This window comes from Podarcis raffonei, chromosome 2 (assembly GCF_027172205.1).
Source record: "Podarcis raffonei isolate rPodRaf1 chromosome 2, rPodRaf1.pri, whole genome shotgun sequence".
Classification (NCBI taxonomy): Eukaryota; Metazoa; Chordata; class Lepidosauria; order Squamata; family Lacertidae; genus Podarcis; species Podarcis raffonei.
Genome location: NC_070603.1, coordinates 56,725,235 through 56,796,781, shown reverse-complemented (window position 1 = coordinate 56,796,781; position 71,547 = coordinate 56,725,235). Strand labels below are relative to the sequence as shown.

At 42.9% G+C, this 71,547-nt stretch overlaps 1 protein-coding gene across 6 annotated transcripts; it reads left to right on the top strand.

Moving 5' to 3' along the window:
* The first annotated feature begins 29,589 nt into the window (after window positions 1-29,589).
* On the top strand, window positions 29,590-65,833 carry RAD50 (RAD50 double strand break repair protein). Of its 6 annotated transcripts, none has more exons than XM_053376750.1 (26): window positions 29,590-29,643; window positions 31,444-31,623; window positions 32,531-32,614; window positions 33,456-33,607; window positions 34,657-34,842; window positions 34,994-35,198; window positions 36,012-36,140; window positions 37,794-37,959; window positions 40,127-40,320; window positions 41,086-41,292; window positions 42,130-42,312; window positions 42,786-42,943; window positions 43,701-43,876; window positions 44,609-44,846; window positions 46,088-46,277; window positions 47,937-48,063; window positions 48,939-49,132; window positions 49,328-49,438; window positions 50,168-50,260; window positions 51,406-51,519; window positions 52,882-53,009; window positions 57,304-57,528; window positions 61,678-61,763; window positions 62,500-62,642; window positions 64,531-64,664; window positions 65,572-65,833. In XM_053376750.1, exons 2-26 carry the CDS (start codon window positions 31,495-31,497, stop codon window positions 65,756-65,758), a joined length of 3,939 nt encoding a protein of 1,312 aa, XP_053232725.1. In that variant the 5' UTR covers window positions 29,590-29,643; window positions 31,444-31,494; the 3' UTR covers window positions 65,759-65,833. The 6 variants fall into 6 exon arrangements, with proteins under 6 accessions (XP_053232725.1, XP_053232726.1, XP_053232727.1 ...); XM_053376751.1 differs by lacking the exon at window positions 29,590-29,643 and adding an exon at window positions 29,693-29,750; XM_053376752.1 differs by lacking the exon at window positions 29,590-29,643 and adding an exon at window positions 29,798-29,870.
* The last annotated feature ends 5,714 nt before the right edge of the window (window positions 65,834-71,547 follow it).

Below are 71,547 nucleotides of genomic sequence, written 5' to 3'. Positions count from 1 at the left end.
TATGGGGCAGGACCATAGCTCAGAGATAGCACATCTGCCCTGCAAGATGTACATGCAGAAAGAAAGCCATCTCTGTCATCTCCAGGTGGAACTGGGAAAAGGTCCCTGCCTAAAACCCTGGACAACCGCTTCTAGTAGAGACAACACTGAGCTACATGGACCAAAGATCTGGCTCAGTATTAGAGAGCTTCCTATGCTCCTATGATGTTGGAGAGCCTGGCTTAAGAGACAGGGTGTGGCATTCAACTAAGTTTTACTCTGAGGAGACATATTGAAAACAATGGCCCTAATGTGGTTGTGTTAATTCATTTCAATGGGCCTATGGTGAGTAAAGCTTATTGGCATACCACCCACAAAGACAAGCCCTACTAGTCAAATATTTTTTTTCCAGTCATAGTACTAAAATATAAACCTATGAAACATGAGGAGAAAGAAAGGGTGCGGAGGAACTGAACCACCACCATCAGCTGAGGAGAATGGATGCCAGTGGCTGCTGTTCAGCTTCTCTGGCTTATCGATTTGCCTTAGCAAATGCTGGGCCATGTGAGGTATGCATTTGTGCCTTCCACTAGAATCTGAATCCCTGCCAGTGGGTGAGTCAGCGCAAAATGCATCCAGCTGCTCCAGCAATGAGAGGGTTATTTATACTTCCTCCTCCCTCCCTCCCTCCCTCAGACGAGTGAGCTCTTGATCTGTTTCCATTTCTTATAAACGGCCCTGCTGCAAGGAAGCCATGAGGAAGCAACTGGGCTACTGCAAGCCTGGGGAAAGAAATCTATGTGAAACAAAGATGAAGTTCTGCCCATCTGGCACCAGATAAATATGTTGACTGAAGCAACCAGGTCACAGGGTGGGCGGGCAGGCTGCTTATAGTTTCCCAGAATCTAAATTACTTAAACTTGAGGCTGATGCTCTAAACTGTAAAGCATGGCTAGGCAAACTAAATCTGCCCCATGGATGGTCCAGGAATCAGCGTGTTTTTACATGAGTAGAATGTGTTCTTTTATTTAAAATGCCTCTCTGGGTTATTTGTGGGGCATAGGAATTCGTTCATTATTATTTTTTTCAAAATATAGTCCAGCCCCCACAAGGTCTGAGGGATAGTGGACAGGCTCCCTGCTGAAAAAGTTTGCTGAATCCTAAAGTATATGGTCATTTTATTGAGGTGGTTTTTGCTGCTGCTGTTGCTGCTGATTAGTAGTAGTAGTAGTAGTAGTAGTAGTAGTAGTAGTATTTGGTGGCAGAAAAGAGTCCCTTGGCCAGTGACATTTTGAACTGCAAGTGTTGGGGGTGGGAGAGATTTAATATGGATTCCATCAAAACACACCTGCTTAATTGCCATGCAGAAGGCAGGTGATTATATCTGAAACTGGCAAAGAGGTGGTGTGCTTGCCATGGGGCCTAGTCTTCTGAGATCACAAGGCATGTTCACCTTCTAGCCAGCAACAGGATTCCTTGGATGCAATTGGGGATCATTTGGATCTATTCCAATATGGCTTGCAGACTGGGTAGGGGACCCAAATTGCTGTGGTGGATGACCTGGGCTAGGGGATGGATAAAAAGACCCCAACCCTCTTGATTCTTCTAGACTTCTCTCAGGGACCATCAGTAGCATCCTTGTCTTGGATGGGATGGGAGAGTTTCTTTTTCTTTTTCTTTACAATGGCCCTGTTCCTTCCTGGAAGGCAAATCCCAAAATGAGACGCCTTCGGCATGCAGGCTACTCACAAAGTTCCATCTTGTCTCCCATATTTTTAACATGTACATGAAATCACTGGGTGAGGTCATCTGGACAATTGTACTGGGGTATTCTCAGTCTGCACACCTAGAGGTACAGTTTGTAGTTTGTGGACCCCAGAGGATCCGCAAAACCCACCAGGGGGTCCATGGCACATACCCATCACATACCCCCTAATTTGCTTCCCTGCACTGAACTCAAGTTCACTGAAGTTGCCATCTGCACCTATACAGTGGCTGCCTGAAATGTATATGTTTGTGTTTGCCATTTACTTAGTTAACTACAACGAAAAATCTGAGCAGTTAGAAAGCAAGTAACTTGTAATACATATTTTAATGACAGCATGGACAGCCTTAGTCAGAAATTGGAAAACTTTGAATTCCCAAGATATAGACAAATGGCGTAACATAGTTTGGCAAACAGCCTTATTGGAAACATCGCACAAATTGAGAGACAGGGGGCAAACAAAGCCAAAAAAAAGACAATTCCTATGAAATCTGGTGTGATTTCATTGAACAGACAAATAATGAAACACATGGCAGGGAAGAGTCCCTGGCTAATGATCATCATCATATTTTAATTTATACCCCACCCTTCTGGCTGGGTTTCCCCAGCTACTCTGGGCAGCTTACAACATATATAAAAACGCAACAAAACATCAAACATTTAAAAACAAAATATCCTATACAAGCAACAAACAAATCAATAAATCAATAGAAAGCAACAACAATAAACAGTTTACAGTTATACCCAAATTTAAATAACCACCAACCCCAACTAAACATTTAACCAACACCAGCCCGACAAAAACAAAACAAAGGAATCAAAATTTATGGCAGGGTTTGGCTTGTATAAACCAAAGAGTTTTTTTATTTTAATTTCCCACCATCCGTATTCTGTAACATAGAAAGTAATTAATGTAATCAGCAAAACACTGCAACATTAATGGCAAAGTGTATTATAACTTGCCTAGTATTAGTGCACCGTTAGTTCCTAATAGTGAAACAAATGTGTTTTTGTATGTTTACCCTTTTTAGTATTTGTTAATATTGTGAAATTCAGTAAAAAAAAAATCAGTAAAAAAACACACCACAATTTGAATGAATGAATGAACCACAAGGAACGACGTGGATAGTGTTGACTACTGGTGACATCTGTCCAAAGGTCCAGATTTGTTTGTTTATTTTGCTGAGCCGCTTGAATATTGCTTTTTGACCCCACCCCACTTTGCTACTCTTTATATCTAAGGACACCTAACCTAACCAATCAGGGCTGTCTTTAGCATATGAAAGTAATCTCTCTACCAGAAAGTAATCTCTCTACCCTGGGCCACAATGAAAAAACCTCATTAGATATTTCCAGCGTTCTCCGATTCCTCAGATAAAACTTCAGAAAGATACTCCTACACTCTGGAGAGAATCATGGCCACTACAACTGCTATTACTACGGTGGCGGCTGCTATCTCCCTGGTTACTGCCCGGCAGGAGGGTTTATTTATGTCTGTGCAATAGCAGTTTGCAGCTTTTAGGGCAGGGCTGGGAAGATTTCCTGCCTAAATCAAACAAAGGTTACCTAAACAAAGGCAGTTTCACACAAACCACGCTTAACAACACTTCTATCTCTGGAGACTAAAAGCACGTTTTCAGAAACGGATAAATTATCTCAGAAGTTGTCGAGGTCAAAAAATAATAATGGGGAAGTTGCCTGTTGAGGTCAATTGGTGACTCAGCATTTAATGGCCCAGGCTCTGACCCTGCAGCCATGTGTAACATTAGTACAAGCTTGTAAAACACTTTAGAGCAGCCTTTCTCAACCTGTGGGTCCACAGATGTTGTTTAACTACAACCTCCATCACCCCTAGCCAGCAAGGCCAGAGCTCAGGGATGATGGGAGTTGTAGTCCAACAGCATCTGGGGACCCACAGGTTGAGAACAGCTGCTTTAGAGAGAAGGCAAGTCAGAAAGATCAGAGGCCACCCCCTGCCTGATCTCCCTTCAAAACGCACCTTCATACCAGGTTGCCTTTACAGTGGTACCTCAAGTTAAGAACTTAATTCGTTCTGGAGGTCTATTCTTAGCCTGAAACTGTTCTTAACCTGAAGCACCACTTTAGCTAATGGGGCCTCCCGCTGCCACTGCGCCGCAGGAGCACAATTTCTGTTCTCATCCTGAAGCAAAGTTCTTAACCTGAAGCACTATTTCTGACTTAGTGGAGTGTGTAACCTGAAGCGTATGTAACCTGAGGTACCACTGTATCTCATCAGAGTACTTCTGGACCCATGTTTTTCTCACGGCCTGGAACCTCACAGGAAGGAGAGCAATTTGGGAAAAGGGGTGGTGGTCAGTGGGAAAATGCTTTATTCCTCTGCTGCAAAACAAAGCACTCCCTCCTAGGCATGCAGAGTTAGGGAGAAAGGAGCTACTGGGATAACATCACACAGCTGCAGTCTAATGTTTGATCTTGAGGGAGCAATAACTACTTAGCTGTGAGTCAACTATTTGCGATCTCTTCTTGAACGATAAGAACATCATTCCCTTCCATTCCTGGAGACACCTGTGCTACTTAATTAAGCAGCAAGCAACAGAATGCTGCCTGCAATTGCTGAACTTTGCCTTTATCATTGAGCGCCATGTGTATACTATCACAACAGGGAACAGGGCAGCCTAATCCAAGGTTGCCAGGGCAACATGGGCGTGATGCCACACAGGGGAAATGTGGCTATTTTTTAAATAAATAAAAAAACAGGTCTGCAGAAGTGGGGCGAGCAGACAGAAGGGGAGGTGTTGCACCTGGCAAGGTGTTCTGGGAGGAAGGAAGGGAACAAAGAAGAAAACTCTGTTGGGGCAGAGGATGAAATGCAGATGCCACAAGGGTTGGCTGGAGACAAGCTGGGGCAGAGACACAGAGAAATGTAGGAAGCCACAAGCCTCTCTTTCTATAGACAGCACTGGGCGGTTACTATAGCAACTGACTTGACTGACCTTGCACCTGTTGGCTTATCTCAGACGTGGAGCAATTTGTGCCCTTGAAAGAAATTAACCCCTTCCTTCACGTCCAGTTCCTCCAACATAAAATTAGGTTAATGTGGTATAGAAAAGGTCTTAAGCCTCTGTTGGGGCCAAACTAGGTGTACAGAACTGCAAATTGATGAGAACCCACATGATTTGTGGGTAGAAGAAGAAGAGTTTGGATTTGATATCCCGCTTTATCAATACCCGAAGGAGTCTCAAAGTGGCTAAAATTCTCCTTTCCCTTCCTCCCCCACAACAAACACTCTGTGAGGGGAGTGAGGCTGAGAGACTTCAGAGAAGTGTGACTGGCCCAAGGTCACCCAGCAGCTGCATGGGGAGGAGCGGAGACTCGAACCCGGTTCACCAGATTACAAGTCTACTGCTCTTAACCACTACACCACACTGGCTCTGGAGATGGGTGTTTAACCCTTCCTGCACAAAGGTGGATCTAGGGCATTTGGTTGCACCAGAAGCAGAGCTTCTAGGGTGCTGCAGCAGGAGCCGCAACTATGATATCCAAGGGAAGGCGAGAGGCGGGAGGGCCCTAGTTTTGGCATCGCCTCTGTCCTTGCTTAGGGTCCTCTGCTCTTTGACATCTCTCGCAGCCTTAGGTCATCACATGTGCCTCTGTTATTTCCCACCCCTTACATGTCAGAAAACTTCTCCTGGCATCCCCTCTTCTCTAAACATCCACGAGGTCCTTTCCAAGCCAAAGCAAACAATGTGAACTGTAGTCTGGCCCCTTTTGACCGCTAACTGTCTGCCTGCATAACGTAGGAGCTCAAAGACACCCCCACCCCCATTCTTTTGGTGGCCAACCAGATGCCTGTGGGAAGCTGGCAAGCGGGACTCGAGCACAAGAGCCCTTTCCCCTCCTGCGATTGCCAGCGACTGGTATTCAGAGGCAGAAAATAGCCATTGTGAGGACTAGCCCTTAATATATTCCATGAATTTCTTTTTGAAGCCATCCCAGATGGTAGCCATCTCTGCCTCTTGTGGGAGTGAGTTCCATAGTTTATGTGTTGTGTGAAGAAGTGCTTTCTCTCCTCTGTCCTGAATTTTCCAACATTCAGCTTTTTTGGATGCCTCGGAGTTCTAGTGCTGTGAAAGAAACTTTTCTCTGCCCCTTTTCTCTGCGCCATGCATCATTCCATACACCGCTGCCTGCTGTGTTGCCTTTCCTCTCAGCTAAAAAGCCCCAAATCATAGAGTTGGAAGGGACCACTAGGATCATTTACAGTGGTACCTCGGGTTAAGAACTTAATTCGTTCTGGAGGTCCATTCTTAACCTGAAACTGTTCTTAACCTGAAGCACCACTTTAGCTAATGGGGCCTCCCACTGCCACCGCACCGTCGTCGTGCGATTTCTGTTCTCATCCTGAAGCAAAGCTCTTAACCCAAGGTACTATTTCTGGGTTAGCAGAGTCTGTAACCTGAAGCGTCTGTAACCCGAGGTATCACTATAGTCCAACCCCCTGCAATGCAGGAAACTTTTTGTTGTTTGATAAGAAATTGAGTGTTTGGGGGGGGGGTGAGGGAGGCTCGTTTAATTCCATTGTACACAGGTTGTACAATGACAATAAAGGTATTATTATTATTATTGTCCAATGTGGGGTTCAAACCCATGACCCTGAGATTTAAGATTTGGGGAGGGGGGCTTCTGCTTAATATACTGTGATGCAGTGGGGTAGCGTGGGTTGTCAGCACCCGGGGAAAGGCAAGTAATTTGCGCCCCCTAACCCGTGGATTTGCCCTAACCCCCAGATGTTGCGCCCGGTGCGGCCGGCCCCCCCCTGCACCCCCCACGCTACGCCACTGCTGTGATCGCCTCCGCAGCTGCAAGCCTATAAACTCTTAACTGGGACTAAGTCCCAGTAGAATTTGCTTCTGAGTAAACATGCGCAGGGGAACGTGCAGACTCCAGCTCTCTTTCCTCCCTAATAGTAAGTCTGATGATTTACAGAAATTCCTAAACGAGCGATCACGAGCTGCGGGTTGAAGGCAAATGTGCATCTCGCTGCTTGGAGAGGGCGGGTGGAGGGGGCGGCGGAGGCGCAGGCTTCCTCCCAGCTTTGGCAAGGCTCCCACAAGCACCGACGTTAAGTTTCGGTTTCTTGAAAAAGGAGCGCTCTGAATGAAATCGAGGATAATTCCGGGAATTGTCAATAACAGCAGTGGGTCACTAGAGGGCACTAGAGCGGGGAGGGCGAACCCTACCCAAACAACTCAGCAAAAGCCAATAGACGGCTAAAGAGAGGGAAATTCCTGCTAAAGAAGGGATTAGGAACACGGGATGATTTGAGGGAAGGGAGAGAAAGAGTTCTGTTTTATATTCTACAGTTTCTGAGCGAGCAGAGAATTTAATCCAGATTTATCATTTCTATGGGAAATTTGGTTATTAAAAAAAATTAAAAATCCCTGCAGAAATAGGAAATCCGGATTAAAGGGTGGGGGAGATTAGGGGATTATATTTTAATGAAGATAGTGCCATGTGGGTGCTGCAAGGCACACATGGCCAGAGTCCACAGAAAACTTTTGTGTTTGCCCCACTTGTTCCCATTTCCCCCTCTTGTGTTTTTAGTAATATTAAGCATTCACCTATCATTCTCAAGTGCAAACCCTCTCAAAGCATTTCACAAAATGATGGTGCAGGGGCTCCCAGAAGGGCCTCAGGTGATGATCTTTGCACCTGTGCAGACTAATGTGGAAAAGCCAGTCCTTGAGGTATCCTGGCTCTAAGCCTTTTCAGACTTTGAACATTAGCGTTGACTGGGACCCAAGAAACAGTCAGTGAGTTCAAGACTGGTGAGATGTCTTCCATCCACCCAGCCCCAATTAGTTAGGGTCACCATATAAACTGAATTTTTAAAATATATATATATATAAAAGATTTCCCCCAACAAGGATGAATCCACTTTGGGTGGGCAGTGAACTTTGATGCTGATGACATCATGTGGACTTGGGCGGGGGGAGCTTGCATGCATGAGCAGTATCTTACCTGCCATTGGGGACACATTTCATGCACCTGGTTGGCAGTGGGCTCTAATCCCTGAAAACTTGGCAGGAGCTGGGACAGAGCAATGGGAGCTCACCCTGTCATGCGGATTCGAACTGCCAACCTTGCGATCGGCAAGCCCAAGAGGCCCGATGGTTTAGACCACGGCACCACCTGCATCCCTCAACTGTACAATTTGCAGCTAAGATGGATTTCCTATTCCTTGTTAGATGTGGTTTAATTAGCGCTTTTAGTATCTTAGGCTGAGACAGAAAAGAGTCTCTCCCAGCCTCGGCCTTTAACCTTCTGCTGCAAAGACATGTGGTTAGTAAGCTTGTATTTTGAAGGGGGTGGAGAGAGAATTATGTACATGTGTCTTGGCCTTTTTCAGATGCTGGTCTGTCTGTAGCTTGTGCAAACAAAGCAAATGTGTTCTGTGTATTTTTTTTCCTGAGTACACATAGAAGGAAGCTTGGACGCCAGTTGCCAGTGCTCCTACCCAACCTGCTAAACCACTAAACCTCTTGGGCTTGCCAATCAGAAGGTTGGCAGTTTGAATTCCCACAACAGGGTGAGCTCACACTGCTCTGCCCCAGCTCCTGCAAACCTAGCAGTTTGAAAGCATACCAGTGCAAGTAGATAAATAGGTACAGCTGTGGCAGGAAGGTAAACAGTGCTTTCGTGCACTCTGGTTTCTGTTACAATGCCCCGTTGTGCCAGAAGTGGTTTAGTCATGCTGGCCACATCACCCGGAAAGCTGTCTGCGGACAAACACTGGCTCCCTCAGCCTGAAAGCGAGATGAGCGCCGCAACCCCATAGTCACCTTTGAGTGGACATAGCCGTCCAGGAGTCCTTTACTTTTACCTTTTACAAAAGTGAGAGAGACTGTCAGGCACAACTTCCATGCTCTCTTTTACTGTCTCTTCCTAATTCCTTGTGGCATGGATTGATGGAGTGATTGTTTTTTTAGGAGAGGGTTTAGGGAACAGTGGAGTAATTTTTTTTTTTTACCACATGGCAATCCTTCTGTTGAGGATATTGTCTGTGGACTAACAGTCCTTCTGTACCTGGAACTGGGTGCTGAGAGTGCAGCTAAATGGGGCACAGCTGTGGGCAGCCTGAGCAACTACCACTCACATTGAACCTGCCCCTAAAAAGCAAGTTTAGAGTGAGAGACTAGGACGATGTTTGCTGTTTCCAGGAACTCCTTCTCATTGTGAGCTTTGAGTTTGTTTGACTCCTGTAACTGTGTATTTTTGTAATGTTTTGTTTATGTTTTCGGTTGTTGCTTCAGTTTTCTGGATTTGGCTTAGATATATTTTATATATATTAAGTGGTATAGAAATTAAATAATCAATCAATTACTAATATGCTCACTTTCTTAGGAGCAAGCCCCAGGTCAGAGGCAGATTTAGGGGAGCGCAACTGGTTTGGCCACACTCAGGCTCCACAACTATTATGTAGAATGGAAGGCAAGAGGGGTGGGGGTGGGGGCAGAATTTTGTCATCACACAAGACCCTGCTGAAATTTGGAACCCCAAGGTGAGGGAACCCACAGGCAAGTGGGTTTGCAGCTTGGTGGAGTACTCAGTGAATTATTCAAATTTGGAAGAGTTCTGCAGTAAGAAGCAAGACTTTCTTTGTTTTTAGATTATACACACACCATAGCAGGCATCATCTTAGAAGAAACCTCTCCTCCTATGCAAGAAATGAAGTCAGAACACATATTTTAAGATGACAACCTCTGTTTTTATACGTATTTGTATTTCAAATAAACAGGTATTTTGAAATCTACCCAATTAATCGGGGGCGCCCTTTTACCCCATTAAAATATTTCAAACCATTTAACCATCTGCAAAAGGAGTAGGGAACCTGTGGCCCTCCAAATACTGCTGAACTACAACTCCCATCAGCTCTGGGTGCCAATTAACTTAGAACAGGGCTACGTTTGGCATATGTTGTGTTTGGACACTGTCCTAGCTTGCTAACCTTTCCTTTTGAGTTATGGGGGACACAAATGGCAATTGGGTGCAGAACTCTATCATTTCCAGGGGAGAAAAATGTTGGCCTCCAAGAGTGGAAGCAACATCCTCAATAAGTGAGGGGCGGCTGTGCTTTGTCCGCGGGGAGAAAAAGAAGCGACGCTCTGCATATGCTCAGGGGCACGTTGTTTTCATGCGTTCCAGCGACGGAGCGCTCCCAGCGAGTCTCCCATAACAAACACCCACAATAGCAGCGCCGCTCACTTTAAGCTCCAGAGACCTCCCCGCGGCCCCTGCAATGGTCCTGTGTCGAAAGGGACCTGCGGTTGCAGCGAGTGTTTGCTTGTGGTGAGTCAACCCTGGCGCGGGTCCACGCGGGGAAAACTGCTGGAAGTTCCAGATCGAGGGCGAGGGGGAAATCCATCGGGGCTGGAAAAGTCCTTCCTGCGAAAGCACCTGCCTTTCCTGACCAGTCCTTGGCTCCCTTTTCCAAATCGAGCCGGCAACGGAGCCTGGCGGTGAGATCATCTCTGAAATATTAACAAACAAGCAAAACAGAGAAAAGTATGAATCAGGCCAAGACAAAAACAAGACACGGCGAAACGAAACATGCTGGCGAGCGCTTTGCGTGGGAAAGCGTCGAAATCGGCCAGTTCAGGCTGAGATGGCGCGCCATCCAGAGGAAGCCAGCGGAGTCGACAGCTTGGCTCCGTTTAGTCCTGTGCCTTCAGCGCGCCCTTTTCGTTCTGCAAAAGCAACGCCTCCTTCCAGTTTTGTAATTCGCAAGCTCAGGAGAATGCATCACATCTGATTAGTCAGCAGTATAATATAACGGCGCGTTAATGGACCTAAGGAGAGGCAGGGTGTGAGTTTCAATCTCTCACCAGCCTCAGGCTGAGTTTTCAAGGAGATGGTGATCTCTTGGGAAAGCCCCGGGGATTGCAAAACGTGGGAAGGAGAATGACAGCTGTCATTGCTGAAAGCAACAGCGTAGCTCCTGACAGTGCAGTTTCCCTTTTAAAGCCGATCTCTTTAATGGAGCTCTAGAATTTTTTCAGTTGTTGCTGTTGTTGTATTTATTTATACATACATACATACCCCACCCATCTGGCTGGGTTTCCCCAGCCACTCTAGGTGGCTCTCAACAGAATAATAATAATAACAATAATAATAAAGCAATAAAACATCAAACATTAAACACTTCCCTAAACAGGGCTGCCTTCAGATGTCTTCTAAAAGTCAGGTAGTTGTTTATTCCTTTGACATCTAATGGGAGGGTGTTCCATGGGGTGAGTGCCACTACCGAGAAGGCCCTCTGCCTGGTTCCCTGTAACCTCACTTCTCGCAGTGAGGGAACTGCCAGAAGGCCCCCGGAGCTGGACCTCAGTGTCCGGGTAGAACGATGGGGGTGGAGACGCTCCTTCAGGTATACTGGACCGAGGCCGTTTGTCAAGCCCTGCCCCACTCCCCATGGCTATTTCATTACATACCAAAACGCTGCTGTTTCCCTTGGAAATGTAGGCTGCAGTAGCACAGACTCCAGCCTAGGAGTAAATCCCAGGTTACATTTGAGTAGGTATGTTTAGGATTGCACTCTATCTTTATTTTTGAGTGCTGAAAATTAGGGCTGCCACCCAATTAAATGCACTTGAGTGAATCATGTGGATTTTAATTAGATAATGAAATCCCCTTAAAGCTGCATGATGCTAAAATAACAGCACTGAGGAAAAGGGCAACTTTCTTTCAATATATATATTTTAGATGACACTTGTGGGTTTTGTAGCATGTTAGAAGAGGCAGCTATGCTTTCTTTGATAGCCCCTCCTTCAGAAAGCTCATGTATGCATGGTTCCCACCCTGCTTCATTGCACCATCACAATATTCCTGTGGTGTAGATTAAGTTGAAAGGCAGTGACTGCCCCAGTTTCACTCAGTGGCTTAAACCTGGGCCTGGTCATAGAATAATAATAAGCACTATTTCACACTGTCATTTCCTTTCCTACATTCAGGAAGTGGCTACCCACAGTTTTTGTAAGTACTTGTAAAATCTTTCTATATTAACCTGCCTATCTACTAGGATCTAGAGGAGAGGCTTTTCTCACAATCTGCTGATGGCCTTGCACAGTGACTTGGGACAGGGCCTTCTCTGTGGTGTCACCTTGGTTGTAGAACAGCCCTCCCCTTAGGTTTCAGTGCCAGCTGAAAATATGCCTGTCCACTCAGGCTTTTGTGAAGGACTAATTTAAGATGTTGTGTGCAAATGGATCTTTTTTTCATTTGCTGTGCTAGCATTTTAAAATTTTGTATTTTGAATTGTCTGACTTAACAGAGCTATCCTTCTGCATGTCTGCTCAGAAGTACATAACTCACACTAAGTTCAATGGAACTTATTCCTAGGTTAAGTGTTTATAGTGATTAAGACCTAAATGTAGCAGCCCTATTAAAAACCCTTCAGTGCATTACCACACAATGTTGCAGTCAGGTGGTGAATGTGCACATGCACAGGTTTTGTTAATACAACATGCACTACAGAAAAAGTTTTTAATCACTTCAAATACAATATTTTTCAGTGGAAGCCATGCCATTCCTCCATTCACCTTCATATCATCAAGTTCTGGGAACACATCACATAGATCAGTAGGGAGGGTAGAAATGTGTGGCCTTCCAGATATTGGGACTCCAGCTCCCATGAGCCACAGCTAGTATGCCCAATGATAAGGGGGTTGTAGTACTGGCATGGAAAGTAGGCCTTTAATTAAGCCCAGTATCTTCTACTATCTTTACTATCTTGTAGATGGTCTTTTGAGCATGAACACTGTTTCCTGTATAACAGAAATCTGAAGTGTCAGTGAGGTGTGAAGTCAGAATGGGCCATATACGGCTGTCAGTAATGCCATGTTTCCTTTTGTGGTCTAAGCAAATAGAGCTTCCATTCCCCCCACTGTTGTATCAGTTTATTTCTAAAATGTATATCCAACACCTTCAGTGCCAACTGGTAGTCCATAAATGGCTGAAGAAGGAGGGAAAAATGAAAGACACATATAATACCACTGTATTGGTAATAATAATATTGTTTTACTTTCCATGACTCAGAAAGCTAAGAGGAAAATAAATACTCTGTGGAGTTTAACATTTAAAACTCACTTAATCATAGCACAGTCATGATTCCAGAATGAAACGGAGTTAGCTTTTACTTGAGAACAAACACAATTTTCTTGTAGAAAAGGATGTTATGTTTTAAGCATACAATATTTTAAGAATACAGTGGTACCTCGGTTTAAGAACAGTACTGTTTATGAACAATTTGGTTTACGAACTCCGCAAAACTGGAAGTAGTGTCCCAGTTTGTGAACTTTACCTCAGTCTAAGAACGGAATCCGAACAGTGGAAGGGCAGCAGCGGCGGGAGGCCTCATTAGGGAAAGGGTGCCTCGGTTTAAGAACAGATTCGGTTTAAGAACGGACTTCTGGAATAGATTAAGTTTGTAAACCGAGGTACCACTGTATATGCTATCTGTCTGTCTGTCTGTCTATATTAATAGTAACAAAGTACACGCCCAGCCAGTGTGTTTTTAAAAGAAAAAGAAAAAGGATGCTGTGGTGACCAGCTGCAATTTCGATGGGCCAGTCCAAGTTCTGATGCAGGGACTGCCTGCTGCTGCCGCCGCCATCATTTGCTGCTCTCTGAGTGGTCATTTCCCTCCTCCTCACTACCCCAGCTAAAAATAAAGATAAAAAGGTAAAGGACCCCTAGGTGGCTAAGTCCAGTCAAAGTTGACTACAGTGGTACCTCGAGTTACAGACGCTTTGGGTTACAATTTTTCAGGTTACAGACGAGCCGAAACCTGGAAGTACCAGAATGGGTTACTTCCGGGTTTCGGCGCTTGCGCATGTGCAGAAACACTAAATCATGCTTTGCGCATGCACAGAAGCACCAAATCATGTCACACACGTGCGCAGACACAGCGCTGTGGGTTGCAAACGTGCCTCCCGCATGGATCATGTTCGCAACCTGAGGTTCCACTGTATGGGGTTGCGGTGCTCATCTCGCTTTCAGGCCAAGGGAGCTGGCGTTTGTCCGCAGACAGCTTTCCGGTGAAAGCACTGTTTACCTTCCCGCTGCAGCAGTAGCTATTTATCTACTTGCACTGGTATGCTTTAGAAGTGCTAGGTTGGCAGAAGCTGGGGCAGAGCAATGGGAGCTCACCCCATCTCAGGGATTCAAACCGCCAACTTCTGATCGGCAAGCCCAAGAGGCTCAGTATTGGGCCCTGTACTATGTACATCATTCTTTTTCCATAGACAAGGCAAAACAAAGCCAGGCCTACTCCCAAGTCAGGAGCAAAACAGAATTATTGCTGCTCGAATGATAGGCCATTGGTTTTATGCCTATTGCAACTTTCTTAAGAACCTGTAAATAGCCATTGGGATTTCCTAGCAGGAAATTTAAGTATTACCTGGCAGACATGAATGGAAGCCCTCCCTTTGAAGGTAATAAATCTGAGAACGGTGGATTTGTTTATTTTAATATTGAATTATTATGCTTATTATGGGTCACAAGGATCATGTAGTCTTTTCTTCACTTCTGCACCCTGATAAAGAAAAGTCGAGAGTCACTCATGTATTATGGGAGTATGGGAGATGTTTCCTTGCAGAATAGAAATGGGGGACCTGAATCCTTTCAGATGTTGCTGTTCTGCAGCTCCAGTTTGACCTTATGTGTGGTGGGTGGTGGAGGGGGAGAAGAGTGAAAGAGTGTGTGAGTTGAGAAAAGACACAGTGTTGCCAAAACCAAAACAAATAAAACCAGTAGGTTTTCTTATGTCTCTCGATTTCTGACAATCCTGTTTTCAATACTGGACTGCCACCTGCTGGTTTCTTTCTTTCTTTCTTTCTTTCTTTCTTTCTTTCTTTCTTTCTTTCACAATTACTCATAGCCAAGTAAGATTGTCTTCCATGAACAGAGTCTTAACAGTGAGTCTGTAAGCGACTGTGGAGGCCAATTCTGGTTCCTCAAATCCTTCCACAGCGGGGACATATGTTTCTGGGTGGGAGTTGATCAAGGTGAGGGTTTGCCAAATGTGCCTTCCTCTTAGCATTCCTCTTTTGTCCTGAGTTCGAGTGTCTTCAAAGTCCATGACACCTTTTGTAAAGGCTGTTCTCCAGTTGGAGAGTTCGCAGGCCAGTGTTTCCCAATTGTTGGTGTTTATACTACATTTTTAAAGATTTGCCTTGAGAGAGTCTTTTAACCCTCTTTTGTTGACCACCAACATTACGCTTTCCATTTTTAATTTCAGAATAGAGTAGTTGCTTTGGAAAATGATAATCAGGCATCTGAACAACATGAATATTCCAACAAAGTTGATGTTGAAGAATCATTGCTTCGGCACTGGTGATCTTTGCTTCTTTGATGTTGAAGAACCATTGCTTTGACTCTGGGTGATCTTTGCTTCTTCCAGTACACTGGCATTAGTTTGCTTGTCTTCCCAAGTGATGTGTAAATTTTTTGGGAGACACCGTTGATGGAATCTTTTGAGGAGTTGGAGATGATGTTTATATGTGGTCTATGTTTCACAAGTGTACAGTAAGGTTGGTAGTACAATAGCTTTGTAAACAAGCATTTTGGTTTCCTTGCAAATGTCTCAGTCCTCAAACACTCTGCACTTCAACTGGGAGAAAGCTGCACTCACAGAGCTCAGGCAGTGCTGGATCTCGGCATCCATGTCAGCCCTTGTAGAAAGATAACTGTCCAAGTAGGATAAGTGATTGACATTTTCCAACATTGGATTTGTGGTCCTGCAGAGGGGTTGTTTTGTGCTAATTGGCACTGGCGGAGGAAGAGGGGGGCGGGCGGAGCGCACTGCCCCCGGCAGTGTGATCCCGGTGGGGTGCCATCATGGCTGCCCCCCACGCCCCCGCAGATGGCACACCATGCCCCCAGGACGTGTGCCATGCCCCTGGGATGCTCGCCAGCCATGCCCCTGCCTGCTCTCCGCCCCCCCCCCGATGCTGGAGCATGAAGCTCTGCCACTGCTAGTTGGTGCAGCATTTTGGTTTTTTGGATGTTGAGCGATAGATCAAGCTTTTCATAAGCTTCTGCAAAGATATTTAGGATGGTTTGGTGGTCATCCTCTCAGTGTTTAGACACTGCGTTGTCATCAGCATATCGAAGCTCTATGACTGAAGTTATGGTAACCTTACTCTTTGCTTTTAGCCTACTCAGATAAAAGAGCTTTCCATCTGTCCGATATATGATTTCTACCCCAGTGGGGAGTTTCCCTTTGACAATGTGTAGGATCATGGCAGTGAAAATAATAAATAGAGTTGGGGTGATAACACATCCCTGTTTAACACCTGATCTCACTGTGAACAGTTCACTTTGAGAGTCATTGTTACCGTGATTGTTGCTGTCATATTATTGTGGAACAGGCAAAGGATATTCACAAATTTATCTGGGCAGCCAATTTTCAGAAGGACAGTCCACAGGGCATTACAATTTACAGTGTTGAAGGCCTTACAATAAACAGGGGTTGGTTCCAACGTATAGTTGGCATCCCTGAATGACTGCCCTCTACTGTTTTATAATATTGTGACAGTTCTGAAGTTGTGCAAAGTAATGAAGGCTGAAGCCTTATCCTTGCCAGGGAATCGTTTGCCTGCGTCCCCAGGGCCGAAGAGAGAGCAAAAAGCACCAGGAAAGATTCTTCTTTGGAGAAAAAAAGTTTTATTGAAATCTGTGCACAGAGGTGGCCAGTGGGATCGTTCCCAAAAGACTGGCCCATAGATACAAATAAACAAGCATCTTTATACCTGAGAGTCTGCCCATCTCTTCCCACCTCTTCAAATTCTCCAATCAGCTGGCAAGGTTAAGCTTATTTCCTTATATGGCATATGGCTACTCGGCTAGCTAAGCCCCCCTCCTTCCCTTGTTTGTGTGTTCCTCTCTTGCGTTACTGCAGCAAAGAGCATGTGCAGAGAGTAGTTCCTGGTTTGCAGAGCTCAAGTAATTGCAGAGAGGAAGTAGCTCCCAGCTTGCAAAGCTAAAGCAATTGCGGTTTTGTTAGCTGCTTAACCACAACTGCAGAAGTTAGCTTAGGTGCAGATAATATTGAGATTAACCCTTTCAATTCCCTCCTCTTCTTTTGGACAACCTATCTCCTAGGTTCGTCCTGGTCTCTTGGGTTTATAATCCTGGGGGAGAACAATAAGGGCCATGATATATTTATTTTTTTTGCATCACACCTTCTAAGCATTGCACCAAGCAGGGTATACAGAGGCAAAGAAGCAAAAGGATTAATAGCGGCCTTGCTAATAATACCACAATATGCCTGAGCCAACTGCCATGAGGCAGCCAGGAATATAACCAACCCCATAGATCACCTCCTGTAGTTTTCAGCGGGTTCCTGGCTATCATTGTTTCCATGTGATCAATGGTGGCTGAAATATTATCTAGGACATATCTATTTTATTGCTGAAGGGCCCACTGATACTCGTGCTCTATCAGCTGCCTTGCTTTTTGGGAGGTTGTGTCCCACCTCTCTGAGGAGGAGCCTATTATCTTAACCAATTTTCCCACCTGTCCTTGTGGATGCTTAATACTCTCATGATTTCTTCCCAACACACTGTATCCGAAAGGGGCTTCTCCCTCTACATATATTAACATATACCCACAGGAATATATATATCCACCCTTGCAGAGGCCTGACACACAGAGTGACTATATCAAAGAGTTCTGGCCCCAATATCAAAAGTCCTGGCGGTGCCTCAGAATTTGCTGGGGGGAAAAAAAGTCTCTACGTTGGGGACGCTGCCCGCGGGCGTCCCTCCCATCCACTTGTCCAGCCGTCTGGCGCTCTTCTGGAGATGGTTAGCTTCAGAGGATCATCAGGATTTGGTGTAACTGTCCAATCTAAAATAGCCTTCTTCACTTAAGTGTGGTGGACCCAAGGGGTGAGGTCAGCAACTTTAACAGCAATGGGCCTGGGTCCACCTGTTAAGACAGAGAGAAAATCTCGGGAGAATTACTGCACATAATTATCAAACTGCACATTTTGACTAGCATGGGGGGTTATTGCAAAACTGAGTGGACAAAAGCTGGTCCATTGGCAGATCCTATTGACCTAGGTAGCCCATAGCGGGGAATGATCTTCTATAACAGGCACCTGGTTACCTCGGACGCCCCCTCAGTTCTGGTAGGCCAAGCTTCAACCCATCCTGTATACGTGCAGACCACCACAAGCAGGTAACGGTATAGTCCACAGCGGGGCAATTCAGTGAAATCCACAACAAGGTCTTCCATGGGTGCAGTTCCACTATGCTGAATCCCCGGGGGAGCTAAGGGTCCGGTTCTGGGATTATTCTTTTGACACAGCAGGCATTTCCTGGAGATCTGGGCTGCCAATTGGTAAAGATGGGCTATATAAAAGCACTGCCTCAGCTGTGTGGTTGTGGCATCTGGTCCCATGTGGGTGGATTCATGATATCTTTGGGTTATCTGTCGGGACAAGGACTCAGGGATCCATATTCTGTCATCATGAGTAAGGTACCATCCTTCTTTGGACATAGTCAGTTCCTGGGCATTCGCGGTGTCCCTTTCCTTCTTGGTGTATATTGGCTTATCAGCGGTATTCAAGATCTTTTCAGGGACCAGTGCTCCAATAACTGATGCGGGAGCTGGTTCCCTGGCTGCTTCCTTGGCCACTCTGTCTGCTAGTCGGTTTCCTCTGGCCACTTCCCCTGGTCCAGTTTTGTGTCCATAACAATGGATAACTGCTACTGCCTCGGGTTCCCATACTGCATCCAGGAGGTCCAATAAGGCTTGTGGGTGGGCCATCTGATTTCCTCTGGAGGTAAGCAAACCTCTTTCCTTCCACAAGGCTCCATGGGCATGTAAAGTCAGAAATGCATACTTAGAGTCAGTATAAATGTTTATCTTCTGTCCCTTTGCCAGGTTCAGGGCTCTGGTGAGTGCAACTAGCTCTGCTAGCTGGGCCGATGTTCCAGGTGGGAGTGCCTTTGCCTCGATCACCTGGTCTTCCAGAGCTACCACTGCATAGCCTGCTTTTCGTTGTCCAGCCTCAACAAAGCTGCTTCCATCCACAAACCATGAAGGCCAGTGAGGGCTTGCTTCATCTTTGAGGTCAGGCCTGCTAGAATACACTTCGTCCATAACCTCAATGCAATCGTGCGGTGGCTCCTCACCTTCTCCTACCGGCAACAGGGTAGCTGGGTTGAGGGCGGTGGTGACCTGGAACTTCAAACGCGGATGCAGCAATAACATCTGACACTTTCTCATCTTCGCTTGGGAGAGGAAATAGGTACCCTTCATGTCAAGCAGAGCTGGGACTGCATGCGGGGTCACACAAACAGTGTCTTGGCCAAAGGTGAATTTGTCTGCTTTGTTCAATAAAGTGGCTACTGCCACAACTGCTCTCATGCACGGCGGTAAGCCTTGTTCTGTAGGCATCAGGCACTCAGATAGGTATGCCACGGGCTGCTGCCAGCTTCCCAATTTCTGGCATAACACTCCCTTTGCTGTTCCCTGGTCCTCATCCACAAACAGGGAGAAAGGCTTCTCAGGATTTGGAATGCCTAGCGCTGGTGCCTGCTGTAATGCCCTTTTTAGGTTCTTAAAGGCCTGCTGTTGTTCTTCTCCCCACACAAAGGGGTCCTTTTCAGTTCCTCTGGTCGATTCATGCAGAGGCTTGGCAATTGTGCTGTAATCTGGTATCCATATTCTGCAGAATCCTGCCGATCCCAGAAAGCCACGGAGTTCCCGGCGGTTCTTTGGCTCTGGAATCTGGATAATAGCTTGCTTCCTTTCTTCCCTCAGGGTTCGCCGCTGATGAGATATATCAAATCCAAGGTATTTCACAGTGGGCTGACATATTTGGGCCTTTTTCTTAGATACTCGGTATCCTGCTTCAGCCAGGTGATTTAACAAGTCCTTGGTGGCTTTCATACACGTGTGCTCGTCTGAACAGGCCAGGAGCAAATCATCTACGTATTGCATCAGAATTCTGTGTGGGCTGGTGGGGAAGCTGGATAGGTCCGAGGCCAATGCAACCCCAAAAAGGGTTGGTGAATTCTTGAAGCCTTGCGGGAGTCTTGTCCACGTATATTGCACCCTGGTGCCTGTTCCTGGATCTGTCCATTGAAAGGCAAACAGGGGCTGACTTTCTTCCGCTAGGCGGCAGCAGAAGAATGCATCCTTCAAGTCCAATACGGTGAAATAACATGCGGTGGGAGGTATTAAACTCAACAGCGTGTAAGGATTGGGCACATTGGGGTGGAGGGTTTCCACGGCTTGGTTAACCAATCGAAGGTCTTGGACCGGACGATATCCGCCATCTTCCTTCTTTACTGGCAAGAGTGGGGTATTCCATTGAGATTGACACTGCCTCAGGATGCCATGGCGAAGTAACCGTTCTAAATGTACCCATACTCCTTCCGCAGCTCGCCGAGGGATAGGGTATTGGTTCACAGCCACCGGGTTGGCAAATGGCTTGGGCTTGACTATTATAGGTGGGATGTTCCTCGCCATTCCTGGAGGATTGCCTTCAGCCCATACCGCAGGGTTCACTTGTTCCAGAATACTGGCGGGGATGGGTCCCTCCTCTTCTTTTACCACCATCAAGCGCCAGTGTTCCCTCAAGGGTACCTCTAGGGAAAACTCTCCTGCTGGCCCTGTGGTCATTGTTACTTCGCCTGTCGGTTGGAAGGAGATCTGGGCTTGCAATTTTGAAAGCAGGTCTCGGCCCAATAATGGGATGGGGCACTCTGGTATGTACAAAAACTTGTGTTGGACCACTTGGCCACCCAGGCGACAGACAACAGATTGTAGGAATGGGGCCCTTTGTGATTTGCCTGTAGCTCCTATTATGTTAACCGTTTGCTTGGTGGGCTTGGACACTGGTACAGGCAAAACAGAGTGGGCAGCTCCTGTATCAACCATGAAGGGGATGGTTCGGTTCCCTGTTTGTAGTTTGACCATGGGCTCACGGGAACCTAAATCAGCTGGGCCCGGTCTGTCCTAATATTCTTCCTCTTCCCTCAGGCTCATTGCGCCAGATTGTCCTTGGGCTGGGGGGTACCAGGGGGGTCCTTGTCCACGTCCTCTACCCCTGCTGTTATTTGCCGATGTCCAAGGCCTCAGTTCCTGTCCGGGTCCCACGGGAATGGAGCCTGGGACTCGTCCTCCTCGTACTCCTCGTCCTCTTCCCCCTGAGTGAGCCTGTGGGCATTCTCTTTTCCAGTGCCCTTCCTGCCGGCAGATGGCGCACTGGTTCCTCCCCAGGCGGCCTGGCCCTCCTCCCCGGGCACTTCCTCTTTCCTGAGGGGTGGGTGTGGTAGCCTGTAATGCCATCAACTTCCTTGTTTGATACTTCTCCTTTTTTTTTTTTCTGGGCCTCCTCATCTCTCTGATTGTAAGTGGTTTGAGCTATTTCCAACATCCATTGCAGCCCATGGTCGATGCACCCCTTATGCTTCTGGATTTTTTTTCTTTTTTTGGCGAATATCGGACGCTGCCTGAGCTACAAAGGCAGCCTTTATAATGGGGCGTTGGCAATATCATCTGGGTTCTCCTCAAAGGTAGGGTTCTAATTTCTCCAATTGCACACATCAGCACTTGAAAAAGGCACATGTTGGACTGTATAAGTGCATGGTGGTGCTTCCCCACCCTGTCCTGGGGGGCTGGTGGGTCATACACTCTGCGTAGAGGCATCATTGCAGTCCCACCCTTTTTCTGTGCCTTATGGGACTTATGGAGGGACGCCCTGGTTGCTGCTTCTATCCATTCCTTCTGCCATTTCTTCCCTTGTGTTGGGAACATCCTGCTGCTGCCAACAAATGGGAACTAACATCCACTTCTTTCGCATAGGGTTGTACATACTGTTGCAATCTCAATTGTCTGATACTGTGTCCACATTTTTCCTTTCTTTGCTAACTCAATTAGTCCCTTCATAAACTCCTCATCATTCTCTTCCTCTTCGCTCTCTAATTCATCAACCTTGGAGGGTTCAGGCTGAGGGCCGGCTCCTCCCTGGTCCTGGGGCCCTGGGCCTGGGGGATTCGCTAGAGGGGCAGTTGGTGGAGCATAGGGTGGCGGCGGTTTAATGACTTCCCCCTCTTCTCCTTCCTCTCCTTCCGGCTCTGATATCACCGGGGGCTTTTCTGACTTCCCTGCCGGTTGGACTGCACAAATTGTATTTTTGTGGGGCGTCGCCTCGGCAGGCTTTCAGCCACGGTGGATTCTTTTCTACATTGATTTTCCAGGTAGAAATATAAGGGATCTGGTCTGGGTGGACGTTCAAGATATTTTGATATAGTGGGTTGATTAGTTGCAAATTAAATCTGCCCTCCAAGGGCCAATTAGTTCCTTGGGTGGGCCAATCAACCTCACATAATGTCCTCATCCTCTCTCTTCTCAATTTGATCCCAATCATCATGCTTCGTAGCTGCTTTCCAGTTGGTTAAAAAGCATTTCAGAGGACTACGTTGGCTTGCCCCAGACCCCATTTTTCTTCAGATACTCCGCTCCTAACCGGGCTTAAGATCCTTTCACACACCAACCACTACAGGCTGTGACTTGGCGAACTCGCGTTGCTAAGAAATGCACAGCCCTGCAATCGCTCGGCCAAGGGGACGCTAAGCCCCGGCCCACACTTGACAATTCAGCCACTGGAGTATCTGACATGCAACATACAAAACACACCCCAATATAATTCCAACATGCAACACACAAAACACACCAAAATAATTCCAACATGCAACACACAAAACACACCAAAATAATTTTCCCTCTGTTTCCCCTTTCCCCAACCTTACTGGCGGCACTCTACTGCCACCTCTGTTTCCCCTTTTCCCTTTTCCCGTCCCTGTCTGGCGGGGCGGCACCTTATTGCCACGGCCAGTTCCCTTGTTCCTTTTCTGGCGGCACTCTACTGCTCACAGCCAGACCCTTTATCCCTTTTCTGGCGGCACTCTACTGCTCACAGCCAGGTGAAGCTGTCCAGGCTTCCTACCACGCCCTTTCCCTTAGGGCTTACCTGTTCCGCTGCGGACCCCTCCTTCGGCCGTTCTCTTTTCTCCCTCGACCAGGTGTCTCACTCCGGAGCGGTGTGGCCGGCTCCCCCCACGAACAGGCAGGGGTGCGCACTTGGAGCCGCGAACGCCGGTCCGGGGCTGTTCACCTAGGTCGGGCCTGGCCCTCCCCAGCCCCCTGGGGTGGGGCGTTTCCCGGCCAATGCACCAAAATGAAGGCTGAAGCCTTATCCTTGCCAGGGAATCGTTTGCCTGCGTCCCCAGGGCCGAAGAGAGAGCAAAAAGCACCAGGAAAGATTCTTCTTTGGAGAAAAAAAGTTTTATTGAAATCTGTGCACAGAGGTGGCCAGTGGGATCGTTCCCAAAAGACTGGCCCATAGATACAAATAAACAAGCATCTTTATACCTGAGAGTCTGCCCATCTCTTCCCACCTCTTCAAATTCTCCAATCAGCTGGCAAGGTTAAGCTTATTTCCTTATATGGCATATGGCTACTCGGCTAGCTAAGCCCCCCTCCTTCCCTTGTTTGTGTGTTCCTCTCTTGCGTTACTGCAGCAAAGAGCATGTGCAGAGAGTAGTTCCTGGTTTGCAGAGCTCAAGTAATTGCAGAGAGGAAGTAGCTCCCAGCTTGCAAAGCTAAAGCAATTGCGGTTTTGTTAGCTGCTTAACCACAACTGCAGAAGTTAGCTTAGGTGCAGATAATATTGAGATTAACCCTTTCAGTAAAGATTAGAAGTGCTGCCAGAATTGTCGGGTGTGTGGTCCTCCTGCATGTAAGGTTTATTTTTTCACATGATGTCACCCAAATACTAGTATGTATCTTCCCCATTTAATCCATATTTACCCTTTCTGTGGAAAATCTAATCTATTAAAAACAACCTGCTCCAAACAACCCATTTGCAATTTCTCAGTGACCTGTTTACAGTATTAATCCTCCCTCCATTTGAAAGCACCTTAGGGCTATATTTTTTGAAAAGATTGCAAGGGGCTTCCTGATTTTACTATTTATACCCCGCCCAGTTGCCCCAATCATTCCTGGCAACTTATAACATATATAAAAACGTAGTAAAACATTAGACATTAAAAAACTTCCCTATAGAGGGCTGTCTTCAGATGTTTTTCTAACGCAGGGGTTAGCAACCTTTTTCAGCCGTGGGCCGGTCCACCATCCCTCAAACCATGTGGGGGACCGGACTATATTTTTTTGGGGGGCGAATGAACGAATTCCTATGCCCCACAAATAACCCAGAGATGCGTTTTAAATAAAAGCACACATTCTACTCATGTAAAAACACCAGGCAGGCCCCACAAATAACCCAGAGATGCATTTTAAATAAAAAGACACATTCTACTCATGTAAAAACACGCTGATTCCTGGACCGTCCACGGGCTGGATTGAGAAGGCGATTGGGCCGCATCCGGCCCACAGGCCTTAGGTTGCCTACCCCTGTTCTAAAGATTGTATAGTTACTTATTTTCTTGACTCAGGAGTCAGATTACTCCAAACCCTCTGACATTTCTCCAGTGAAAATAGGGACATCCTAAGGAAAAGCGGGACATTCCAGGATCAAATCAGAAACTAGGATTGTTTCTGTAAATCTGGGACTGTCCCTGGAAAATAGGGACACTTGGAAGGCCTGCATTTCGGTTTGTGCACCAATAATCTCATTACCTCAGACACAGCATTTGTCTCTTAGTACTGGGCCTCCTGGCAAAGATTTTTTGTCAAACGTTATTGCAAAATCTCAAAAAAGAGAGAAGTTTTAGAGCTATTTTTAAGGAAATTCACCAAAGTCTAGACTTCCGACATTGGAAATTCTGGATATATGGCAGTCCTAGATAATGCCTCTTTCTTGCCTGCATGGAGGACAGAGGGGAGTTTGTGTAGAAAATAGCCTACTGTACAAAGGTAAGCGTTACATTGGTTGCTCCTTCTACTTTTGGCTTTGGCCCCACCCATTACTGACATGTGGTCCTCAAAGGTTGCTCAGAAGGCCCTCAGGCTAAAAGTGTTTCCCCACCACTGACATATAGTGTACCTGGAAATCCTAATGAATGATGGAACAGATGATAGTAGGACATCTCCCCACCCCTGCAAACAGATAATTAAGAGGTTTTATTAGTGGTACAGACTGGAAATGACTTTAAAAGGTCAACAATAATTTTCATAGCTATTACTCATGTGATGCCACATGTTATAACTAATGACACTGCTAGAGTATGACAGGGGGCTGAGGGAGGAGATATTGATCTAAATGGGGAGTGGGTTGGAAATGAGCCAGTGATACAAAACTTCAGACTGATATTGTATCAACATCTACATCTTGGAAAACCGCTAATACACAAACCATAGATAACCTCTAGTTATCTGATACAGACATAGAGCAAACCCTAGAAACCCATCACCCATGCTTTTATTGCATGGACAAACTTAAACCCTTTCAAAAGTGGGCCATTAAAGGACTATACATGTTAAGAGACTTCTCTACTGGGGCATCACCATCTATCAGGTACTTGAAAAAATGAAAAAATAGGAAGATGATGTTTTGAGTTGGGGGGGCAGTTTCCCCTAAATTCCTGGGTCTAATAAAAGTTAGAAGTAATCAACGATTGGAGGGTTAAACTGAAATTTAGGCTTTAAGTAGCTGGACTCTGTTTTCCCAGTCCAGGAAATCACCTGGGAGAGGAGCCATCAAGAGCTAGTCACCAGAACGGCTGAGACATTGACCTAACAAAATACGCACACAGAGAAGCCATCAGCAAGACAAGACTATTTGCCCTGCACTGTGCCAGGCGAGTGAAGAGCTTGTCTGAGTCCCAAGGCGGAAGGCCCCAGTCGGCTGGAAGGCAGGCGTGTTCTGGGCGCATGATCTTGTAAGTCCAACAGGACCCTGGCAAGGGCCCCTGGCCAGGTTAGCCTTCAGAGGATTGAGGCAAGTGTACCTGGGTGCCCCCACCTTTGCATGGGCCTGCCCTGCCCTCTGGTAGTTAGCAAAAAGCAATGCCAGAATGGAGGGGAGGAAGTTCCAGGTTTGCACTTTGGATGATGTATAACATGACATTGTAAACAAAAAGGGAAAATTTTAGTCATAAGTAAAGAAGAACAAATGTCTTGCCGTACAACAGAGATTCAACCAATGCTCTTAACTATATGTTAAAAAGGTAAAGGGACCCCTGACCATTAGGTCCAGTCATGACCGACTCTGGGGTTGCGCCACTCATCTCGCTTTATTGGCCGAGGGAGCCGGCGTTTGTCCGCAGACAGCTTCCGGGTCATGTGGCCAGCATGACTAAGACGCTTCTGGCGAACCAGACCTTCTGGCGAACCAGCGCACGGAAACGCCGTTTACCTTCCCGCCGTAGTGGTACCTACTTTATCTACTTGCACTTTGACATGCTTTTGAACTGCTAGGTTGGCAGGAGCAGGGACCGAGCAACGGGAGCTCACCCCGTGGCGGGGATTTGAACAGCCAACCTTCTGATCAGCAAGTCCTAGGCTCTGTGGTTTAACCCACAGCGCCACCTGCGTCCCTTAACTATATGTTAGTTATATGTTTATGATGTTATACATTGCTCCCCGCCACAAAACAAATAAAAATTATTTAAAAAGCAAAACCACCATGTATTTCCTAAAAGATTTACTATGTTAAACATACCACTCTTTTATTGCCTCCTGAATATTTCTATTTATGTAACAATATACCTTAAGAACACAGTTAAGGGTTCTCCTGCTGGATCAGACCAAAGGCCTACCAAGTTTAGCACTCTGCTCTTACAGTGGCCAACCAGATGACAGTGTCTTGCACCTAATGAAAGCTTTGAGCAATATACAATTCAAAGCCATCATAGAGGACTTCTTTCTGGATGAGTATGATTTGTTTCAGCCAAAACCATTTCTGCGAGGGTACAGCTCCCCATTTCCTTATCCAGTTCTACATATTTTTGACTAAGATTTGTGGAAATGCCATGTTTGATGTTGGTTTGTGCTGCAGGAGAGCTTTGGTCTGGACATGATTCAATGCCACCTTTTAGGCAGCACTTTCTTGGAAATGCGGGTGTATAATTTGGTGTGGCTCAGTGCTTACTGTGAAGTGCACAGCCTGAGCTGCTTAATTTATGTTGTCAGAGGGCACCACACATGACATACACAATACTTTTGACTGTGTTGCGGATTCCGAAGGTGGCAATATCTTGGTCATGCAGTATAGTAAAACTTACTTTGGAGTCCAGGAATATGTAAAAATTACTTATGTTTAAAGTTTTCTGATTGTTTTTGAACTTTTGAGGAAACAAGGAACAGAAAACTGGAAACTAGTAATTGACTTCTGCAACACCTGGCCATTTGCTCACTATAAAGTTATAGATTTGATGGACAAGTAGCCGGATTCAGATGTACAGCTTAACATCAAAGAAATGGTAACAAAAGCATTCCTTATATAAAAATCTCCAGGAAGATGGGTTTTTATGGAATGCTGTTGTCTGTTACTTTAGATTATACTGTTACGATTTTTTGTGGGGGGGGAGGGGTGTTTAGTCTGGATCACACCCATGTGTTGGGTGAAGATATCCCCACCACTTCTCTGATGTGTAGAGCAAGGTGCAAAGATGACTTGTAATGCAGCAGAGGGGAAGCGAAATTGCCTCACCATTTTAAGCTGCTAAAATGTACATAGCCTCAGCAAATGAAGGCTGGCAGCTTAGTGATCTGACGGCTCCAGAAAAATCTGATTTGCTGGCTGGTGGTTATTGGACACCAGCGTTTTGTTCAATTTTGTCTTGCTTGAAGAACAATCCTCTTATGTTTTGTAATGTTGGAAGAATAATTTTGTTTAGTAGTAATAGCAGCATAAAAAGGTAAAGGAAGCATATAAAGGTAATAGCAGCATAAAAAGGTTGCGGCGCTCATCTCGCTTTACTGGCCGAGGGACAGACAGACAGTTTTTCTGGGTCATGTGGCCAGCATGACTAAGCCGCTTCTGGCGAAACCAGAGTAGTGCATGGAAACACCATTTACCTTCCCGCCGGAACAGTACCTATTTATCTACTTGCACTTTGACATGCTTTCGAACTGCTAGGTGGGATTTGAACCACCGGCTTTCCGATCGGCCAGCCCTAGGCTCAGTGGTTTAGACCACAGTGCCACCCGGGTCATAGCACCAGCATTAAATTGATACTGAAGGTGGGCTGGAATTTCCTTTTTATTCAAACAGAGTTCAGTTTTGCCCATACCCCATTACCATGTCCATTTCTGTAGATATAAATGCTACTACCCAAAAGTTGAAAAATAGTAAGTATACCATAAATGACTTGATAACTGGTCTACTTATTATCAATTTCCCCATAGATGTATGAAATAATTGTTTCTAAGAATATGAGCATTCACTGTTTCAGCGAAAATGGAGTATCGATTCTTCAGGATGTGGTTGGAAAGTAGATTGAGTTATACGTTTACAAAAATGTGCAGGGGGGAATTATATTAAAGTAAATGAGGAATCTGCTAACACTGATATATTGTTGCTCACTCAGCAACTGCCCAATCCCTAGTGACTGATCATAATACCTGATTGTGACATAAAAAAAAAAAATTCCCGTTTGAATTAACTGACTAATTGCCTTCTTTGTTTGAGTCACTGGATTATTCCCAGGAGCTGGTAAATTTTGACTAGTGCATGCCATTCAGAGAAAAGACAAATGGGTGAACTGAATGTTTCTATGTACACAATACATGTAGCATTTGGGCTGCTACATAGAAAGCGTGAAAGCCAAAATGCTGCTCTCTAGGGTATTCTGGATTCCTGCTTGCTTTGCTTTAACTAAATATAATCCAGCAAATTGATATGGCTCTTTTGGTGGCAAAAAGAATTCACCAACAAAATATGTTGCACAAACAAGACAGTCCAATAAATTTCCAGAATAGTCTCTCTTTTGTTTGCCAGGTGAACATGAGACATGGCCAATTCAATAGGACAGGGTTCCATAGATGTTGGGGGTAGAGCCATTTCCTTCCTGTATTATGCTGCTACCCTTGATATGACAGTGTTCACACAGAAACCCTAAGTGATATGTGCAACTTTTTGTATTTGGGACACAAGTCTCTATGGATTGCAGTGCCATTGCTTTAGAACATCTATGGTATGGATACCTTATGCCTTGCATTATTTGCTGGAAAATTGACTAGAAAAATCAAACGTACAATCTTAAAAGTGTAACAAAAGAAAAATAACTCCATGAGAACATTGCACCCATTCATGTAAAACATCTTATACCACTTTGATTGCCACGACTTCCTCTAAATAATCATGGGAGCTCTATTTCGCTGAGGGTGTTGGGAGTTGTTCGGAGACCCCTCTCAGAACTATAATTCCCAACACGCTTAGCAGACTACAGTTCCAAGGATTCTTTGGGGGAAGCCATATCTGTTTGTGGTGTAAGAGAGCCTTCAGTGTATGGTGTGAAGATGACATCAGGACTAGCAAAAAAAAGTTTTAAAAGTTTCTCTGCCAAAACCCTTACAGTCCATTATCCCTGTAGAATTATATGAGTTGGAGGGTAAGGGTTCTGTATTCAGCAGGACTAGATCACATGCACATTCAGTATTGCAAAAGAACAAAAACAATATAGGCTCAAGTACAGAAATGTGAAGCACAACAGGAGTTGACCGACGATAAAGCTCCTTGCACTGGTCTTCCTGCACTCCAAGGAGCGTGGCTTAAAAATACAAGCCAGAGGGGAGGGGCAGACGTCAATTTTTGTCTTGACCCGCTTTGCAACTGCGCAAAACCTCCCGATTTTATTTCCTCACTTCCTCCAGGAGAGGGGCGGAGAATCATCTCAAAGAACCCGAAGTTGAGGCCCGCGTTGTCAGGCTGCAACGTAAGTCTCTGGCCGGCGGCACCGGGAAGCGGGTCTCTCCGCGTGCTTTTACCGTGGGCGGTTTTTCTCTCCTCAGAGCCAGGGCGGGAGAGCGGCAGGGGCGCCTCGTAAGTCCCCTCTCGCTGCACGAGCTCCCGGCAGCCCCCTTCTCTATACTTTCCTAGCTCTGCGCGGAAGCCGCCCCTACCGCCGCCCTCTAATATCCCTCCTACGTTGCGGGCGAGAAGGTGGGTGTGGGTTGCAGCAGTTCAGCGGGAAGTAGGAGTCAGCGACGGCGCGCGCCTCTAAGCCTTTCCTATCTCTATGTTGGAGATGGAGGCGGGGCCTCCCGCGATGCCGATGACGTCGGCCGGGTGGGGCTTTCTGCCGTTGGCGCGAAAGCCTTGTGGCTTCTGGGACGTGAGGTGAGGGCGGCCTGTTGGGGCGGGAAGCGGAGGCGGCGCTTTCACTTCGCGGAGAACCGTTTTCTTGGGTGGAGACCGAGGCTCGTCCGCCTCTCAGGTGCCTCTGTGAGGGGCTGAGGAGTATCCCAGCAGCCGCGGCTTCTCCCTCTCCCGTGGCCACGGGGTCCTTCCTTCCAGTCCCTTAAAAGCCCGGTCACTCTCGGAGCGCCCTCTCCCCTCCCTGTGCTGCAGAGGGTTGGGCTGGATGACCTTTGGGGGTCCCTCTCGGCTTTACGGTTCCGCCTGCGGCTGCAGTTCCCTGGCGCTCCTCCTCCTCCTGAGTTCCTAGAATGAGATTCCTCGAAGCCGTGGCTTCCTCCCCAACGGGGTTGGAGGCCACGCTGCGGCGGATGAGTCACTGGGGGCGGTGAGGAGGCCTCCTCCTCCTCCTCTTTATCTCTTAATAGTGGGTAGATCAGGGGCTCACTTGCCGTAAATCCTGCCAGAAAAGCATCAGAAGCCATCTTCCACCTCCAGTGAGAAAGATCGGACCTGCTTTCACTGACGATTTTCCCCTGATCGCTCTTCCTGAATTTATTCCTCATGCCTTCTCTCTTCTGCCCCCCTGCTTCTTTTAAAGAAGGAACAGCATTAAAAAGAGAGAGAAATGATCGTGTAGTGATGGTGGTGTAACCCAGCTTGGGTTGGGCTGTGAACTGAGAGCAGGCCATAACCCACAAATAATAGTAAAAAAGTTGTGTTTCAGCATGGGTCAGTGTGTCTGAATGTTCGTGGTTTGAAGCCCTCAGTGAATGCCTGCATTGCAGGGGGTTGCAATGAAGGCTGCATTTGCTTCTGGGCAACCTTTTGGGGCCACATGCCAATGGTTGGCAGGTCCGGAAGTGAAAGTGGGCAAGGTCAGAGGTCAAAGTGGATGGATCAATGGCAGTGAATGTTATCTACATACAGTAGGCTAGATTCTACACGCCACTCACAAATCCCTCTTCCAGGCAAGCAAGAAATATTTTTAGAGTTCAATGACATATTCTATCTAGCCAAGCAAAAACAACAGTGGAGGGCAAGGCTATTGATGTACATCTGAAGGCCCAATAGAGAGGCATGGAGAGCCAAATTTGCCCCCTAGGCCTGCCTGAGGTTTCCTACTCACAAAATCTGATCTATCTGATCTGATCCAATAGATCTGATCTAGTCTGTCTTCTGATCTGGGAATGAAAATTAGCTGAAGGATGATATATCATAACAAAAGCATTGTGTCAGTATTTTTACTACCTATAATGATATAGAAAAGGAATTTGCTCTGCTTTCTTTAATTATTCATTACAATTTCTTATTCTTGTCTAGGAAGAAAGGTAAATGATGTATTTGATTTATCAGTTAAACTGTTTGTTTTTTGCAGGTTTATGAACAATACAAGGTAGTGTTTATAGAAAAGGAATTTTCATTAAAAATGTCCAGGATTGATAAAATGAGCATCCTCGGTGTGAGGAGCTTTGGAGTAGAGGACAAAGACAAGCAAGTGATCACTTTCTTTAATCCTTTAACTATCTTGGTGGGACCAAATGGTGCTGGGAAAACGGTAAGACTCAAGTAGGTTTAATTTCATTTTAGATAAACTGCATTTTTGTACCTTCTGGGTTGGGGTTTGTAATTAGTCAGCTTCAATGCATTCAGTTATAAAAATGTGATTGTCCAGTGAGGATGCAGTTTAGTGAATTGTGCGTGACAATGCAGATCCATTTGCCTAGTCCTCAGTAAAGCTGTGCTCCTTTGCTGTCAGATAACCCAGATACCCTGCTGAACTATAATGACTCCTGAATTTGAGCAATACAAGTACTAATCTATGAGCTTTAGTGTGTTTAACAATATATAGCATTGCTGTGGAAAATGGCAGTTCTGATAAGCAGGGCATGAGTATTTTCAAGGAACAAAGTTGATACATTTTTTTACTTGTCTGTCTTGTGTGTTTAACAGATTTCCTATTTGTAGTCACTATCTACAAAAAGTCTCAAAGTGACTTCGTAACTCAAAAGTGATGAAATACAACAGTTAAAAACAATTAAAACCTTTAAAACAATGAACTATAAAATGCTAATCTAGTAGCATAATAATGACAAGTCCTACCCACCGACTAAAATATGAGCACCACCATAAAACCCAGCTTAGTCATGCAGCTTGCATGAAAGGTCTGTTCATGTCAAAACAATGGCACCTTGAGGAAGGAATTTGCAGAATGGTGCAGTATATAGTGTGTTCTGCATCCCTTTTAATGGAAACTGATATGCAGAGTTCCATGAGACATCCCTGTCCCCTGACATTAACATTGTTCACATGAATAAAATACTCGCATGAGCTGTTAAACACACAAGACATCTGGAGAAAGTAAAGTATGAATTGCCTCTAGATTTATGTCTGTTTCTTATTCCTGGAAACAACAGAGCAGCAAGTATTGGTATCCTGTTGACACTTGTTTCTATTTTAATTAGACTATCATAGAATGTCTCAAGTATATTTGCACTGGGGACTTTCCACCTGGCACCAAAGGAAACTCATTTGTTCATGACCCAAAAGTAAGTGTTGAGGTTGTTTATTTCACAACGACCAGTAAGCAGCATAACATGTGTACAATAAAAAAGGAAAATTTATTGTTAGTAATAATTGAGCTAACATTTTCTTACTTGTGGAAAAGTGACAAATGGTATATCTATTATGCATGCCTTGAGATGAAGTGTCACTGGATTATAGAGCCATTTGAGATTATATATCTCTAAGAGTAATTATTCTGTCATGTATTACATATTTTGTTCTTTGCAAACTCCTTTATTATGAAATGGTATTCTTGTGGCCTACAAACTATTCCCATTAACAGTTACATTTCACCCTGAGAAAACATTATCCTATTAGCCCCTTGTGAAGGAATAACTTCTTATTTGCCCAGGCCTTGCATTGGCTGTGATGGTGGGTAACAGATGAGGGTGTATGTCTCTCTTGAATCTTCTGGACCTTTCAGTTCCAGTCACTATAATATTCCTTTGAACCATCTTTCAAGGGTAGCTCTGGTTTGCAGGGATTATGTTGCTACTACTGGAAGTTAACATAGGAAACTGCCCTATAGTGAGTCACGCCATTGGTCCACCTTGCTCAGTATTGACTACACTGGCTGGCAGCAACATTTTACTGTAAACTGCTTAGAGCTTTGCTGTGGAGCAGCATAGACATTTAGCAAATAATTACATAAATGTTTAACCAGAATGTTGAATATATGTACAGGAGGGATTTAGCTCTATTGTAATAATATGCATTGAAATAGCTGGGACAGTTTATGTGTGCGCACTAAAGAACAGGGGATAAGGGTCATAGAGTTGGAATTAGGTGAACTTACTTACTAAATTTACTTTCTTGTTGCTGAAGGTCGCCAATGAAACAGATGTCAGAGCTCAAATTCGACTTCAGTTTCGCGATGTTAATGGAGAGCTTGTTGCTGTCCAAAGATCCATGGCATGCACACAGAAAGGAAAGAAAACAGAATTTAAAACTCTTGAAGGAGTCATTACTAGAACAAAGTTAGTGGGTAGACGTAAATATTTTCTGTTGCATATATTTGTATGTTTGCCTGTTCATCTTTTCTAATATATCAGAACAAAATATTGAGCCTTTCAATTATTTATTAAATATATTGGTTGTGATCCTTCATGATTTCTCTGCAGTTACATCACTTAAATGGAGACAATGACAATTGGTAGCTCTGCATTCCATTTTTACAAAGCAGTGAAGGAATTGTAATCTGTTATTAAGTTTGTAGTGCAGTTAATTTTAAATGTTTCAGAAATATTTTTTTTTAACTAATGCATTCAGTTGCTTTTTATCTTTCTGTAATTAAGTAGATTATCTAATTGATTTTATAGTTTTTGTGTTTATGAAATTGTTTTGAAGGAAGAAAACATGATGACTTAAAAGAAAAATAAACTGGAAAAAATGTATTGTAACCTGCCCTGTGACTTTAGGGTAAAGGGCAAGTAAACAACAACAACAACAGAATATAGAACTGTACAACTCTAGAGTTGGAAGAGACCTGAGGGTCATCTGGTCCAACCACCTGCAATGAAGGAATTTCAACATGTACCAGGTCCCCCATCCAATTTGAAACCATACCGTTCCCTGCCTAGTTTTGTAAATATGCAAGCAATTTTATTGTTGCACCAATAGGATGTCCCACCCCATCCATATATTAAATATGTAATGGTTACCTTATCCAGAGAAACTTCCACATCAACTGACTCTTTAATATGGAAAATAACTTAAGCAGTTGGTTGTTAGCAGGGAGTGGCAGTCAGAATGGGGATAAGCTGGAGATAGTAGCCAGGTTTCTGCAACATGCAGTGAGGATTTTTGAATATTATACAACAGTATTTTAATTGTTAGATGCAGATTTTGCTGCATGTTGTTGTACTGAACCTTTCAGAACTTTTCTATATTCCAAAATAAAGGTTTGAGATTGTATTGAATTCAGAAAATAAATATTGAGCTTGTGGATTGATCTTTTATTTTTAGCGGAGTCTTGGGATTGTAGTACATAGTTAGACTTGTACATTTTCTTTCTTTGTTCATACAGGTATGGGGAGAAGGTCAGTCTAAGCTCCAAGTGTGCAGAAATTGACCGAGAGATGATTAGTGCCCTGGGTGTTTCTAAGTCTGTGATTAATAATGTCATTTTCTGCCATCAAGAAGAATCCAACTGGCCCCTAAGTGAAGGAAGAGCTCTGAAACAGAAATTTGATGAGATCTTCTCAGCAACCAGGTTAACTTTCATTGATTGCTTTTCTGATAGAATTAAAACATTGGATTCCTTTTAATTCTAACATTTAAAGAACTCATTAATTAATTGCATCATTTGAAGATATTAATGCTATTGGGGTTTAAAATGTATGCATTTCTTTCTTTTTTTAAAGGTACATTAAGGCTTTGGAAACACTCCGCCAGGTACGACTGAAACAAAGCCAGCGAGTTAAAGAGTGTCAAGTAGAACTGAAGTATTTAAAACAGAATAAAGAAAAGGCACATGAGATTCAGAATCAGCTTTCTGATAGGGAAACTCAGTTGGCTGCATCCAAGGAAAATGTCAAATCTATTGAGAATCAACTTGAACCTTTGAAGGTAATTAATTGTCTCTGTATAGCTAAGATTTTTATGTAATAGTGTTCCTTTTAGAAGTATATAATAATAATAATAATAATAATAATAATAATAATAATTATTATTTGTACCCCGCCCATCTGGCTGGGTTTCCCCAGCCACTCTGGGTGGCTTCCAACAAAGATGAAAAATACACTAAAATGTCACATATTAAAAACTTCCCTGAACAGGGCTGCCTTCGGATGTCTTCTGAATGTCAGGTAGTTGTTTATCGCTTTGACATCTGATGGGAGGGCGTTCCACAGGGCGGGCGCCACAACCGAGAAGGCCCTCTGCCTGGTTCCCTGTAGCTTTGCTTCTCGCAATGAGGGAACCGCCAGAAGGCCCTCGGAGCTGGACCTCAGTGTCCGGGCAGAACGATGGGGGAGGAGACGCTCCTTCAGATATACTGGACCGAGGCCGTTTAGGGCTTTAAAGGTCAGCACCAACACTTTGAATTGTGCTTGGAAACGTACTCGGAAAGTAGAAGTACAATTACCATTATTTCCTGACCTTGGAGTGATAAATGTTTGCTCTATCCCCTTGTTCTTACAAATATTCTTGAGCTAGTAGGACAGGGAAAAAGGTCCTCTCCTTACTATTTCTGAGTAGAAAGTACTGCACCGCTTCATAGCATTATGAGATAGTAATTATGTTCAAAGATTCCAGCTTTCCTGATCAGTACCATCCTAAATTCTCCATTTTAAGTACCTGCTTTTAATATAATTAGAAATGTGTAACATTTCTAACACTTGGTACATAGTTTGTTTATTTTAAGCATTCTTTCCTTCTTAGAATCGTTTGGCAGACATAGAGCAGAATCTTGTGAAAGTAATGAGACTTGACAATGAAGTTAAAGCTCTGGAGAGTCGGAAAAGACAGATGGAAAAGGATAACCAAGATTTGCAACAAAAGATGGAGAAGGTTTGCTTGATCATTCTGGTCTTTTCTACTTTGAAATGGACTATGGATTGTACAATAAAATCTAATTTGCCTCAGTGGCAAATCATTAATTTTTGTACAGCAGCTTTTATGCTTCTTAATCAGTGAGCCACCTTGTTTTAGCAATAATTTATGTTTCTTACCATGCTTCCCATTCACCTTGTAGATCACAGTGATCAGATTTGGGTCCACTGTTGTCCTGTTTTAATTATCAGGTCAAAAGTAGTGCAGGGGGGATGTCTGAATTATTTCATTTTACAAAAAACCCCACACTTTGCAAATACTCACATTTTAAAAAAATATTGTAGTCTCCCCCACCCCTGGAATTACTGGAATTGTCAGCCAGTAGGGTATCGTATAGTGAATGGGATGATGTCATGACATTAAATTGGCATTTGGACTTGGTTACATGATAGGAAAGGCAAACAGAGCCTGCTGAGAGCGAGGGCAATTTTTCCAGCTCTTTTGCACTAATCACCAAAAAAAGTTAAGAGTAAAGAGTCATTTTTCATGCCACTGAAAATACTGACCTCATCTAAGTATGAAGCTAAGGGTCACCAAGCTTTATGGGCCTGTAGAAACATTGGATTTTTGAGAGTGCTGTGAGCACAACCCCTTCTGCTTCCCCTCCAAACAGACAGTGGAAGTGTGTACACGCACACACACCCTTTGCTTTTTCATGAGGTCCGGGTAAAAGTCAGATCTAATAGAATTAAAACGGATTCTCTTGGATTTGCATGATTTTACATCGGCTTATCCCAAAAAACAACAGCATTGTCTTACAGATTGCATAGTAAAAACCACAGATTCCATACTTGTCAGCATCACATTCAATGCACAGTTCCTCATGGATCTTCATATTTTTTACATGGGATAACAACAATACCAACCAATGACAGGATGCACCTGTCTACACAGAGGTGACCTGTGATTTGACACTAGTTTTGAAAGGATCTCTTGTAGACTTTAAAAGGATCTATGCCTCGAATCCCTGCTTTTGTACAATGGCAGCATTGGAAACCTGATCCATGTTTGCTAAGGTTCAGTCAGTGGACAGAGAGATGATCTGGTTTTACTGGATCAAATGTGTGTATGTGTCTTGCATGCTTTATTCCATCTGGCTGTTTCTGCTCTTCTGGCTCCTGCAGCTAGCACCCCACTTTCTCATTACTTGGTCACTCTGTTTTCCTTTCCCAGTTTTTGATATTGTTCCCTTTTCCAGCCTACCTGCCTGGTGGCTCCACTTTCTCTTCAGTGTTTCAGTTGTCAATCAGCGCCTTGAAATGTACACAGGGCTGACGGAAGCGGAAAGGGCAACACTTACAGCTTTCCTTTAACTCTGTGTACTTTTCAAGAGGGGAGGTAGCTACACTTACCACTTCATGATGAAGAAGGCATTGAGGTGCCAGAAGATCTCAAGGACCCATGGGTGTTACATTGTCAGATTCCAGAGAAGGGGGATTTTAATTAAGGCAAGTGTTAAAAATCTTCATTAAAAAGCAGCTGTGTAAATTACTACTTTTTCAAGTATCCTAATTACAGGTCTGCATCCTGTCTAGGTTGGTCCTTGTACTCACACACTGAACCATGATAAAGTATTTTTAAAAACTACTTTTTTCTGTACTGTAATGTTAGGTTTTTCAAGGAACTGATGAGCATCTTAGAGATATGTACCAAAACCACCAAAAAACTGTGAGAGAAAAGGAGAGGAGATTAACAGAATGCCAGAGAGAATTGGAGAGAGCAAACAAAGAATATCAAAGACTCAACAGAGAAAAATCAGTATTGTTGGTTGAACAAGGTACAGTAGTACCCTGTTTGTTTCAATATTTCAAGCACTTAATAGCATTTGCAGTGAGCTATATAAGAAATGGGTATACTTCTTGATTAACATATTAAATTCTGTTCATGCACTAGATTTCATTGGTGACTATTTGATCCATTATACCCATTCCAGAATGCTATCACAACAGCCACTAACTGTACCTAAAAGTTACAACAAGGATGGCCAACTGTGTCCAGCACCCAGCACTATTTTATCGGACTCCATCAACATTTAATCAAGGCACGGCAAAACACATTTACACACACTTCCACATGTTGAAAAGTTATGAGAGCGGCCATAAAAAGTTAACACATAATCTTGTATCGTTGGATTTTCTGGGTAGCATTGATGGGTTGGCTCCGGACTTGCTTTTACACAAACAGAAGGTGAAATGATTTTCGCCAGCTCCCTCCTCCGCTTGCAGCCCAACACTCGGACACCACCGCCCACCCCCTGTTCCTCAGGGTCTCCCAACCCTCTGGGTTTTCAGGGTAGGAAGAGACTGCAGGTGAAATGGGGACTTGTTTACAATTGCCTCCCCTCTTCTGCCATCAGAACACAACACAACTATCTGGCTTCAAAACCACATATTTCTCAAATTTGAGAATTCTTGAAGATAAGCAGTAACTAGGTTGCTGATCATGTTCCTCAAAGTCCTTAATCCTAAATTTGGAATAAGGTAGGTCTTTAATACCTTTGAAACTGTTTGAAACAGTTGTCTAACTCACTAAACATTTTTCTAAAGTAAAGTATAATAGTTGGGATTCATCACTGAACATACCTTAATCTGAGGTCTTTGAAAGCAGCCTTACCAGATCACAAAAGTACCAGCATCCCTGCAAAACAGTGGATTTTAAAAAACCAACCCTTTTATTTTGGTCTTTTACCTTTTTAAAACACGTTTTGAAAGAAGCTGTGGAATTAAAATGCACATCTATGGACGTGTACTTGATGTGAGCTTCGTTGAAATCAATAGGACTGATTTCTGAGTAAGCATACATAGAATTTGATGGGAAGGAAGAACAAACTAAAAGGGAACAAGGAATTATTCAGTATACCTATCTACAGTAGTTGTAACATCAAAGAAGCAGTTCTCTCTTATTTCCCTGAAAAGACCAAAGAAATAAATCTCCCTCCTTTCCCTCTGAAACTGAAAATCAAATTGCATACGAGGCAGGAGACCTGTGAATGAGAGTCCAGTTGCTTTTTAGTTATAAAATGCACTGGAGAGGCAAGTACTTCAGATTTAATGTCATGCTTAGGAAGGGTGCATTTAACCTTTCCCCCTTGGGCTGTCTTTTGCTGTCAGATTGAATTCCCCCAGCTGTTTTTCTAGATGTAGAAAAAACTAGCGGGGACCCCTCCATATATAAAGAATAATCAGATGACTGAGCAACCTTCCAAATGATTCTATATCTGGTCATGTAGGAAAAGGTGAATGGGAGGGAAGATAAACCCACAGGACTAAACTAGCACAAATAATAAAGGTTATGCAGAAAAGTCTTACTAGCTTCTGGACATAATACAAAGGCAGCCATGCTGTTTATGAAATAATACAGTAGACATCATACATGGCTGCCTTAGTCCTAAATTGGCACTAAAAGCAAGTTTACTCAGTGGTGAACTAGACTTTTCTTGAGCCATGGCTCCAAGTCCACACTGCAGCCCTCTGACCCCCATATCTCAAGGCTTCCCTAGGGGCCCCTTCTTCTTAAAAGAGGCTTTATTTGAGGAGCATGTGGCTGTGGTAGAGAGGGTGGAGAACTACCCTTGCTATGAGTGCAATATTGGATTCACCCACTGAACATAAGCTACGAAGGGGAGATTCTGAATCAGCCCTTGTTGCCCAGGACCTAAATTTATTCACATCTGCTGACCACACGCAGAATAATTTTGAAGCTTGTTTGAAAGCATGAGAACATAGATTTCCAAAGCATTTAATTATGCATTTAAAACAGATTTAAAAGTTAAGTGGTTGTATATTTCTCTCCCCCCCCCCCTAATTAACAAAGTGGAAATTTCTATTTAAGACTCATTTGAGCTTTTTGGAGCTTCTTGTATCTGATTAATAGAGTTGTGAATTCTTATATTTTGAGCTTTTAAAAATCTGTGTTTAAACTTCATTGTTTATATGTTTGTGAAGGTCGTCTTCAATTGCAAGCAGATCGTCACCAACAGAATATTAAAACCAGGGACTCATTAATTCAGTCTTTGGCAGCTCAGTTGGAACTGGAAGGATTTGAAAGACCACCTTTTAATGAAAGGCAAAATAATAGTTTTCACAGGCTTGTGAAAGAGAGACAGGACAAAGACATGGAAGCTGCTAATCAGTTAATGGTAAATATTTGTGTTCTTGCATTGCCTAAAAGCTAAGTTAATGTAAAATAGCAAAATACAGCCACACTCTAAACCTCTAGAAATATCAGGGTCCAAAATTAAGCACATTTACTTCAAAGTTAGTAACATTGGAATAGTGGGATTTCCAAATAAATTTTAGATTAGCACAGTACAGTAGTATGAACTCCCATGTAGTGTATGCCTTTGTGCAGTTTTTGTGTTAAATGGTTATAACTGATTAAAAGTGAGATTGACCATTTGCCTTATTTTGGAGAGGTATTGAGTGGTAGTAATCACTAGAATTAAATTCTGTTTTGCTGCCTTTGATATGCTGTGGTTTTGTTTTTATTAAATATTGTGCTTCTGTTTGTATATAATAGAAGCTGTCTTGAGAAGGCTTGGCCCTAAAGAGAAGCCTAAAGATGTTGTTGTATCTGTGTAGTATATTTAGGAGAAAGTGGGAAATCCCCAGTAATACTTCAAATTATAAAAAAAGGAGGGAAATGTTACGGACACCAGTTAGACCTTCTTGAAACATAGATGCGTTCCTCTCTAATAGTGGAATGGATATTGATATTACAGCCCAGTCTACCTCTGTTATGAATTGAGTTGGTCAACTAGGTAAGACTTTACAATGTGAGGTGCCAGGTGGGGAATTAAGCATGTTTACTTACACTTGGTTCCTGTTGATTTCACAGGACAAACTCCAATTAAAGCATGTTTTTAAGTAGCAACAGCCTTTGTAAATGAATGTCATTCTTTCAGAGAGAATTTGGTGAGAAGGAAACAATGAAGCAGAAGCAAATAGATGAAATAAGAGATAAAAAAACTGGACTTGAAAGAACCAGCGACCTGAAGTCAGACATTCAAAATAAGAAGCAGCTTGAAGCAAAGAACCTAAAACATGAATTGCAGCAGCTTGAAGGGTCCTCAGATAGACTCCTAGAACTGAATCAGGAACTTACCAGAGCAGTAAGATTTACATTTTTGTAGCATTTAATTAATGGGAACATAAGTGACAACAAGTAGTTGTGTGTGTAATAATTACCACATCTAAAACTGCTTTGATCAGTCAACAACATTCCCCTATTCCTTCCAAATACCTAATCTATATCACCAGAAGTCCTTAGCGCTATGCAAATGTGGTTCTATCTGGGTAGAACTTACACACACAGAGGCACAGTGCCTGCCTGAAATCCACAAATGTCACATAGCAGTGGTGACCTACACGTGTTTATTACCTTTTCTTGATGTGGCATGATGTGAATGAAGTGCTACCAGGCAGGGTGATGCATATGTCATTTGTGGTGGCCCAAAGCTTATGTAGGATGCATACCTCAAATACCCTATCTACTTCTGCACGTGTTCCTGACTTAGGCCTACTATTTGGACTCTTTCACTTCAGACTGTGTATGAAGGCCCACATCAGTTTCCTCATACAAAAAGTCCCTTCACATGGAAAAGCACAAGTTGCAGGGAGAATGGTTCTAACCTAGCCCTCTTCCTGAATGGGTGTTTTTTTTCTATGTGTAGGAAACCATTTTGTAGGAAGGGGTATTCAACCATGTGAGCCACCACCTGCAGCCCAACGTAGTATCACTTAGTAGAACATAATAACTTCTGTGTACTATAACAGTGAAAAATAAACCTAAAAGTTTGGTAAACTGCTGTTTAGAGAATCTTGGATCCATTACTTGTACCGCTTTTCTGTTCAGTGAATAACAATTTTAGTTTTGACTGTCTTTGACATTTGTTAGCATATGTGTCCCTAATTGGTACAAAACTTCCTCCTTTCATTTCTCTGTTTAGAAACATGAACTGTATGAAGCCGAGAAGAATTGCAATGTTGAAGCCTTAGAAGTGGAAGTACAAGGGCTGCAAAGAGAGAAAGCAAATTTGGACAGTGTTCTTCGAAAACTGGAAAAAGAGATGGAACAGCTGAATTTGAATACTGCAATAATAACTCAAATGGACATGCTGAAGAAAGATAAAGTAGTGCCTTTTTTCTGACGTTGCTGACATGTGTTAAAAGTATAGCACAAAGTATATGTCGAGTGTTAAATTAAAATAACAGTTGGGTTGGATGGAATACCATAACTTGGCCCTGTAAGAATTAGGCTACAATTCTAACCCCACTTACTTGGGAGTAAGTTCTGTTGAATTCTGTAGGATTTACTTCTGAAGGCATATTGTTATTATTGCGGTTAGTCATAGTTTACCAGATGTGACAAAATCTCATACAATGGTAACCTGAATGTAGAGAGGGAAGTGTAGTGTTCAGCAGGGAGGGAGGAGCATGCAAGCCTGAGGTCTTTAATACCTTGTTTTGACAATTGTGTCTGAACCAGCCCAATGTTTTCAGAATTAGAATTATTTGTTTGCTTATTGAGTATTTTGAAATTAACTTTTGGACTTTTAAATGAAATCAAAAGTTATTGATGGGTATCATTTTTATTTCTTAAAAGGCTGATAAAGAGGAGCAAATCAGAAAAATAAAATCCAGGCACAATGAAGAGTTAATTTCCTTGCTTGGATATTTCCCTAATAAAAGGCAGCTTGAAGATTGGCTTCACTCTAGAACTAAAGAAATTAATCAGACAAGAGACAAACTTGCCAAGCTCTCGTAAGTTTTTCTTAAACTGAAATTTGCATCATTGATACAGTAGTTGGGTGATATTCAGTTTTTTCTTTCAGTTTTCTTCTTGTTTTTACATGTACTATTTATTTATTAGATACTGCTACTAAAGCATCTGTGTTCATTTTAGTGAACCTCCTTTACATTTTGTATGAATGACTCTATTCACAAATCTGTTTATTTTCAGCATTTTATCTTTCCCTTTTAAATCTGCAAACAAATACACAAAAGCATTTTTTATATTAAAATACCTATTTTAAAAAGAAAAGAGGACCACAGTTCACAGTCCCCTATTTTAAATGGCCATACCTGTAAGTTTCTGGTGAAAAAGAGATGCCATAGCTGTCTGCTAAAGGGCAAACAGTGAAAGTGTTAATGATAGGACTGGACTAACTTCCTTAGGTAGAGGATTCATTGTCTTGGTGCCACCACAGATAAGATGGTCTGTTGTGTCTGCTGCACTTTTGATAGAGGGGGGAAATATGGAACAGGTTCTTGATAGATGATCTCAAAGGTCAGGCAAATTAATAGGGATTTCTAAAAAACCCCACTTCCCTCCCCCTTCACAGAAGCCTCCGCTGGAGCAAAGTGCCTTCTGTAGATAGAGGGGCACAACTGAAAATAGCTCATGGGAAAAGACATTTCTAAAGAGCCAAAAATTTAGCCAGATTAAAAGGTAAATAATATTTGAGACTACAAGAGCAATTTTATCTCATTTGTAGTTATAACAATACTTAAATTTCAGCAAAGAACTTGTTTCGGCGGAGCAAAACAAAAATCATATTACTGCCGAACTAAAAAGAAAAGAGGAGCAGTTGTCCAGCTATGAAGAAAAGCTTTTTGATGTTTGTGGAAGCCAGGATTTTGAAAGTGATCTATACAAACTTCAAGATGAAATAGAAAAAGCATCTAAACAACGAGGCAAGTTTATACAACTCCCTCCCCTACTACCTTATAGTTTTCTGCAAGGCTGTATATTCAATTTGATGTTGATACACTTGTTGTATTTTCTGTAAATAAGAATAATAGTAGTAATGATGGCTTACATACATTGATGCCCTTTTTCAAGCAGGAGTCTTTCTGCCTGCAGAAGAATCTTTGATCTAGTGCAAGGCATCATCTAAGACAGACATGGCCAAATTACAATTCCCATCATCCCTGACCACTGGTCCTGTTAGCTAGGGATGGTGGGAGTTGTAGTCCCAAAACATCTGGAGGGCCAAGTTTGGCCATGCCTGATCTAAGGAGGACAGAAAAGGAAGACATTCTAATTTCCCATTTTTCCTGCAGCAACTTCCCCCCCCCACCCCCGCCTCAACACTACTTTCCATGTTGTTCTGGAGAGTCAAACACTCTGGGGTGGATTTTCTGGGTGGAGGGGGCATCAACTGGATCAAAATTGGATTCATGCCTATAATTCAATGATAAGAAAAACCTGCAAATTTAAGACCATAGCAAAGGCGCTATTAAGGTCATGTTGGCAAAGCTAAAGGGTGGAATTCAATGTTGCTCTTAAGGCAATTGTTTAATTAGGACAAGACAGGTTTAATCATGCCATTGCATGAATTGGTGAATTTGATAAAATGCTGCCCATGCTCTGTCTTAATGGCTATCATTTTGGTTATATACATTCATTCATTCATTTTTAAACAGCCATGCTTGCTGGAGCTACAGCAGTTTATTCGCAGTTCATTACACAATTAACGGATGAAAAAGAATCGTGTTGTCCAGTTTGCCAGAGGGTCTTTGAAACACAGGCAGAACTGCAGGATGTGTTAGATGATCTTCAGTCCAAGTTGCGTCTTGCTCCAGACAAACTGAAGGCAACAGAGTCTGAGCTTAAGAGAAGGGAGAAGAGACGTGATGAAATGATGTCACTTAAACCTGTCAGGTGAGTCAGAAAGTGCAATAAAACTTTCTTTCTTTTTTTTTGTTACAGGAATTATATGCTATAGGAGAGGTGAGCAAAATTTTCAGAGAATGCAGCCATTTTTGAATTGCCCTTTAATATCGTTTGGGAAGGCAGTTTTACACTTTGGGCAATATCTAACTAAATAGACCCATTAGTGCAAATATTTTTGCTTCTGCAACAGAGCTTCTCTGTCTCCTCTTCCCATATGCCCCCTAAAGCTGTTTCCCCACCCTCTTGAGCAGATGAAGGGTGCAGGGAGAATTTACAGCAAGCAAGTGGAAATCCTTGTGCTGGCAATTCTATTGTTAGATACTGCTCTATCTATGTAAATATTTTGAAGCACTTTTCATTCAGATATATAGCATCCAAAGTAGCTTCCAATATAAAATAAGACAGTGGCTTGCATCCTGTATCCAAACAGTCTGCTTCAGGGAAAAGGGGGATTTTTGCAGATCTCCTTCCTATGGAGCTTCCAGCACCCGCTCCTGTGTTGTTCAAGTGGGTTCCGCAACCATTGAGCAGATTTTCAAAGGGCAGGGATAAAGTGGAATGGGAGGGAACAGCTTTCCGCATTCCATTGGTAAGAGTTTTCCATAAGGAACTCCACTCACAGGAAGTTAGGATCCAAGTCAGTGGTACCCGAAAGAAACAATCATAATCATGTTTAAAAAGCAAACAAAACATTAGTTTAAAAGTACAGCATAAGACCAGCCAGAATAATAAAATGGCAGGAGGGAGACAATGATAAAAGCTGTGAAACGGATAGCTTTCACTGAAAGTTATTGTGTGAGGTTCAAAGATAAAGTTAAAGTTAAAAAGAAAATTAATGTGTGGTAGCTCCAAAATGTTGAGAGCAGTCCACTTCAGTTCAGCCCATTTCATACAAGAATCTACTCAGTTGAGAAACAAGTCCAAATGCATTTAAAGTGGACCACTTCACCTTTGAGTAAATACATGCAAAGTTTGTTTGTTTGGCCTTCTCTTAATGGCCATTAGGGTAATTTTTCTTCACAGGATGACAGCAATTTATAGCGTAATGCCATAGTACACACGGTTTCTTAAATATGATAAAATGTCATGAGCAAAATCAATGACAAACTAAAAGATGTTTTCTGTAAAATAAGCATTCCATATGTAATCCAAGCATAGCTACTATTTGTACTGTGGTGATTCTTCTGCTGAAGATGGAAAGTATTATGAATTTTATATTTCTTGCTAAGGCAAATGGTATTTGAACTCCAAGAAAAAGACCTACCCGACTTAAGAAACAAATTACAGACACTCAACAGAGATATTCAACAACTTAAAGGTGATACAGAAGAACAGGAAACCCTCCTAGGTACTATAATGACTGAGGAGGAAAGTGCTAAAGCATGTCTGCAAGATATTACACTTATGGAAAGATATCAGGTAAGGCAGGGGTGCCTGCAAGGTTTTTTGGGTTCAGTGCATGGATTTGGCCACCCTCTCCATCCACTGTCTTTTGGCAAGCACTTCTGTTTATGTGGATTTTAAAAACAAAAAAAAAAGTCTAGTTCAATGTGATCTTTTTCTCTCTCATTTCTCCACCAGCACTCAGCTAGTGCATGTAATTTCAAATCCACTGCCACCACTTGATACCATCAGCACTTGATACCGAGCAGTGACAAATCAACCCAATCTAGACTGCAACTGTCACAACTAGAAAGAAAAAGCCATATGTACAGAGCAGATAATCACACAAAAGTTAGTCAAGCCATAGTAATGTGCTTTATAGTATCAAAATATAAGCATATAGAAGACTTTCCAGAGAACATCTGCTCATTTTAGAGATGGAAACGTAACACTTAATTGTAAGAGATGGGGAAAAAATGTTAAAAGCCTGAAAGATTAAAATTTTGATAGATTATAACATAGCCTCTAAATTACAGCTGGTGAAGACCGACAGGAGGATTCAAACTTGCCAGAGAAATTTGGAGTCCAATACAATGTGAATGGATAGAGTCTATCCAGATAGCTAAATACGTATATTAAAAATAATAACAAATACACTGAAAAGACTCATGCTTCATCCCTGTGCACACTGACATGGGCTGAATGTAGTGTAAACATGCATAGGATTGTATTAACACGTAATAAATGTACTCACAAAATGCAGTTTTTATTTCCCCATTTTAATCTTAAATATCTCAAAGGGTAGACCTATGGGGTCATCCTAAAACCTGACTCCCTCCTTGCCTCTCAAAATCTGAAAAAGGTTTATTTAGGCAACATCTCTCTCCTTGGTTCTTTCACATCTTTGCATACTTTCTCCCTCTCAAGCCCTCGTCTCCTGTAAAGCAAAGCAAATTCAAAGGTAATGGAGAAGTCAATCCAATCAATCTGACCCCTTCTTCGCATGGCATGTCCTGGTTCACAGAAAGCAGCTTCTAAGTGTATATGTCTGTGCTCAAGATTATGAGCTGCCACACCACCATTTGTGGGCAGTGGGCGGGTGAACAAACCCCCTGGCCCTGCTGCCATGGGCTACAAGTCCCTGCTTTGTTAATTGCTTCAAGTAGGTAGTATCTTGCCTCTTCCTCCTCTGCCAGCCTATTGGAAGACGATGGTGTGGGGAGGGCAGCCTTTAGGGACAAATGGTGCAGGGAAGGCTGCAGTAAGGGGAGCAATGGTGGCGAGGGGATTGCTAGCTTGGGACCTGAGCAGGCAAATGACAATAGCAGCTGCCCTGACCTTCATGCCCAGAACATCAGTACTCTGTATCCCTCCTTTGGTAAGGATACTACAAAAGTTTGATTGCATACTAAGAAATATAATCTCATGTGCCCCCATCCAGCTCTTCTTCCTCTGTTTAGCAGTTAATGTAAAAGCAGTCTGCAGTGGGGATGTGAGAAGCCTGTGTAGGCTTCACATTCCTCCACAGCATACATGCTAAATGCACCAGGTCATTATGAGGAAGAGACGGCTGTGTTAGTGTCTTAAGGGGATTACTATACGTATAGCCACTTGCACCTACCAGGTACTTGACTGCATCCCAACAGCGATATCAAGCACTTCAAGAATATCAATATTGGCCTCTTCATTTTTCAGACTGATCTAAAGGATGTTGAACGAAAAATTGCTCAGCAGGCTGCTAAACTACAAGGAGTGGATTTAGGTCGGACCCTGCTACAAGTAAGCCAGGAGAAGCAAGAGAAGAAGCACCAGTGGGATACAGGTGGGGTGCTTTGAAAAAGTTCTAGATTATTCTTGTAACAAGACACTGAATTCTATTTCTGCATTCCCCACATGGATGTAAAAAGCCCACTGGCAACATACCAGATTGTACTGTTTTCACACTCCTAGAAATATAATCCTTTTAGGATATTCTAGCACTACCAGAAGGGGGTGAAGTGGCAACCAGTGGAATATCTTTAACTCTTACAAGCAGATGGCATTGCTGTGACCCCATCAACTGTTTGAAATACTTGTCAAACTTCTATTCACAAACCTAAGCCACTTCATGTGCGTGGGGTGGGTGGATTGTGCAGAATTGCACACAGAGTTTTTTTAGTTTTTTCCACATAACTTTTTGTACACAATAAGGATCCTGTGATCTACCAGGCCAGGATCAGATGGGGATACTGGTTGGACATCCCTGATATAGAGTCAGTTGTCATCTGCTTTTTCATCTTTATAGGAGGACTAGAAGCTTCTTAAAAATAAAATAAAATGATAGCTTAGCGTGTGGGGCCCTTGCCTGTGGTGACCCTGGTTATAAATCAGTTCAGAAATCTATGGGGACTGTTTTTCACCAAATAAACATTTGCCACTCTCAATATAGCAAGTAGTAACCATTTTTCCACATATACAGTCTTTAGTTCTGTTGTCCTCTATGAAAGATTTTCACAGTATTACAGCAAGATCAGTAGAAACTTTGTATCTCTCTAAAAGTCTTACCAGATATATTTTTGTCCACCACACAACCTTAGGTATCTTCTCTTTTGAATAGGGTAAATTTATGCTCTTCAGTGTTAAAGGTAATGATCAGTTTTCATCTAAGATGTATTCTCTGCTTTATGACATCATGCCTGCCTTTAATTACATTTGCAGTTACTGGTAAAATTGAATTGAAGCAGACTCTTAAACAAGACCAACAAAATCAAGTCCAGAATCTGAAGAGTGCAGTGAATGAGCTGCAAACAGAGAAACTTGAAATTTCCAGTCGTATGCAACGTCGACAGCAGCTGGAAGATCAGCTAGTGGAGCTGACCACTGAGTTACATTCCTTGAACAGAGAGATCAAGGTAAGAGGAACAGCTCCTATTCTGGTGTGGGTTGTTTCTTCTCACCTCGACCCAAGTGGTGTTTCAGTTTTGTCGAGCTTCAGAAAAAAATCAGCCAAGCCATTAAAAAGTTAAAATGTGCATATATAGAAGTAGTGACAAAACTTCTAATTTAAAATATACATATTGGTGGTTTGTTTTGTTTTTCGTTTTCAGGAAGCAAAGGAGCAGCTATTTCCGCTTGAAGCAACTTTAGAAAAACTGCAACATGAGAAAGAAGAGTTAATAAGCAAAAAGAACACAAGTTACAAAGTGACACAGGAGAAGGTTAGACAGCCTGTCTTCAGTTGTTTTGTTAAAATAATGCAGCCTCTTACTGCAGTCAAAGATACATACCATATTTTTCCATCTATAAAACGAGGTTTTCTACCCATTTTTTAAGGTTTACAAACGTGGGGTGTCTTATCTATGGAATATAGCAATTAAATATATAAATAAAGACGGTACTTGCTCTAGCAGTCACAGCTCCTGGCAGTGCCAAGCCGCGGGGCCTCCGTAGTCCGCTTGGCTCCTCCCCCTCTGCCCGCCCTACAGCTGGGAGGGAGGCTGTAGGCTGTTCATTTTTGCCATGCAGGAAAAAATGAAAGGGGAAGGGTGGAAGGCCGCCTGCAAAGTGGAGCTGCTGATCGAAGATATATCTCCCCTCTGTGCCTTTCCTCTGTGGGAAAGGCACAGAGGGGAGAAATAGCTTGATCAGGCAGCTGGACCGGGGGAGTTGTGTGCTGAGTTCTGGCGGGTGAGCGATTTTCGGCATTCCCCACAAAGAATCCTCCCCAAAAGCTCAATCATCCCAATTTTCTAAATTTTGAGGCCCCCAATTATAGACGGAAAAATACGGTACACTTCAGGTTAAAGTACAATTAGTATTTTTAAGTGTACCTGAACAATATGTTGTCGTATTTGAGATGATAGATAGATAGATAGATAGATAGATAGATAGATAGATATGCATGTCTTGGAAGCAAACGCATTTCTTTACATTTTTTTTCCCCACAGATAAATGAGATTAAAGAGAAAATTAAAAACATCCATAACTATATAAAAGAGATTGAGAACTATATTCAAGAAGGGAAAGAAGAATATAAACAGGTAATTGCAAATATGATAACACCCTCTATAGAGTAACCTGTTCCTTCCACTGTGAGCACCGATAGAGAAACCAGAATCCTCAACTTTACTTTTTATAAGGGAAAAAAATAGGGTCATCTAGCCCAACACAGGAATCTCAACTAAATCATATATGGCAGATGGCCATCCAACTTTCGCTTAAAAACCTCCAATGAAGCAGAGTCCACCACTTCTTGTGGGAGTCTGTTCCACTGTCAAACAGCTCTTACTGTCAGAAATTTCCTAATGTTTAGTGGGAATCTCCTTTCTTGTATCTTGAAGCAGTTGGTTCGTGTCCTAGCCTCTGGAGCAGGAGAAAACAAGCTTGCTCCATCCTGCATGTGACAACCCTTTAGATATTTGAATATGGTTATCCTATCTCCTCTCAGTCTCCTCTTTACCAGGCTAAGCATACCCAATTCCCTCATAAGGTTTGGTTTCCAGACCCTTGATCATTGTGGTTGCCTTGTTCTGCACATGTTCCAGCTTCTCAGTATTCTTCTTAAATTGTGCCCAGAACTGGACACAGTACTCCAGGTGTGGTCTGACCAAGGCAGACTGTGGTTGTACTTCTGGCTGCTTGTGTAGCCTTCCTCTGAAAATACATTTACACGGCAGCCTCTTAGCTTAACACACACACTGGCTCTCTCCTCCTGATCTTCACCAGCAAAGTATTGTTAACACAGTGGGTATGAAAAACTTAATACGCAGGCCTTAAGTGTCCACTTTCTTGTTGACTTCCTCTGGATTTTGCCATATCAACTTCCTCTGCTCCCTTTCCCAACTCTCAGCTAGCTTCCCATTATTCACTTACAAGAACCTTCAGCCAATCAGAGTCTGTTGTTTCTCAGACAAATCAGAATGAATTTACTTGATGCAGCCCCCATCTATAAATATCAGACATAAATATTAAAAATGATCACCTCCCTCTCATCTTTCAGAACCAGTTGTCAAGTAACTTCTGCTAAACAGACTGCAACTTAGTAATAGTATACATAATAATAGCATATACCGCAACATCAGTGGTCACAGAAACCTATTTTTCAAAACACAGAACACAAACAGCATTTCTTCACACCTTCCAAAGTCATGTTAATTTTTTTCATCTCTGTATTTTCCTTTTTTAGCAAAAGGAATCTGAACTTGATGAAGTCAAGGATCTGCTAGCAGAATGTGAGAAAAAGAAAGAAACGACAAATAAAGAAATTGGAACTATTAGACAAAATATCGATACTCAGAAGGTACATTTGTCTAGTTCAGATATTTTTCTCAAATATTGTTGATATCTATGCATAGTAGACAGTAGTTTTTGTTTTCAAAGTAGCCTTCTGTATGATTCTGACGTAGTTAACAGCAGCATTAAGGGCCTGAGAGAACTCCTGTGAGTCAAACGTCCTGCAAATAAGTCTGAAAAGAAAGTATTTTTTATTGAATTCACTAAATATGTTTTGGCAGCATGTGCGTTTTGCACGTTTCGTCAAGTTGAATTGGTCATGTGCCTCTGATTGACCAGTTAGCATAACAATTTAACTTGTGACATTACAAAATATTTTTTCAATGCTATATTTAAAAAATCCCCTAATAGGGAAATCTGGCTTGCTGACACACTGCTCCAGAACATGTGATTGCTACTCACTAATATCCCCAAGAAGCCCAATTCAGGACTGCAAATCAAGGAGCTAAGGAACTTATCCTTCCTTGTGCCAGTTCCACCTGCTCTGTCAAATTATTTTACTGGGTCCGATGACATATGTCATGCTACGTATTCATCTGTAGGTATACTAGCATCATATGTTATCAACCCACATTATTCTTTGGTTATTTCTATATCTTAAAGAGGGGGTGGGCATGAACAGCGCATTAAATTGAATATGTAGCAATAAATAAAGGAGCATTTCATTCACCCTGAACCAGGAATCTTTTACATTTGACCTTTGAATTAGCCACCACTGTATCTCAAGTTATCATACTACATTTTTTATCTACTCAGTGCTTCTTGTAAAGTACGTTCTTTCTAAACAAAAGGTTATTTCACATGAATTCAATTAGATTTTGAAGTTCTGCTACCATTTTCCTTTTGAGAATTTAAAAGACTTTCATATCTGTATATTTTTTTAAAATGCCCCATCCCAAAGGCTGAGGCAGGTGACAAAACAGTAATCTTTTTACATAACTTTCTGGATTGGTATGGTTGTTTTTAATTATCATTTATAAGACTTTGTTCTTTTTGCTTGTCAGATGTTAGGGTTCAACTCTGATTTTAGTTAAAATTACTGAAATACCAATTCTGTGAAGTAATATCTGTTGTTTTTCATTGGTGATTACTCTCAGTTAAATGTATAAGATTGCAGCTAAAAGTACCAATTAAAATACAAGTACAGTGGTGATTGAAAACAAAACACTGCTACATTTTGTATAGTAAATACATAGCCCATTTTTAACTACAGCTCATGCTTTATTCAAAGATGCTGTAGTAGTGGATTTCCTGCACTGGCATTGTAGTTAACCGGACTGTCTTTGAAATCTCTTCCAACTCTCTTCTCAAATAGTCATGGCACAAAATGATGATGATTAACTCACTAATATATTTTATTTGAATTTAGATTCAGGAGCGGTGGTTAGAAGATAACCTTACTTTAAGAAAAAGAAATGAAGATCTAAAAGAAGTCGAAAATAGTATAAAGCAATATTTGAAGGAGATGGGGGAAATGGAAGTCCCACAACTGAAAAGGTATCTTCTGAACTTCCTTTTAAAAGAAAAAAAATAATTTCTTAATTGCAAAGCAGTAGACCTTAATTATTTGCATATTTACCACTTTTCCATACTTGGTCCTAGCTAGTAGTCCACAAGTATTTGCATATTCACCATATCTTGATAGATACTTTCCTTGTAGACCAAACTGTTTTTCTCCTTTGCTTAGATAATCTAAGTTTCTAGTTTTGTATACTGTGGTCAACCTTGTAGCAACTACAGCATAAGCAATTTGATTATACTGAGAAGAGTGGTTTTAAATACTGTATACGATACGATACGATATCTTTATTGTCATTGTCCCTTGCGGAACAATGAAATTGAAAACTACATAAAACTACATTAAAACTACAGAAAACTACCAGAAAACTACATAAAAGCTACATAAAACTGCTACAAAACTACATAAAACATTCAAAACCCCCTAAAAACTCTAAAACCCCATTTTAAAAAACACTATACAGTGGTGCCCCACAAGACGAATGCCTCGCAAGACGGAAAACTCGCTAGACGAAAGTTTTCCGTTTTGGAGGTGCTTTGCAAAACGAATCTCCTATGGGCTTGCTTCGCAAGACGAAAATGTCTTGCGAGTTCCTGCGGGTTTTCCCCCCTTCCCCCCCCTTTTTCTAAGCCGCTAAGCCGCTTATCCGATAAGCCGCTAATAGCGCTAATCCGTCAATGGGCTTGCTTCGCAAGACGGAAAAACCGCTAGACGAAGAGACTCGCAGAACGGATTCTTTTCGTCTTGCGAGGCACCACTGTACTACAGAGACCCCTTATGCTGCGTTTAGAACCAGAATTGCATTAGCGTAGAAACTGTTTTTCAGGCGGCTAGTCCTGGCCTTTATAACCCTATACCTTCTTCCAGAAGGCAGAAGCTGAAAGAGATCATTTCCGGGGTGCTTACTATCATGTGCTATCTCTGCCGCTTTCTTATGGCACCTGGCAGCATAGATTTGATCTAAGGTGGGAAGAGTGCACCCAATAATTCTCTCTGCAGTCTTTACAACCCTGGATAGCATTGTTTTTTCCCTGGCCGTGCAGCTCCCAAACCACACGCACAGACCATAAGTTAGTACACTCTCCACAGTGCAGTGGTAAAATGCCATCAACAGGTCCTTTGAGAGATTGTTTTTCCGGAGGATCCTCAGAAAATATAACCTCTGCTGTGCTCTCTTCACCAGGTCTTTGCTGTTCTCTCCCCAGGTTAGGTCGTCTCTCAACTCCATTCCCAGAAATCGAAACACTGAGACCTGTTCCACGCACTTCCCCTCAATAATAAGTGGCTGAATATTCAATTTACATTTCCTAAAGTTCACAATGATCTCTTTTGTTTTCTTTAAGTTAAGCAGTAAGTTGTTTTCCCTGCACCACTCCCCCAACTGCTCAACTTCCTTCCTATAGGCCATCTCCCCCTCTCCAGCCGTAATTAAACCAACCACCGTTGTATCATCTGCGAACTTAATGATCTTATTACTGGGGTATTTGGGGGCACAGTCAGCTGTATAGAGCGTGTGTAAAAGCGGGCTCAACACGCACCCCTGCGGCGTCCCCGTATTCGTGATGAGATCCGCAGAGACGTGGGAACCCAACCTGACCCTTTGGGAACGGTTTGATAGAAAGTCTAATATCCACCTGCACAAACATGGTGGAAGTCCCAGGTCTAATAATTTGGGCACCAATCTATGTGGAAGAATAGTATTAAATGCAGAACTAAAGTCTACAAATAACAGTCTTGCGTAGTTCCCTTGCTTCTCCAAATGAGTCAGGACAGCATGTAAAGCCATTGCCACAGCATCCTCTGTGGATCTCTTTGCCTTGTACGCAAACTGGTAAGGGTCAAGTCCCACTGGCAGACAAGATAAGATGCGCTTCCTCACCAGTTTTTCGAAACATTTCATTATAATGGGTGTCAGCGCCACAGGGCGAAAATCATTCAGACTGTCTATCTTTGATGTTTTGGGCAGGGGTATAATGGTAGCGGATTTCAGACAGGGTGGAACAGTGGCTTGGGCCAGAGACTGGTTAAAAATCTTCGTAAAGATTCCTGCCAGTTGGTCCGAACAATCTCTTAGCACCCTGCCAGCCACCCCATCCGGGCCCATAGCCTTCCTCGTGTTTACCTCCTTTAATATTCGCCTCACTTCTCCCTCTTCCACCCTGGCAGCATTTTCTGTAGGTAGTGACGCCAATAGCTCTGGCATCCCTGTTGGAGTCACTGTTGGTGTCACCTCAAATCGGGCAAAGAAGGTATTCAACTCTCCCACCAAGGAAGCAGTACTCTCTACCATTGATGAATTCCTTGATTTATAACCAGTCAGATGTTGGACTCCCTGCCACATTTGTCTAGCATCATGATTTCTCAGATGGTCCTCAGTTTTTCCTCTGTACTCCGCTTTTGCTTTCCTGATACCCCTCTTCAAGTTCGCTCTTTCTATGCCATACAACACCCGGTCCCCAGTTCTAAAAGCAGAATTTCTGGCCTTCAATAATCTCCTAACCTCTCCTGTCATCCAGGGCTTCCTATTCGGATACAACTTAACATACTTTTCCCTGGTGACATTTGCTGTGCAGAATCTAATATAATCCAGGACCGTTGATGTATAAGTTTCTAGATCTTGATGGTCGAAGATATTCCAGTCGGTCTCCTGGAAACAGTCCTGCAGTTGCTGAGAGGCTCCCTCAGGCCACACCGTAACCATCCGTGTTTGTATCTGGCCTTGTTTCCTGAGGGGTGTGTATACTGGTGTCAGAAGCAGGGACACATGATCTGAACCACCGAGGTGTGCCAAGGTCTTGACCTCATATGCCCGTCTAATGTTAATATACACCTTGTCAAGAGTATTTTCTCCCCTTGTTGCACACTCAATGTGCTGATGGAATTTTGGGAGTACTGTCCTCACATCTGTGTGATTGAAGTCCCCCGCAATAATGTGCACAGCCTCCGGGTATCTGCTCAATTTAGCATTGATGTTTTCATGCATACTGCTCATGGCCCTGCATGCATTTGCAGTTGGTGCTATGTACCACTGTTAGCACCACTGTTGTAAATTCCCGGGGAAGATAGAAAGGATAGGCTAGCATGCACCATGTGAACTACCTTTTGGCAAGCTTCTGGTGATACTTTCTAAGTCAAATTCACCTGTAAGCACCTAAATTTATGCACGATCACACTTGACCTCTGTACTCTGTCCTCAGTACCAGGCTTCCTTATTCTCATGGTGTAAATCAACGGGTGAATTGCAAGTTTGATTATGCCCTAATGCCTCAGATAGGTTTTTTTTTTTAAAAAATGGCTAAAAGTGGACAAATATCTATCTTAGGTACTCTAAGAATATAATAGTAGCCTTACTGGTTTTAGAACCCTGATCACAGATGCTGTCTCTTGTGGGGAGCCTAAGCAAATACAGAAGGCTTCCCACTACCGGTGTTTGCCCTGACCAAATGGGAACAAGGGACTAACCATGCAACAATAGGTGAAGGTCTAAAGACACAGTCCCTTTGAAATTGTGTTACTCCGTCATGCAAATAACTGAATAGGGCTTTAATCCAGTGTCTTATCTTTAGCAGTGGCCAGATGGTTGGCCCAAAAGCAGGGCATGTGTCATGTTTAAAATGCATCTTGCATTATCTAACCATTTCTCTCGTAAGTTAGGAACCCTAATGAAGCAGAAGCACCATGACCAACCTGTGAATTTAACCTAGCAGGCTTACTAGAGACATTTATGCTTATCATTCTTTATAACAGCCTTCTTCCCCCCCCCCCCCCCATTTTTCTCAGCAGCTGATATTAAGAGCTGTGCTGCCTCTGGTGTTGGAATTTCCAGTTAAGGTTGATAGCTAAAAGCCATTTATAGACTAATTCTCCATGGGTGTAATCCGGTGGAATGAGGAGCAAGATCCCATGTCCCTGTAAAACTAGATGGTCCCCAATCTTATAGAGCAAATGTAGAGGGAATGCAGGGCATTGCATGCAAAAGGTGGGAAAGATTGCTGGAAATTCCTGCCCTCCTTTCCTCCCTGTTCTGCTGACAGTCCCCCCCCCCCCCCCGGTCTTTGAATGCCACCCAGCAAATCTGTCTAAATATTTTAGGCCCAACTGAGACTCATTTTAAATGCACTGCCATTTATTTCCATCCTTTTCTCTTTCCCTCTTTGTGGCTTGGTTAAGTTATTATAAACAACATCAAGCAATTTACTCATGGTTAAGAAATCACTTTCTGTTTACCACTATAATAGATAACAAAGCTGTATATTAACTTCTACTTGACAGGGACCGACAGCATTTAGAGGAGAAAATAGAAGAATTGAAAAGAAAAGAAAGCTTGGCGCTTGGTCGACAGCATGGATTTGAGGAAGAAATCCTTAGGTTTAAGAGAGAGCTGAGAGAATCACAGTTTAAAGATGCTGAGAAAAAATACAAAGAAATGATGATTGACATGAGAACAACGGAGTTGGCAAACAAGGATCTGGACATTTACTACAAAGCACTAGATCAGTGAGTTGTTTAAATAGCATGTTGGCTTTGGTAACTATCAATTAATCAATTATCTCCCCAAGGAGAGCTTTAAATTTTAGCAGGCTGAATTTTTAATCCCCTTATTCCTGAGAGGCAAGACAGTAGGTATATTTTATTGTCTTGCCTATCGGTATCTATAAATGTTACTCCTAGCCTTCAGAATTTGGGATGAAGGTGAATATATTTTTTAAAATGTTACATTTAAATTGTTGGCATGCAGTTATGTGTCATTTTGCCAAGCAGACATACACTAGCAAATTTGCAGCCTTAAGATTTCCTTTTGATAATGGAGAGCTTATTTACATATAATCAGAAACCAGTGAGGAAAAGAATCTCTTCCGTTTACGAGAATTTGAATTCTGCTTACGTGTCTAGGAAAATATGTTCACTTGAATGCTATTAGTGTATACAGTGTAGGCCCAGTCATGGCATTGAAACCACTGCGGTTGCCCTGGTTTATGACATCTGTCAGGAAAGACATGAGGGGGGAGTGTGACCTTTGATACTGTTGACTAAGTATCTTTCTGGAGGGTCTTGGGAAAGTTGGGGAGCACTGTAATTCTGTGGTTCTGCTCCTACCTTCAGGGCCATTTCCAGATAGTTATAGGAGGCTACTGTTCAGCACTATGTGAGTTGTCCTGTGGTGTCCCATAGAATTCCATTTAGTCTCCCATGACACTTAACATCTATATGAAGCCACTGGGAGCTGTCATCAGGTGCTTTGGAGTGATGTGTCAACAATATGTAGCCAGGTCCCATTCTCTCTGTGTGTTCCATCTGAATTGGGAGATGCAGTTGTGATGTTAGACTGGTGCCTGGGGTAGTTGATGGGCTGGATGTGGGCCAGTTGATGGGCTGGATGTGGGCTGGATGTGGAGCTGAATCTTGAAAAGACAGAGGTGTTCTGTGTCCCAAGTTTTTGAGTCTTGGAGGTAGGAAGATGGCCTGCCCTGGTTGAGGTTGCACTCCCGTAGAATAAGCAGGTTCATGGCATGGAGGCGCTGCTGGATTCAACATTGTCACTGGAGGCTTGGGTGGCCTCTGTGGCTAGGAGGTCATTTTCCAGCTCAGCTGGTTTGCCATTTATGGTCCCTTTTGGACAGAGATGATGAGGCTATGCCCCAGTAATTTCCATATTTAATCATTGCAACTGGTCCAAAATGCAGCAGCCATTTGACTGATCAGAGCTCTGTTTAGAACTAATACAACCTTTGTTTTAAAACAGCTTCACTTTCCCCCAATTCATTTCCAGTCCAAGGTGCTCATGCCAGTTTTTAAAGCCCTTAAATGAGTTAGGTCTCAAATAACTGAAAGCCCCCCTCTTTCTCTACATACCATCTCAGATTAGCAGATAGGTACCTCTTGATAAGGGACGTGGGTGGTGCTGTGGGTTAAACCACAGAGCCTAGGACTTGCCGATCAGAAGGTCGGCGGTTCGAATCCCCGCGACGGGGTGAGCTCCTGTTGCTTGGTCCCTGCTCCTGCCAACCTAGCAGTTCGAAAGCACGTCAAAGTGCAAGTAGATAAATAGGTACCGCTCCGGTGGGAAGGTAAATGGCATTTCTGTGTGCTGCTCTGGTTTGCCAGAAGCAGCTTAGTCATGCTGGCCACATGACCCGGAAGCTGTATGCTGGCTCCCTCGGCCAATAAAGCGAGATGAGTGCCGCAACCCCAGAGTCAGACACGACTGGACCTAATGGTCAGGGGTCCCTTCACCTCTTGATAGTTCCACCACCCTTAGAAGCTTTTTCTCTTTTTGTGGAGAGGAGTGGCTTGGGAGAGGACATTTTCTGTGGATGCCTCTAGGTCCACCCCACATATGTTAGTTTGGCACCTCCGTTATGCGGCTTTCACCTGAGAACCTGAAAGGAAGGAAGGAGGCTTTCCTGTCCCCTCTCCCCAAAAAGCCTCTCTGAATGGCCTTGGGATATTTCTGAGCTGTGGGAATTGGGAAGACCCTCCCTTGTTTGCTGTGGCACTGTGAGAACTGATCAATTTGCAATGCTACAATAAATTAAAGAGGACAACCCTGGCTACTATAGCATGCAAACGCTACAAACCATATTCTTAAGCTGCTTAAAGATGTAGCAAGTGATAATGTTTTCACACAGCGCAAAAGGAAAGAGGTAACGTACGAAGGCGGGAAATATAATATTAGGCCTCCTGCCTTTTTTTCCCTTTTCCTTTTTCGAAAAACATAGCATCTTTTATTGCCATGGGTTGTTTCCTCCCTCCAAACATGATAAGAGGTAACATTTGCTTCTTTTTCTGCATCCTTATCTGATGCACTCAAATGTGCAACTCAGTTCACCAGCAAAAAATAACCATGACTCAACATTAAACAAATTTGATGTTATCAAATGGAGAGCTGCTATATGAAGCTTTACTATAATGGAAGTTATGACTAAATATAACTAATAAGTATAATGAAAGTAATATTTCTTGGCATAAAGACCAAAGGTGTTCCATGCCAAGCTACCGCTTTCCATTATATGTCTTTCCTCTTGACCTCTAGTGCTCCTGTTACAAAAGATGTAGCATCTAGATGACTTTATAGGTCTGGCACCTTTTGAAGCATTCAATGGAAAAAATGATGCATGGTTCACCTGATCCAGGTGTTTCAAAGCACAATGAAGCTTCTACACATCAGGAATTTGTTGACTGGTGTTGGAGGAAGTTCTGTGTGCACAATGCAAACTTGAGTGCGTGCAGGATTACTCACCTAGCAAAGTCAACAACAAAAAGGCCTTTTTGTGTAGGAGCTATATGTGTGTAGCTATGCACGTACGCCTTGATCTGTGGATTAGTATCTAGATTGGAATGAGAATTTGTCAGTGAATAAATCTACATGATTAATATTCTCAGTCTTCTGTTGGCGTAATTAGATATGATGTAAATTCAGAGATTATCTTGCATCCCCATCTTCCTCTTAGGAATGGGATGCTTAAACTCCATTTTTTTAACTTTGGGTTTGCATGTACATTGTCCATACTTTTTATAGCCTTTTATATTCCATATATAGCCTCAGAAGGGCATAAATCTAAAGTTCAGCCACTGTGAACACAAAGTTTTAAAATGCAAGCCAAGCTCACACACTAGATCAACAAATTTCATAGCAATTCCTGTTCATGTGCTTTACTTTATTTTAATTATTTAAAAACTCCACTATTCTAGCTTTCCTGGTTTAATTCCTTTGTGTCTGCCATTTTTCAAAGATACAAAGTTTCCATATTTTAGCAGTAATTCTAAATTGCACTTAATATGAACTTCTAATTTGTTTCTTCCTGTGATGCTACCCTGGCCCATCTTATAGACATTTACCTACCTAAATATTTCAGCCACAGTTCCTTATAGAGAGGAACACTTAGACCCATTCCACACCTACCTTTGTTTGCAGCAATGATTGGCAAAAGTCTCATGGGATTTATTATATTTAATTTTAGATCAGTTACCTCAAAATAAAAAATGTGGCATTAATAAGTTTGGGTTCTATCAGCAAGAAAGTCTTTATACCAGAATAGAAGCAAAATTTATGCTAATGTGATTTAAATGAGTTCCCTTGTGAGGAATAGGTAAAGGTAAAGGGACCCCTGACCGTTAGGTCCAGTTGCAGACGACTCTGGGGTTGGGCACTCATCTCGCTCTGTAGGCCGAGGGAGCCGGTGTTTGTCCGCAGAAACCTTCTGGGTCATGTGGCAGCATGACTAAGCCGCTTCTGGTGAACCAGAGCAGCGCATGGAAACGCCATTTATCTTCCTGCTGGAGTGGTACCTATTTATCTATTTGCACTGGATGTGCTTTCGAACTGCTAGGTGGGCAGGAGCTGGGACCGAAGAATGGGAGCTCATCCCGTCGCAGGGATTCGAACCACTGACCTACTGATCGGCAAGCCCTAGGCTCTGTGGTTTAGATCACAGAGCCACCAGCGTCCCCTCTTGTGAGGAGTAGTAGGATATAAATTTAATAAATTAAAAAAAGTGATCACAAGAGAATTTATAGATTCATCCATGTGATGCATACATCATTTATTTTTCAAGTACTGTAGTACCAACTTGTATGCCTAGGGTAGAAAGAAAGTGAAGTCTGATGGAAGGAGCATAATGAGCTGTGGTTTTTCTTTTCTTTTAGAGCAATAATGACATTTCACAGCATGAAGATGGAAGAAATAAACAAGATAATTCGTGACCTTTGGCGAAGCACCTACAGGGGGCAAGGTACCAAAGTATTTCTTCTTAATCCTTTTTGTGTAGATTTATACTATATTATGCATTTTCTTCAAGATTCAGGATGGGTAAACATTTATTCAAAAACAAAAATACGTAGAAAATCAGAACAAAAATCAAAACATATTTAGAATTAACATTCCTTATAATCATTATGGACTTTTTTTCTGGATAGAGAAAAAAGAGTCCTTTCTTAAGTTACAAATGGGAATTCTAATTGGGGCCTGGAAAGGGTTATATTGTTAATGGTTGCATTACTGTGACTTGTATTTTAGAGTATATCTTTTCTGTAAATGGCTTCAGGATTACTTTGGCTCTGGGAAGCAATAAATAAATCTAATGAACTAAACTTCCTATAAAAAGTAGCATGGTTAATCCTGCTTGAGTCGTCTTGGTTTATCCTGCTAAATATATTCCTTTCTCATAGAGTCACTGATGTGGTACATCTTGATCATTCCTTCTTTCTTTTTGTGATATGTAACTAGGGCTCTGTTCATTCTGCCAGTGTTCCTCCATTTAGTACTAGAGATGTAATTCATCAATCTAACAGGCTTGCCTATAGCCCTGCTTATCTGGATTATGAAGCTAATTGCTTAAGAATGTTTGGGTATTGTACATCATGCCTCTGTGAAGAAGAATGGACTAAAGAAAGTTTAGCTGCTTCAAGGCCAACAAATCTATTGATTTGGCAACTAACTGTAGTGAAACTGCTTTCTTTTCCATGCAGATATTGAATATATAGAAATTAGATCTGATGCAGATGAGAATGTTTCTGCTGCTGACAAGAGGAGGAGTTACAATTACAGAGTAGTAATGATAAAGGGAGACACTGCTCTAGATATGAGGGGCAGATGTAGTGCTGGACAAAAGGTAGGTAACAACACTTGTTTGGATGCCAGTGCATAGGATATGTTGGGTTTCATATTATACATGCACAGTCAAAATATATTTTGCATTTTTATTCAAAAAATTATTACGGCATAAATTTCCACAGCCTGGTTCACTTTGTCACTTGCATCTGATTGTGGAGAAGATGGAAGGATAGAACTAGAGGTTAATATCATTGAGGGGTGGGGGTGGGGAGATGCAGCACATTGGGCAGGGAGACATTTTCCCAGATGATAAGGCACACACACTCACTGTAGTTATGTAGTACCTGCCAGAAGGGTAAACTGCAGTTTTCTCATGTTTCCATCCACACTTGACTTCAGATATCAGCCAGACTAATGACTCATGATGGCTGAATCCTGGTTTGGCTGATGATGAAAGGGTGCTACTCAAACCTCTTTTAGACCTATCTATTGTAACCCACAATCACAGCTGCCAAAGAAATGTGAATACATGAAATGCTTGAAATGGAAGGGAATCTATTGGAAGACCTGCAGGAAATGCAATAGTTGCATGCGTTCTCACCTGGAAAATGGGCAGGATGTCCTGCTTCCCTTCTCTGTTCTCTGGGAGGAGGGGATATTCGAAGGATTAAAATTCGTTAGGTAAAACTTTTTTAGTACAGTCGTACCTTGTTTTGCGACCGGGATCTGTTCTGGAGCCCTGGCCACTAGACGAAAAGGATGCAGGGTAAAGCACTGTGTCTGCACAGAGCGGTTTGCGCTTCTGCGCATGCGTGAGTGGCAAACCTGGAAGTAAACCGTTCCGGTACTTCCCGATTTGCCTCGGATTTTCGCCGGAATGGATGCTAGACAAGGTGGACATTCATGGAGGTATTACTGTATTACATCTTCTGAAGCACTATACTCAAGGTGATAAATATAATCTAGGAAGGGAAAGCTAATGGCAGTATGTAAGAACACAGAGCCCTGCCGGATCGTACCAAAGAACTATCCAGTCCAGCATCCTGTTCTAAGAGCAGGCAACCAGACAGCATCAGTTAGCAGAGCAGTACAGGAAGGGTAGGTTTGTGCGCCTGTCTTCGCAACACAAAGCATCACTTCACCCTACCAAGAGGGAGGGACAAGGTATGGGAAGTTCGATGTGGTGGCAGGAGCATTGGATTGGCTCCATGCCCAACACTGTGCTAAGCAACCCATTCCTTCATCTTTCATTACGCAGCAGTGACATTCGGTGTTGAGAAGCCATGTGCATAACCTTGTCCTTGCCTGTGCTCCCTCCTCGCAGACCACTGCTACATGAGCACAAGAGCACTCACCAACTTGTGTTCCCCTAGCAACTGGTATTCCAAGGCATACTACCTCCAATACTGGAGGTATCACACAACAATCATGGCTAATAGCAATTAATATGTTAGAGTACACCTGCATTAAAGTTAGTAATAGCTTTTATATGGCATTTTCTGATTTTTTTTGTTGGCTACTTAACTTTTCAGTTGCTTTACCTTACGATTCTATTTTGTATGTTTTCTAAAAAAAGTTTGCCCATTTTTATCAGCTAAGTAAAGAAAAGCACTTGAATTTATTTAGAATTCTAGCTTAGTTCATGTCAGATGGCAACCCTTTGTCCTATACTTACCTTTTCAGGCAGTAAAGAATTCACATTAGTGAACGTTCATACATTTTTTTAAAAATCTACATTGAAAACGCGCATGTCAGGATGAAAGTTAGGCTAGAATCCTTCCTGACATACTAGTTTTCTCTGTGAAGGGAAGATTTTATTCAGGGCAGCATTCAGTCATGTTACAGTCATTGTAGAGTCCAGATATGGTGCTGCCATCATGGTGCTTTTAGAAGTGTTTGTGTTTTGGTTAACTTACTGAACGGTTGCCTTTTACTTTTGGTTGTAGGTTCTTGCTTCCCTCATTATCCGCCTTGCTCTAGCAGAATCCTTTTGTCTCAACTGTGGCATTCTTGCACTGGATGAGCCCACCACCAATCTTGATCGGGAGAATATTGAATCTCTTGCACACGCCTTAGTCGAGTAAGTATCTGTAGATTTTACCAAGAAGCCTGTGGGAACCTAGGTGGGAAAGCATTAGTGAAAAGCAATTAGTGCCCATAGATCAGTCTGGCCCAGTCCTGAGGAAGGCCCTTGTAATGCACCTCTGCTGCTTCATTTGCATGGGAATTTTGAGCAGCAATAGAGATGTCGGCAGAGTCTTCCTCTATTATACTCCACTTTATTCACACCAAATTGAGTCCTAAAGCAAATTGAAAATGCTCTATAAATCCCCCATATCTTCCCAAAATAATTATTTTGATTGTCCTAGTTATCCTTTTATGAACACTTGCACCTCTCACCTGAGAAAAGGTTTGTGTCCCTGCTTAATACAAAGCTTAACACAGTGTAGTTTTAATTGCCCAAAAGTTAGATTATGGAGGGATCACTTACAAAGGAAAGAGCACCCAGAATGGACTGCTCTACTGATGAAGCAACTGCTGCTATTGGAAAAAGTGTGGAAGAACCTGGAAGCATGTATGTGTTTTCCTCCCTAAATATGTAAACCCTCACGTGTAAACCCTAATCCAGAAATTTAAAAAGATCAAACAATAATTTAGGGTACTGGGTCAATTCAGACATTTTTCTCTGCCATCTGATCAACAGGTCCGTTAGTCACCTCAATTTGGTTCTGTGTGTTTTTTATGCTTTCCTCACACTTTTTTCTGTTCTCCATTCATTCCATTTCCCTTATTTGTTTTCTCTAGTAGCTGTTATTAGAGGGGTTGGGTATTGTTGAAGGACAGCTTTCTGTTGTATAAACGAAATTATCATAAACTTTAAAAATGAGTGGAATAATTAACATCTTATATTTGCAGCTTTCTGTGCTGTTGCCACCCAGATTTTGACAGCTATAAGCTAACACATTCTAAATGTTGATTTTCCACAGGATAATCAAAAGTAGATCCCAGCAACGCAACTTCCAACTTCTTGTTATAACTCATGATGAAGACTTTGTGGAACTATTGAGTCGGTCTGAATACGTTGAGAAATTCTACAGAATTAAAAAGAACATTGACCAGTGTTCTGAGATTGTAAAATGTAGCGTTACATCTTTGGAATCATATGTTCATTAGAGTTTGCAATGCTTTTGTGATACAGGACTTATCCAAAACATAATAGAGTGAAAATAAAACTACTTTTGGATAGCATCAGATGCTTGCTGATGGAGACTTTTAGCTGCATGTGTAGCTGGTTGATTTATATTAAACAGTTATATTATTGAAAAGAGGGGAAATTAAGATTAAAATTCTGAGCACAGAAATGTGGTGTTCTAAAAGCTAAGCCTTCTTTCACTATTTCTCATGTGTGAGTCTTCTAAGTGTGTAGACCAGGCATCCCCAAACTCAGCCCTCCAGATGTTTTGGGACTACAATTCGCATCATCCTTGACCACTGGTCCTGTTAGCTAGGGATGATGGGAGTTGTAGTCCCAAAACATCTCGAGGCCGAGTTTGGAGATGCCTGGTGTAGACCAAGGAGCAGGGATGCACCTCTATCTCTGCCCTCCAAATTGCCGCTATAGTGCAAAGTTGCATGAGCAGAATGCCCAGTGTGTGAACTCTGTGCAGTTGGGATACCCAAATCACACAGAACCCTTACTCATGAGCAGGAAGGAGCTCAAGCTTTGTGCTTTCTGCTCAGACAACTGTACAACATGTAATTACTGGGGGTGTTGGGGCAAAGCTAAAAGTGTAGCCCTCTGCTTGCTGTACATGATGATGCACTACACAGAGTAATGTATTGTGTTGCAGGGAAACATTGACCATGGCTCACTGGTAGAGAACCTGCCAGTGTTCTCTGCACTCTCTGGCATCTCCAGATGGGGCTGGGAAAGACTCCTGCCTGAAACCCTGGGGACTCACTGCCAGTTATTGTAGTCAGCACTCAGCTGAAAGATCTAATGTAGACAACTTTCTATATTCCATCCTATTATCAAAGGCGGATCTAGGGGAGCATGACCAGTTTGGTTGCACTGGGCGCAGACCTTCTGGGGTACTGCAGCAGGCACTGCGACTATGAAATCCAACAGAAAGTAAGAAGCAGTAGAGGGTGTCACACAGGACACACCTGAAATCTGAGACACCAAGGTCTGCCACCGATACCATACCTTTTTATAGCATACGATGCAATACTTGTCAACTAATTCTCAATAGCTTTTTCATTCTATCAAACTTTGACCCATTTGGCATTAATAATAATAATTTGGATATTTTGTGGTATAGTTTCTTTGCATTTCTCCTTAATGTGTTTCATTGTGTCATGGTGAGCTTATTGAATGCCCACAACATTTGCTTATACTTTAAAACTTCCTGTGGTATACATCTAAAATAAGAATTGAAACACATGGTTTCAAAATTTAACCACTGATTACAAGATACTGTGCATGCTAACATGAAACGATACTTAGCAACAGGCACTTGGGTGCAATTTTTCATGCAAAAATTTCATCCTGTGAACTGATACAGACTATTTTAAAAAATGTTCCATTGTTCTGAATTACTCTTCTAAAAAAACCCTTTGTATTAACTGTGTACTTCCTAAAATATACTTCTGAGATCATCCTTATAAAACAAAAATGGAAGGGGAAAGTTAGAGTGGACTATCCCTGCTTCTTACATTACTTACTCCCACCATCAAACTACTTTCCTAGGCAGGCAAGACTGTTAACCAAACTAAACAGTAAGGCAGGCAACTGAATGTTGGTCATGTTTTAGCTTCATATCAGGGACAATTCCAGACCTTGCATGTGTCCTTACTTGCGAGTTATTCCACGTATTACACCAGAATTCTGTCAGTTTCCAGCCATATGGAATGCTTTCTTTGGTCTAGGTCTATAGGAGCAGACCTACTATAGGACCAATCACCCTTCAGGCCAGGGAGGCTGGTTAGTACCTGCCTGGTCTGATTGTATATATTTTTCCTTCATCTGAGTTGATCTTTCTTGGTGCAATTGCTGCCTGCCCACAAGTAAGAGGGTTTTCTGGCTGATTGGTGCTTGTAACAGTGCCAGATTACCAAGTAGGCAGAGTAAGCAGCAGCAGCAGCCTATTGACCCCACACCTTTTAGGGGCTCTGCAACAACGGATCAAAAGAATATTTGATCTTGAACGAAAATTACAATTTCTTATGTTCAATGTTATCCCTCTAGAGTGCGCACACGAGAAACCTGATATGAAGCTTTCTGTGAATTAGTGTGTGGCGAGTTCCCACAGAAGCCAGATCCTAGTAGAATATTCACAAGTAATTGAGTAGAAGCTTTGAGATAATTTGTGAGAGGCCCCCTGAGATTTAGACTGCTTAGGGGCCTCTCACAGGGTTTAATACGGCACTGGCGTGTAATATTGCTTGGTTGGTGGCCAAGTGTGACTTGTCCCAAAACCTGAAGGGCACCATGTTGTGTACTCCTCTACCCAAAACTCCACCCAGGTTAAGGCTCTTCCCCCCTGTGTAGGCCTGACCTAGGAAAGCCAAGCTCTCTGTACAATTTTCCTCATACTATATACACTTTTTGTTCAGCCTCCCTTCAGTAATAACTCTATTGCCTGTGGAATCATAGGGGACAATTGAACTATCTGCCGGCCCCAGGAAATTCTGGCATCAAAAGGTGTGGACTGGGTGCATACCTTCAAGCCCCCACCCCCAACCAGGCTGCTTATGAATAAGGGGCCTCCTTTGAATCGGGTGGTTTTAGTTAAAGCGTGTAACACACTTTGAAGACTCTACAGTTTGGACCATCACACTTGAAAAGGATATTGCAGAACTGAGAAAGGTGTGAAAAAGAGCAACCCAAATATCTGGGGGCTGCAGCAACTTCCATGTTAGGAGAAGTGGCCAGACATTTGAGGATCTCAGTATTTCCCTACCCAGCATAAGTTGGAAATCAGATGTACACTCAAAAATAATATACTTACATGTGTATAGTTGTGTGTTGGTCCAGTGGCATCACTCCCATGAAAGACTGCCACTTCCTTCTCCCGCTCCTTTCCTGCCTCTCGTACCTGCAAGAGTAAATTTTATGTTTATTGTTAATGTAGCTGTTCTGTGCAAAAGCAGATGCTTTAAAAATACTCAACATTCCTTCAGCAGCAACAGAAGGAAATGCAAACTGCCTCCTTTCCTTCAGGCTGATAGAAACAAAATTGAAGTTGGGTGTGTGATAATAGCACCCAGCGAAATGTCACTATAAATCTTTAGAACAAAACAAAACAAAAAAATGTGCCTATACAATTCACTTCAGTGCATCCACATTTGAGCAACGTGGGTGTTAAGTGGGAAAATCAAGTTTAGTGGGGAGACGGTGCAGGTATCCACTTGGATCAAGAGGATGTTGTGTAAATTCCCCCTCTCCATCTTGAAATCCACATTAAAACTCCAATGTGGATGATCACCAGTATGGCTACTTGCTACCCAAGACATTTTGGCACCTGAGGCGGATCAGAAAATGCCAGTGAGCAAAGAGCTACACAAGAAACATGCGGTGGGGGAATCAAATCATTCTTGCCCAGCAGCTGAAGTGGGAATCAAAGGCCTTTGCGAAGGAAAAAGAGGCCCAGTCTGAATCATGCCGAGTGGTTGCAGAGCCCAGGATTCCAGAGGACAGCCTCTGCCATTTCCTCCTAGGGATGGGAGATCAGCAGCATTGCATAGTGGCCTCGCAAAAAGGAGGCTCTGGTGATGGTCTCTCCCCGCTCCTAGTGGGGAGCATTGCAAGCTGTTGAGGTGATGTATCCAGCCTCCTAAGGAGTGTCACAGCAGTCTCTGACACTCCTGCCACGCCAGCTGCGCTGTGTGATGCATTCATTGGAGGTCAGATCTTCCGCCCCTGTGGACCCTGCTACGTGAGGCAGTTGCCTCACCTTGCCTCATGGACCATAGAATTGTCAAGTAGGAAGAAACCACAAAGGCCATTCTAGTCCAACCCCTTGCAATGCAGGAATCTTTTTGCCCAACATGAGGCAGATCGAGATTAAGAGTCTCATGGTCTACCAACTGAGCTCTCCCGCCCCACCTTCAAAATCAGAGGCACCATGCTTTTGTATACCAGTTACTGACACATTGTAACCTTCCAATAGTTTGACTTCACCCCCAAAGGCGCACTCCTCCATTGTCCCCCAAGACAAATGGATGCCAACTAACTATTGTCTCATACCTGCTCATGGGTTTTCCATAGGCACCTGATTGGCCACTATGGGAAACAGACTGTTAGGCTAGATTGGCCTTTGGTTGACCCATCAGTTCTCTTATGTTACTCATTTTTCACATCTACAAAGACCTGACTATAGCTTTATTCCAGCCTTTAAAATTTGCTTTCTAAGGGATCACACATATCCCTTACCCATACAGATGGTGCTCAGCTTTAGATGGATCTGTGTCTACAAATCTTTCTCTACCGTTAGCGAGTGATATCGGGTGACACATTAGTTTTACCATTTTTTAAAATAGTGGTAGTTATATTGCACTGAGCATCAGAAGCCCAAGTTGCTAATAATTAGCACCACTTGAAGAGACAACTAATTCATGCTACAACTTTCCACCCCATGTATTCTGGCTGATACGGCGAGTCCAATTACTAATTCTTAGTTTGCTTATATGTGTAAAATCCCTGGGGCAACTTCTAAGAATGCCGTTCCGTTAGCTCCTACGAACCTGACTTCCACTCATGCTACGTGAACTATCATAACCATTTCTTTTGTTTAGTATCATCATTTTTTCTTACGCGTCACTTTGTGATAAAATCTTTTATCTACCTCTTGCTTGTTTGTCCCATGGTGGTTTATTTTAATAACTGACACTCCAGTTTCCTACCAATATCCACATTAAGTTGCATCTTTTAAAATGACATGCTCCTTTTCTCTCCCCCCCCCCCAAATAACAGCCAAAGAAAGAAATAACTTTCTTTTCTCACAGTGTGGTCATTTTCATTTTGCTAATCTTGGGCAGCATTAAAAATGCTATGCTACAATCATGTTGCATAAGAGAAACGTGTGGCGATTGTATTGTGGCGATTGGCTGAAATCAACAACCGGGTCACAGTATACTGAATACCCTTCAAAATCAGACATACATAAAGCATATTGTAGTAGTCCCAACGAAAGGTTTACTATACTGTGAATGACAGTATAGAAGCGCCCTCTCCGACTGCATGGAGCCCTGAGAGCCACATGGTTTTCCTTGGAACTGAGGGTGATGAAACAATCACTGAGATGGCTAGAGTGCTGGTGGAGGAAAACTCATTCTGAATCTGACCGAACATGGGTTAGAGCTCCACATCGAGCATACCAAGTGGCAATAGCGACGGCGAAGAGGACTTTCATTGCCGCCTCTATTGCATCAGCAGAAAACAGCAGCAGGAGACTCTTTCAGGTGGTCCACAATCTAACAGAACCACCTTCACCATTGGGGTCTGGTGAAGACCCAAAGATCTCCTGAAATGGTTTGGCAAAGTTTTTTGCAGATAAAGTTGCTCAGATTCGGAAAGAGGTAGATTCCACTGTGGTAGTGGGGCTGGGACAGGATAGTGCTGGAGTCCTGTCTGGTCAAATTGTGTAGGATCAGTTCCAATCTGTTACCTCCGAGGATGTGGACAGGCTGCTTGGACAAGTGAAAGCGACCACCTGTTTCTTGATCCTTGCCCATCCTGGCTCATAAGAGCGAGCTGGGAAGGACTGGGTGATGGGCTCTGCAGGGTGATGAATGCCTCCCTCTGTGAGAAAGTCTTCCCAGAGCTGCTTAAAGAAGCTGTTATTAAACCACTTCTTAAAAAAAACATATTTCGACCCGGCCAATATGATCAACTATCACCCAGTCTCAAATCTTCTGTTGTACAGTAGTTCAGCTCCTTCCTCCTGGGCCATGTCCAGAAA

Coding starts and splice junctions, on each gene's coding strand:
- RAD50 (XM_053376750.1), top strand. CDS start 31,495: ATGTCCAGGATTGATAAAATGAGCATCCTCGGTGTGAGGAGCTTTGGA. Junction 37,960..40,126: donor AGTATTGTTGGTTGAACAAG/GTACAGTAGTAC, acceptor ATGTTTGTGAAG/GTCGTCTTCAATTGCAAGCA. Junction 48,064..48,938: donor GAAGCACCAGTGGGATACAG/GTGGGGTGCTTT, acceptor TTACATTTGCAG/TTACTGGTAAAATTGAATTG.